The sequence below is a fragment of the Magnolia sinica genome, chromosome 8, assembly GCF_029962835.1.
Source record: "Magnolia sinica isolate HGM2019 chromosome 8, MsV1, whole genome shotgun sequence".
Classification (NCBI taxonomy): Eukaryota; Viridiplantae; Streptophyta; class Magnoliopsida; order Magnoliales; family Magnoliaceae; genus Magnolia; species Magnolia sinica.
In genome coordinates, this window is record NC_080580.1 from 13418515 (window position 1) to 13490603 (window position 72089).

The following is a 72089-nucleotide window of genomic DNA, read 5'->3' on the forward strand; positions in this document are numbered from 1 at the left end:
GGCAGGATTGCAAAATGACAACTACTGCTTTTCGAGTTCGGCATCACCTATGTCACCCAAAAAACAATCAAGGGGCAAGCACTGGCTGACCATCTAGTAGCACACTCTCTGCCAGATTACCAACCACTGAAGACCTTCTTCCCTGACGAGGACATCCTTCTAATCGAGGAGGAAGAAGAAAGAAGGGCAGGAGAGTGGACACTCTTCTTCAACGGAGCTGTAAATTCAAAAGGGAGTGGGGTAGAGCAATACTCTACTCTCCCGATGACGTCCCAATTTTCATCTCCAGGCGATTAGCGTTCCAATGCACAAACAACGTGGCTGAGTATGAAGCATGTATTGCTAGTCTAAGAGAAACCATAATCCTCAATGTGAAGGAATTATGATTCTTTGGAGACTCACAATTCATCATCAATCAGACGAATGGCGACTGGAAGACCAAGGATGAAAAGCTGATCCCGTATCATGTCTATCTGGAGAATCTAACCGAGGAGTTTGAAGAGATCACATTCTCTTACATGTCTCGAGCATAGAACCAATTTGCGGATGCTCTGGCTACCCTTGCCTCGATGTTGGAAATCCCAAAAGGAATAGCTGAGTGGGAACTCACCGTCGAACTCCAGGAAGAACCCGCATTCTGTCTACAGATCGATGAAGCTGAAACCTCTCCAAATGATCTGCCCTGGTACACAGACATAAGGAATATCTCGAGCATCAAAAGTACCGAGGAGTGACATCAACCGATCGTCGCCCTATCCAACGACTAACGGCCCAGTTCACAATCACCGGGGGTATCCTCTACAAGCGATCCTTCAATCAAGTCCTTCTCCGTTGCGTGGATGAAACAGAAGCAGCACAGATCATGGCAGAAATCCACGAAAGACTATGCGGCCCACACATGAATAGACACATGATGGCAAAGAAGATCCTACGGCTCAGTTACTATTGGCTAACGATGGAGACAGATGACTGCAAACACGTCAAGAAATGCTTCAAGTGTCAGGGACGTGCGAACCAGATCCATGCGCCTGCTTTCGAAGTCTACAACCTTACGACGCCTGACCCTTCTCTATATGGGGACTTGACATCATCAGCAAGGTCAACCCCAAAGCTTCAAACGGGTATGAGTACATCCTGGTGCTAGTAAATTACTTCACCAAATAGATAGAGGCAGCATCCTACACCACCATCACAGCATCTCATGTAACCAAATTTATAAAGAACAATATCATCAGTTGGTACGGGATCCGTCAGGCCATTATTACAGACAACGGAACTCCATTCGTCAATAAAAGGATGGGCAATTTCCTTAACAAATTCAAAATTTAACGTCATCAGTCAAGTCCCTACCGTCCTCAAATGAATGGTCGGGTCGAAGCTGTAAACAAGACTATCATCCGTATATTGGAGAAAATGGTCAAAACATATCGCGACTGGTCGGAAATGCTCCCATACGCACTTTAGGCTTATCGGACGTCTGTACGGTCAGCTACAGGCAAAACTCCATACAAACTCGCATACGGAATGGAAGTAGTGCTACCAGTTGAAATCGAAATCCCATCACTTCGAGTATTATTGGAGAGCGAAGTCGAGGAAGGCGAATGCAAACAAGCAAGGAACGATCAACTGCATCTGGCAGATGAAAAGCGCATGCGTGCGTTAAGTCACTCGCAATGCTACTAAAGAAGAATCGCATGGGCCTACAACAAAAGGATCCGTAAAAGAAGTTTCAAAATCGGTGACATGGTCATGAAGCATATCCTACCACCGCACTTACCAGATCCCAGAGGAAAGTTCAAACCCTCATGGGACGGACCGCTGATCATTCGGAAGGTACTCCCAGGAGGCGCTCTTCGGCTCACCAGTCTGAAAGGAGAAGATCTTCCCGAACTCATCAATGCCGACGACGTGAAAATCTATCACGGGTAATCATACCTAACCTTGTCAATGACCACAATTGCAAAGCTGTACCCATCACTTCCCCCAATTAAAACCAAAAAAAAGGAGAGAAAAGCACCCTTCGTCCGTTCAAAATAATATATATATATACCTACCACTTCTCCTACTAAAGAGTATCCATCACCTCTCCTAGACCAAATATATATATATATATATATCTGTCATTTCTCCTAACAAAAAAAAGAAGAAAACATAAAAACAAAAGGAAACAAAAAAAGAAAAGACAGGAAAACCTCAAAAGAAGAAGGGAGAAGAAAATAAGACCATCCCCAAATTATCCAACCGACAAAACATAGCTTACAATTGTCATTAAAGACAAGGATAGGAGGGTAAACATTTGGCCGGCTATGAAGGAAACCTCTCCGTCTCTTCCGGCACTTTAAAAAAAAAAAAAAAACATGGCTAAGCAAAAGGGCGAGTTGAAACTCGAAAGGGCGGCTCGAGTAAAAACATCAGGCATATAGCGGACTTGGTGAAAACCTAAAAGGGCGCCAAGAGTAAAAACAATACAGCTACCAAGGGGCAGGCAAGATAAAAAAAACCCGGGACGTAGTGAAAATTTGAAAGGATGCTATGGGCAAAAATGACGGGAAAGTCATTCGTAGTGAAAACCCGAAAGGGCGTTATGGGTAAAAAAGGCTAACAAATAAGAGCAAAAAATAAAAAAATAAAAGTGTAGGAGCAGAAGAAGCCGGGGCAACAAGAGTAACAACGGGATACAAGGAAAGGACCAACTTCGGATCAATATTCTATCATATTCTACTCAAAACTAAAGGACACGATCCTGGACACACTTTCAGGGAACCAAGATCGCTAGTATACAATCTAGACTACTGCACGCAATGTGAGCTGAGCCTAATGTTCTGATCCTAATCATCTAAAGCACAAATCTAAACCTGAGTTAGCATTCACAAGTTTTGGCATACACAAAAATATTCTTTCATATCAAAAGTCTTTTACATCACTTGCCTTTTCTTTACTTGCAAAAACAACAAGAAAACAAAAAATATGTATCCATCCATGCAGGATAGGCAGCTGGTCAAAATCAAGGATTCCAGGTAAGCTCCTATCTCTCATACATCAACAATCTTTGTCTAAGTCGCTCTACCTCCATGCGCAGGTAGAAGACCTCATCCCTCTCTAAGCGATGTGCAGCGAGCATACCTTCATCATATCGTCTCCCCACTGCCAATCGGCAGGCCATATCCTCATAGGAACGGAGGACAACATCTCAGATATGAGATGGCCATGTGTCGTGAGCAGAAATGATGGATCGATGAACGGTCACTCCTCAAATGCCTCTAACGAATCATCGACACAAGAGGAGGATGAAGCAGTATCGCCAGCCATGTCTCTATCATTAGCCTCATCCGTCAAGTGTCACCCGGGGACTTGACGATAAAGCAACTGCTCTACCACCCATCGCTAGTATGGTATTATCGCCAAGGGTGGAGCCCAAGACTTGAGCTCCAGAGCCGTCGTATCCAAAGAGCGCTGCTAGGATGTCTAAACTCACCGATATAGAGCGATCGAGCCAGAAGGAAGAGGAGCATGTCCAAATCTAGAAAAGGCGAAGTCGGAAACATCCTGCCAAAAGCCGAACTGCCGGAGAAAATGTATGGGATGATAAGAGCAGTACCCTAGAAGGCCTAGCAATAACAAGGGAGGGCGAGCTGCACTACAGATCAAAGGAGTCCGGTAGAGCCATGGAGTCTCACAGCTGACCTCCTATCCTCGGAGCTGAGAGAGCATACGATGGTATAATGACTCGGTGACCTCCGCACCAAGACGAAGGCCATCAAGTAATAGAGACAACACATCGTCATAACAGGAGTTAGGCCACAAAAACAGAAGGGTCATACAAAGGTGCTCCCACAGCTACACCTGGGGAAAGGCACAAGTCGATGCTCAAGTTACAAATAGATAACAAAGCGGAGAAAAGGAAAGAAGACAAGAGTAAAAATACCTAGAGGAATGAGCAGCAACAAGCACTCGGTCAGGCCCAAAAAGAGCTCCGCCAGCACCAAAGAAACGATGCCCCTATGGAACAGAACGCGGTGGAACACATCCAGTAAAATCGCCAACGATGACTACCGCCAGCCTAAGAAAAGTAGCTCAGCCAAGACACAAAATATCAGTGCGTTCAAGCATTGAAGCTGGGGATCCGATCCAGGGCCTCTTCAAGCAGTAGAACAGTGATCGTACAGAAGCTCAATCGAAAGCTCACCGGCCCTACCCTCTTCAGTAGGAAAAGCAACTGAAAATCTAAACCAGGAGGACAGATCAGCAAGATGAACTGGCTTAGCGTGGCTACAATCGGCAAGTCCGAACGAGTATGCCCTCTACAATCTGGAACCCTGGATCCACAGGTGAATCATAAAAAATGGGCATGCCCTCACCCAACAGATCTATCTCATGGTGCTGAAAAAAACTTAACTAGCCTAATGCCTCCCGAAGCGTATCCTGAAAAGTTGCAGCAGGTGGGCTCGAGCCTCCAACAACCACCACGTCAGGAGCAGTCTGAAAAGCACATGCCCCAGGAGCCGTAACACCTAAAGTACCCCAGTAGCTGACTGGACTAGTACCCTGATCCCTGACAACAACAGCCTGTCCCATCACTGCCTTGAAATTCACGCCGAATATCTGACCTAAGCCAGCTGCAGGAAGTCCACCACTCGGTAAATCCAAGCCCTCAAAATGTTTCCCACCACCCATTCGAGCCCAATCCATCACATCCACACCATCCGCCATCACCACCCTATCATCCACACCATTAAACCCATCCATCCTCATCCCACCAACACCCACAAAACCTGGTGGCCCACTTAACATAGGCCCACCAAGCTCATCCACATCATCAAACCCATCCATCCTCATCCCACCAACATCCACAAACCCTGGTGGCCCACTCGGCGTAGGCCCATCAAACCCATCCACAACACCAAATCCATCAAATCCATCAAACCCATCCAATCCATCCAATCCCACCCCATGGCTGGTAGGAGTCATGCCATAAATGGCATTAACCTCTCCAAAAGAGCCCATCACACCACCACCAACCCTCATCAATCCACCCATAAATGAGCTCTCACCACCTACCCCTCCATCATTTATGTTGGACCCACCAACATTCTCATCATGTCCAGCCATAATAGGGATAAAGAGAGAAAAAGACAAAGGAGAGAAGAAGACAAAGGAGAAGGTACAAAAAGGAAGAAGAGAGAGAACAAAAGGAATGATTAGAAGACCTGGGCGGAGAAGGAATAAACAGGAAAAGGCTAGAAGCAGGCAGAGAAGAAGGGATTTCGCTGGAAGAAAAGATGGATGGAGGCAGTAATCCAATTACCGCCGGCGATAATCTGAGTATCGCCGTCAGACGCTGACATCCCTGCATCGCTGAAAGACTGAACGAAGAGCAAAAAAAAGTCAGTGGCGGTAGTCGGACTACCGCCCGGGCCCACATTTCAGCGAGATCAAGCTAGGGTCCACTTCAGGGGTATTAAAACATAAAATGTCTGCCGAAAGTTGAAGTGAGATTAAAAAATGATCAAAGACAACCTGAGAAACGACATCAAGCACCAAAATTTCATATCTATAGAAGACTATACAGCTAGTGATACGTGATCACATGATACAATAGAACTAATCATCATCAGATACATAGTCGTCTATATCCTTCCGACGAACATGATACAATAGAACTAATCATCATCCAGCAAAACGCGCGCCGTCGCCCGGAGCATAGGCAAGCTGCAAGATCAAGCTAATGTCGTATTGCTCATACCATGAGCAGTCAGCTCCCGCTCGGGTACAGTCCTCTAATCCGACGGACCGATCGGAGGGCTAAGCAGAACTAAGGGACTGCCTGTCAACTGTCAAAAGAGCCTCTCCCCAAGATACCATTTTGTCACACTAGGATCTTCTAGGATGCGACGCCATCGCGAGGCCTGAAAAGCCTCCTGATCTGTAGGAGTAAGTGCCGCATTTGACTGAAGGTACGGCCTGGTATGAAATTGCAGAAAATTAGAAAATCAGAAATAGCAAAACAAGCAGGAGCAACTAACAAGGAGATGGAACAACCGCTTACATCATCAGGGATGAGGGCATTGATGTTCGACCTTCATGCAAGGTCAGGGAAGCTACGCATGTGGCTTCAATTATCTTTATACCACAACATCATACATGAAAAGGAAGGAGAACGGTCAATCAGAGTGGGTGCTAGATGCGAAAAATGGTTAAAAAAGTAGACCTGCACGGAGCCTCAATCAAAATCTATGGGCAATCACTTCAATAGGGGTATAAAAATAAAAGGGCTTGATCATACCTCTATGACCGGATAGAAACCAGTCAAAGACTTGCTGAGGTAGCGGCTGGCTTTGTCCAACCCCTCATACAAATGAGTAAGGAGAGCCGCGTTCCAATTGTACGGCGTGGGGAAGGTGATGTCAGCCACAAGCATCAACAAACGGGAACTCATCAGCTCATTCCCGTGACAAAAAATCATTGCCCCCATGGTGTACAATATCAAGGCACGGGCCTTCACAACGGCGGCGGTCTGAGTCTCTGGGATGCGCAGGGTGAAATTGGCAAATAGCCAAAGTAGTTTGAACCGATGACCAGAAAATTCAGAAAGATCTGGCATCATCCCCAGCAGGCTCATCCAATCATCAGGAGAAGGTATCGGAAGATCATCCTCAAATGGGATGGACCACTCATTATACCTCAGACCCAGCTGCATATAAATATTGTATGAGGTGATCCCCCATCCCCCGAAGGGCAAATGGAAAGTGTGAGTCTTTGCATGCCACCGTTCCATCAAAATGGACAAGAGAGACATGTTTGTCTTACTAAGACGAACCCGGAACAGATCAACAAAAGGTGTACGCTCCAGTACGTCAAAGAACAGAGGCTGAGGAGCATGAAACCAGTCGGGCCAACGTGCCCTGACTCCACGACCCCCCAAGATCGCAGGAGCACCACCCTCCCTAGCCACATCAGATAAGTGACGACCCTTGCAAGGAACGCAACATGGATCAGCGGACTTACGGGAAGGGTCAACCTCATTTCTACTATGTCGAGGCATGCTGCACAAGCAAGATTTACAGGTAAGTATCCTTCTCACTACCACGTCAAAGCCCAAGTCAAAAAGCCCAAGTCGATGGTCAAAGTCAAAAGTCAAAAGTCCAAGTCAATGGTCAAAAACCAAGGACAAAAAGGGCCACTTTCAAGAGCCCACCTCTTCAAGGCCCATCAAAGCCCAAATGCTCAAGGCCCATTAAAAGCCTAAATGCACAAAGCCCATCAAGGCCCATTTTCAAAGGCCCATGTTTTTAAGGCTCAAGCCTACTTCTCCAAGGCCCACTCTCTCAGCCCACATGTCCAGGCCCACTTCCACAAGTGCATATTCTCACAGGATCATCTCCTGGGATCACATATCCAAATCAAGGTACATTCCAATTTGACTAAATCAGGATCATGATTTGAGGCCCATTTGAAAGACTTCATCCATGGAATAAAAAAAATCAAGCTAAGGTGTGCAACCCCCTCCACAAGTGCTGGCCCACCATCAAGATCCATACCATCAAAGTGCTCAAGTGGGCCCTAAATCATCCATCCTATAGTCCAAATCATCACAAAAAAAGAGAAAAGACAAAACTAAATAAAAGAGTGGGGCTCCCTTTCTTATCACACCCCACTCTAACAAAAAATATAATAAACAAACAAGAATAGAAAAATCCAGCCAACTCTTTGGCTCAAAATAGAAAATCCAGCAAGATCCAACGGTTGAGATCTAGCCAAATGGTAAGGGTCCTGATCATAGTCCTCCTGGGCCCAAAAGGAAGATCCAAACCCATCAATGGATCCTCCAAAACCCCCACAAAAATGGTCCAGCAAAAATTCATCAAAAGTCCATTGATCAACCACCTGAGAAACAAAGAAAGAAGAAAGGCAATGAAGGGCCACAAAAGAAACAAAAATCCACACTCAAGAGCTTCCAGGGAGCTACAATGGCTTCCCTGGATCGAATCAAGGATGGATGATATAGAAAGAAGGGGTACAATGATTGGACCAGTGTCCAGCCTGAACTAATGGACAAATGCACGGACCAGCGGTAACCGGCGACAATCCGACTACCGCCCCTGGCTAGATTCTCTTGGGACAGTGGGCCAGTCCCTTATGACATGATGGAATATCCGGTCCTCTCTTGGATCCGTTGGACAAAAGCCCAAAAAAGAAAGGGAAAAAAAATAAAAAGAGATTCCTCCCATGAGAAGGTCAAAATCTCATGAGAAATTCAAAATCTCATGAGAATCTTGATAAATTGAAAATAAATTGCTGGAAAATGACAAAAACCACAAAGAAAAAAATCTCAAAAATAGAAAGAATAATGTTTAAAGCCCCATTATTTTATTAATGGAGGCCATCTGGTTATTTGATCTAAACCGTACAATAAAAACCGGACAATCATAACCATTTGTGAGATTGGACGGATCTTTCAAAAATACAAAAATATTTCAAACCATTAGCCCCATTAACTTATTAGTGGAGGCCATCTGACTTTTTGGCTAATAAAAACTGAACGATGACGCCCACCCCCGATATCGAATGGATATTTTCCAAAAAAATTTAAAAATATCTTCAAATAAAATCTCCAAAGAGTCTAGCTCGAAAGGGAATAGCTCTCAAACAAAAATTTTCAAAATAACGTACATGAAACAGTACACTGAGGAATCTTCCATATTCTCCAGTTGCGGTTAGTGCAAACTGCTAAATAAGATTCGATCTCTCCTGGTTTCCCGAGAAGATGATCAAATCCGTACCTGATATAGGTACGATTGGCCCGATCTCTATATCTGGACAGTCGTACGAATGCTAGTAGAAATGAGTGGATCTATCTCTAGAAGGAATAATTAAACTCAAAGTGACAACAATTCATTGTAACCAAAGTATCAGAATTAGCAAACTGCATGGTAAAAGATTACCTGCACATACCTAGTCCGGGATGCTCGCAAAGTTTGATCAAGTCCAAGTCGGCGTAGTGAATTCCCCGTAATGTCGCACCAACGCACAGGGCAGCTAACCGCTTTGACGATCAAACAAAACAAATACTCCTGGGGTGATTACATAGCAAAGGAACAATAGACCAAAAGTACGGGAATCCTCATAAGGCTGCACCAACGCGTAAAGGCCCTACTTTTTAGACTTACCCTTCGATGCTATTAACAATCTGACGTGAAAGGGTTGTGATTGGTGACCCGTAATGCCGCACCAACTCGCAGGGACAATCACAACGTTTTCCTCAGCCCTAATGATATGTGCAAGTCATCTCTTTTCCAAACAGTCAGTTAACAATGATACAATGGTAGGCAACAGATTCGAATCACTACCCTTTCTAACCAGAAGGGTGGGGTGTCCACTCGCTTTGGCGCTCGGTTGCTCACAAACTCGGCCAATGAGGGGCATCTGTAGATTCCCCACCCAAGCTAACTTCTTGAAAAGGCAAAGACAATCCGGACCATGATCAATAACCCAAACCCCAAAACCCTTATCCAAACCTTAAACCCAAAACCCCACAACCTAACCTATTAGAGTCAGATCAGCATGAAAACCCACCAATTCAGACCCAAAAGCTCGAAAAAAGACTTTCGGATGAACTACTGCACCAAACGAGGCCCACACGCTTGAGCCCGGCCCAGGCGGTAGTTTGACTACCTCCGGCGGTATTCCGATTACCTCTGCTCGCGGGACGCGTGTATCCTCCGAGCAACAGCTGTTTCTATGCCCGAAAGTTAACTTTCTTTTGAAATTACCCCTCCAACCAGCATTATTTACCATTTTGTCAACCCCAAGAGCCAATGAGAGTGCGCCACGTGACATTTCTCTCTCCCCAACCACTCATAACTTGCCACATCAGCTTTTACCCTCCCAAACCTTACATTTACCATAAGACCATTGGAGAAGGCTATAAATAACCCTCTCCTCTTCTCATTTTCAATAACAATAACAACCACTTCACTTTTCAAGTGTGAGAGAAAGAGAGGGAGAGAAGAGAAGAGAGTGGGAGTGAGGGAGAGGAGGAGCTCTGAAGCTTTAAATTTTAAAATTTTTTTAGCCACCTCTTAGCCTCACCTCAACTATCTCAACCTTTAGACTCAGCCCAAAGTGGTCATGACTTGGTCCATGTCTTAACTCATTCAAGTTCAAGCCAAAAATCTATTCATCTCATAAATAAGCATTCATCATAACATCTATTCCCTTATCAACCCTCCTGCTTATCTAGATTTTTAGTGAATGTATGCTCTGTGACTTGCCGTGTACCGGATCCTGTAACATTAGAAATTCCTAGCAATCTAGTGCAATTTTCTTTATCCCTTTGCATAAACATTATCACATCCGCCCTCTAGACAAACCGTTGGACGTATGCTCTGTGGCTTGCCGAAATCTCGGATCTTACTGCATCAAAAATCCGCATGTGTGCCTAGTCTCATCTCAACCATAGCATACATCATCCTTTGATATTATTTTACCACACCAAGTAGAGACCGTACATTTGTACGGGCAAAGAGGGTGCCTAACACCTTCCCTCTTTGTAACCAATTACCCGAAATCCCGAATCGTAGACCAGGAGTCAATCTAATATAGGAAAATCTTCAGACATAAACAACTTTACATATTTCGCGGGTTCTAGCCGACTGCGGGATTCTGAGATTAATTGGCTAGTGGTGACTCCAACATTCATAAATCAGCCTACTTCCACCTTTCATAACTCCAAAACATTTAAATCAGTGTGGGCGCCAATTTCCAATGTCCACAGTACCATGTTGAATATATTATTAGTGTTGTAATTAATGACCTCATTTGTTATTATTAGTTAAAAGAATTGTTTACTTTGGCATCTTTGAAACTTGAGTTTAGACACAATAGCCACCGAGTAAGGAAAACTTATGCTCCAGGGAACCCAATACACTATTGTTTCATGATCATTTCACAAATTTTAAAATGAACATGTGATTATTCCGGTGTATTCATCTTGTATGAGGGGACTCATGGTGAGTCGGTATGACAAGTTGATGCCTTTATCCTACCCTACATAAGGAGTGTAAGTGTTCATAAACATGTATTCTTGTTATTACTGTTTGAACACTTTTAAAAGAAGGATCACATAGATTCTATGTGCTAGTTTTGACGGATCTCATACCTACGGATATGTGGGGAGTTTAAATTCTTAATATAATGAGCTTTGGCTCTCCAAACAAGGCTATTCTAGTGGCTTCGTGTGTAGGTTTGGTTAGGTGCATACATCTTTATATGATTGAGGTTCATATGATCTAACAATGGATTTATTGGTTGGCACATGAACACTTTTATGCTTGGATCTTGATAATCAAACCATCAATCAACTCTATTTTTAGTTGGGCTTGACAATTAAATAATTTTAGATGTATTTATACACGTTTTCAATTGTTGATATATATTTTGTTTTAATTATTAAGAAGGTTTTAATCATGCCTGATGGATATTCCATTGTTAAGATCTTGTAATCCATCCATTGATTTGCATGAGTACTAGATCAATGCTAGATTACTATAATTAGTAGATGAATTTGGTCAATTTAGGTATATGGGTAAGTAAGATAACAAACTTTTGATGTAGCAGGTCATGCATAAGTTCATAAAGATAGGATTTATTCACAATCCTTCATTACTAGGCTTCCTTGGCAGCAATTTTGATATTGTTGATAATTTACAAACAAAAAATTACGCTCCCATCAACTGCTTCATTCCTAGTGGTAGGCTCACAAGAGTTTCAACACAATATTATGGGCTGGAGAACCCATTGCGGTGAAATCCGACTATGGTGTGTGTATGGAGTGTGAGTGCATGTACAGAAAATAAAATAAAAAACTGATTCATTCTTTGTCCATCTCATGTTACAAATATTTGTTGTCTCGGGATTTGAACACAAGACTCACTGCTCTGATACCAAGTAAAATAACTATTTATTCTAAAATCTTAAGCCATTAAAGATGGTATATCAATGTATATCAACGAACTTTAACACTTTCCAAAATCAGCTAGAACTTAAGCACATGCAACTTGCATATAGACCCAAGCCTACCTCATGGCCCAGCCAGGCAATCCTCTAGCCATATGGGCTAAAGTTGCATGCATTCTTTCATGGATTCAACTATCTCATGATAGGCCCAGTTCAAGTTTACCATGTTTTGGGGCCTATTTCTTTATCAAATCTGGAATGTATTGCCCATGCATGCTGGTGGGCCCACGCACTGTAAATAAAGGGACCACAAGAGTGGATGGGACCCAGAAACGTGTGGATGATTTGTTGGCTTACTCGTTGCAGTTGTGGTCTGCAAGGTCCTTTGGACTTTTCTCGAATGCAGATAAAGCTATGTTCATGCTACTCCACTGAAGTGAAGGCCCCATGGTTGGTTGATCCAAACCATTGATCTAATTGGACCCACCGTTGATGGAGAAACCCTTTAAGCTTTCTGAACGGGAAGATTCAAGCCTTCTGATATCTTCTTTGAAAGGTTGTGTTATCTGTGATGTATCATAACCAAACATCAATAATGATAGATATTCCATCTTAACCGTTGATAATGTTGTGTTTTCCATTTTAATCGTTGATAATGACAGATGTTCCATCATAACCGTTGATGATGTTGGATCTTCCATCTTAGCCATTGATAGTCTTAGCCCTTCGTAATTATCAATCACATTAGATCTCTCATTTTAACCATCAATCATCAGGTCAGGTCCTCATATTGTATGGTACGTGAATTGCTCACGTGGAGATCCAATGGTTAGATCATGGATGATGGATCAGATGAAATGGATCCACACACGCCCGTGTAGGAAGGTATGTGGTCAGAGCACTAAATGCGTGACTAAAATCGAACCGTTTAATCCCAATGGCATGTCTAACGACTTCATATTGGCAGCATTAGTCCATGCAACCTTCAATCCAAGATGGCTGCATGTGATGGACGGCCTGAATCAACGATTGGATGTTTTGAAGCTAGTGGAAGATCCAGATCGACCAAGAAACATGCCATTAGGGCTATCAATGGGCCAGGCCGATGTCCATCAAACCCAACCTGCATAGTAATAGTAGGCCCACTTGTAATGAAAATACATGGTCCAAGCCTGAGTAACCTGGACACCAAATTTCATCAAAAATCTGGGCCGTCCATCACGGATGCTCCATCATGCATGATATATGAGAACATGCCTTTGAAAGTCTCAGACATGGACTGGGCCTAGCCCAATAACAAACATGCTTAAACTTCATCACTGGCTCAACCATTAGCCCAGTTTTCCAGCTAAGGCCTGGATCAAAGTGGGCCAACCTGAAATCCTGATGAGACGTTGATGGGGGCCTTAGTAGAAAGTTTCTTAAAATCTAGGCCCTTAAACTCCCCTTATAAAACAGGCCTATACCTGATATGCAGGCCTCTATTATGGGCCTGGGCCTGAACTTCATTGGGCCTAGACATGAAATCCTCAGACTGAATCGGCCCATTTCCCCTACAGCCTTTGTTCAAATTATCCAGACATTTTTAAAGGCCAAAAATTACTGAAAATATGAAAAAAAAAAAAAAATCCATAAAAAGAAAATAGATTTTGAAAGGCTTTCAGTCAATGTTTAGAGATTTATTTATTTATTTTTGACTTGTATTTTTTAAATGTAGTACATTTCATCTTTATTCTTTCTAATATTTGTAAATTTCAAATCAATATATATGGATCATTCATTATCCTACCAATGGATCGGATGGTTCAGATGGGTCTGATCTAAGTGATAATTGAGGAATACATGCTATTAGAATTGGGTCCCGCTTAGTGGACGGTCCAAATGGATGATTATGCCTATTTCATAAAATGGACCACCTATGTTTTAGGCAATTGATCCGACGGTTAGCAATTATTGAGGATCACTTGCAATAGAAAGTTGGGCCCATATGACGAAAAGTCCATATTGACGATTATACCCTTTCTCCTACAAACGACGCAGACCATCCATTTTCCTAGTAATTGATCGGATGGTTAATTATGATGATTCATTTAAAGCATTCATGATAAAACATGTAATCCAAAGTGAGGAATAGATGATGGATGGTCCAAATTGATGATTAGACCATTTTTCCTGTAAAATTTAGATTCCAGGTAAATGGCTAATCACCAATGTGGGCCCTGATTTTGATTATATGTAACTGACACGAATCTCTTTGAATTGGTAAATTGTCTCATACATGTTAGTCCATAGCTTCATATGCATTGGCTCATGAATCATATGATTCTATTTACACTTGGCCTAGCTTAGCATGGCTCAAACTAATGACGGAAATGTCATCACGTGTTGACACACTCGTATAGAAATTTAAGAAAAAAGCTCTTCATGGCAAGAAAAGATCATAAAGATCGTAGATACTAGAGGACACATATCCTATTAGGAAGGCTGGATATAAAAAAACGTACGCATGACCAAAACTTTACATTACATAACCAGTAAATGCTAGGCACACTCAACTTGTGATGTATAGAAGAAAATCTTATTGAGAAGTTGCCGTTGGACTCTTATTTAGCTAGAAGATATATGGTAAGACTCTTGCTTTGAAAGTGTAGCATTTTAAGAGTATACATGACATCCTTAAAGACTACAAAATCAGATTTCGAGAGTAGGAAGTTGTTCGAAGACAAAAACACTGTCACTTATGGTAGTATGGTTCTTAAAGGATTTTGGATCCTAATAAAACACATCACAATAAAGTTACTATTTAATTAGAATACGACTTGTGGAAGTTACAAAGTTTTACACATGGCTACTGCTTTACTCAAGCCTATAAAAGCAGTTTAGAAAGGAGTACTTGAGGCCTCACACCAATATAATCAATACAACTCTTTTTAGCTCAATGGTGCCTATCTTTCATCACTCATGAGCACCTATCTCAATTAGCTTAGTTCAAATTCCCTCACCTCTATCATGTACTAGTACTATGCTGCAACAAGTTTAGCGCTTTTAACTTAGTTTTAGTTTGGTTTAGTTTTCACTCCTATCCAATGTATCACTACAACAATCCATTTAGTCTATGTTAAATATTCACAACCTCGTCATCAGATTCTGGCCCCAAACCTTTAAGTCTTCACTTAATGATCTCCAATCATATCCCGCTGACCAAATACCACAACTGTCTAGATTTCTCACGACCATCTAAGTTTAGAAGACCGTCAACGCCATGCCTGTTTCGCTAGCTTCAACTAATGTTAATAATTTATTTTGCTTTACTTTATTTGATAATTGGTATATATTTAGATTAATAAAATTGGTATATAGTCTTCTTTTTTTTTTCTAATTTTTCTATATTTATATTATTTTTGTTAGGAATGCAGCGAAGGTAAAAAGAATCTATCTAAAGGATTAATCATTCCCTTCACAAATCACTTAATCACCTTATCAATCGGTGACTGAATAGACTACTAATCTTTACAGATTTAGCCTTAATTGGTCCAATCATATCCGGCTGAGGTCACAAGGCGTTAGGCTCAATTTGAGCTGATTACGACTTTGGCATGTCTTACTTTTATACTCTCAAATGCATAATAACCAAGTAAAGTCATTTGTCATACATGTGGCCACTTGTCCAAATTGAATAGCAATATATACAATAAATTTTTTTTATTCAATATACGATAAGTTATTACGGATGCAACCGTATCAAATATATGATAAGTGATTAAATATCAATATAATATTTATATTTAAAGTGACAGAGGCGCACATAAACCAACTAAAGAGATTTAGAATCTAAATTCGCTTCTTCTAGAAACCAAAATAATAAATAGTTGTTACCCTCAACGTAAAATACCTTCGATGTGCCACATCGTGTATTAGATACTGATATCACTCCCATTCCCTGGTCCATCAACGACAGACATCATGATGAATGGTCCAGACTACTATACATACTGCAACCATACATTTAGGTATACTGAGGGATGGCTTGCTGGCTTCAAAGATGTTGCTTGCTGCATTGGCGTTTATGTTTTTCAGATGAATTGATTCGAAAGCCCCATATCAGAAGCAAAGACAAGATGGACACCGAACTGATCTCATAAGTGAAATCCATTACAATAGAGCCCATGATATCGATGACCTAAGGTAGAGCACTCAATGGGCTAGAGTGGCCCCATTTTACTTTACCAATACAAGGAAACTCATAATGAAAGCCGTTTGGACAAAAATACTTGTATGCATCGAAAACCTCAGGTTTGGCTGGGTAGATACATTAAGAGGGTGTTTGGATAGTAAACTACGTAAGTTACTTATGCCTCAAGTATCTTATTTTCGTTTCTACTTATTAAGTTGTAGTTATTAACTTTAAGTAAAAAAAAAAAAAAAGTAACTTATAATTAGTCTTAAATCAAATTTACTTTTCTACTACTGTAAGTAGAAGAAGTAACTTATTTGGAGGTATCCAAAGGAACCCTAAAAATGGACAAATTTTACCTGAAAAAGGAAAATAATAGAGATTCAACACATGATTTAGTGGTAGATAGAGTGTGTTTGAAGTCATAGGTTTGAACACCCGGTCAAGGGTTCGAGTATCCATAGGTGGTGAAAGCCTACTAAGGCGTGAGTCTGGGGGTGTGTGTGTACAGAAAAAAAAGAAAAAGAAAAAGAAAGTTCATAGGTTTGACATCCAAAGGGAAAAAGTGGAAATAATGACACCATCGTTGAAACCTTCTTAGGGCCCACAATGATATTTATTTGTGATCCAACTTGTTCACAAGATCACAAAGATATGGAAAAAGAGAGAACATAAATATTAGCTTCATTCAAAACTTTCTAAGACCCCCAAGAAGTGTTCAACAGTAGGCATTCAATTCACAATACTGTTCCCTCCCTGTAATGTAGTCCACTTGAGCTTTTGGATATGCTTCAAATTTGGGCTTATGCCCTAAAATGGTATGGAAAAACAGAAGGGCAGCATGGATATATAAGACACATATCACAGTGGGTCCTGCAGAGTTTACTCAGGACACTAAGCGTGCTGAGTTAGCACGTAATCCACTTCTGCTTACTCTGGATTTATAGTGAAACTCCCACCTTCAATGGATGGTTACTGAGAATCCCAACGTGAATTTAGAAATGGGATTGATTTATTCCAACTGGTCATTTCATATGAGCCATAGCAAAAGAACTCACCAACCAAAAGATACTAAGCATCCAACATCAGTGGCATGCCATTGGACAATAATATTAAAAAAGAGTAACAATCTAAATTTACTTGTAAAACTCCCCCAATCCATCGTTCTTCTCCTTGTTTTTTGTTTTGTTTTTGTTTTTACATTCTTTCTTTTTGTAACCGGGTTTATATGACAAGTGAGTAAAAGCCCTAAAAAATAAATAAATAAATAAATAAAAGTGAGTAAAAGCCCAAAAAGGAGGTTTGCAAATCCCAAACATGTGGACTAGACAACCATTTTTGTTATTTAAGTATATATTTTTTTAAATAATATAATTCAATATAAGAAAAATAGAAGTGTTTAAGTGTAATAAGTACACTAGCCTGAGAGATCAAAACTTGTACAGCCGGCGATCTAACTCGCAGATCAAGCCTCAAATGACCGCCGTCTTTCACACCAGCTGTTTTCGATTGTCGACCGATCAACAAGATTCTAATTAGTTATACATATACATTCTCTATGCGTAATACTCTTGTATAAAATTTAGATATCTCAATAAAATATAAAGCAGCGGTACTAGTGTATGTATCTTAAAACGTACATGTTTCTGTTCATGACAAGGTGTTTCTTGGAAGAGCTTGGATTTTTTGTTTTTGCTTTTTTCTTCAATGACAGTTCAGCTCCACATTAAATATCTTGAAAAAGCCAGCTTATAAGTATTTCTAATTCCTCGAATTTTGTGAAAAATATCAATAATATACTCTAGCTAGCTCATGTGGGCACCCAGGCCCAAGCACATGCAATACAATACTCACCTATAAGGGTGACCAATGGGTGTATTCTTCTCAATGAGAGGGACACCACATGTGGAACATCTGATCCATCCATAGGGTAAATAAGGGATTTATAAAATAGGAAAAATCTATTTTGTCTTTTCCCTTTCGTGTCGTGGTGTTGGTTTTTCTCTCATTTGTTTTGGTAGTGGGTTTTGTCCCACGTGGAAAAGGAAATGGAAAGAGAATGCCTTTGTATTAGAATATTTCATTTATTGTTTGTATTGAAAATTAAGAGCATATGATGAGAGCAACATCATACTATGTTACTTTTGTGGGATATTACTTCATACATAAGTTTCCCACTAATATTTTAGTTTTCCAACATATCACGTCTTGCGTGCAATAACAAACCAAAAATTACTTATGTGCATGAGTTGACACACATAAAATTTATTTTCTTTCTTCTTCTTCTTCTTTTTTTTTGATTTTTTTTCTATGTTCTTCTCTATATTTTTATTTTTATTTTATTTTATTTTTTTGGGCAAATCAAATAAAGATGGATTCATGTGGTTGAGATTATATATTATACGCTTAATCTAAGCCATTCATTTTAAATGAAAGTTGTTGTATTCCAGGAATAGAGTTATTGAGACCTAATATATCGAAGATTTTCCTTATGGGAGTAAATATGTCTTTAAGACAACGACTATAATGTACCTCAATTCTCCCAATAAATTCTTATTATTTCTTGTTTGTGATATTTTGATTTTCTATCATACCTCTTTATTAGTGCAAATACTTTATATCTTAAATTAGGCCCATTTATTAGTTGGTCCATGGCATAGGGAGTAAACATAGAGCTAACCCAAGTTCTTTTCAGCCATTATTTTGCACACTCAACCACATGCATAAGTAAGCGAAGGGCTGCAATCTACATAGAGCTGTACACGAGTCGAGCCGAGCCGAGTATCGCCATACTCGTACTTGGCTCTTAATGCCCGAGTCCTACTCGTACTCGGCTCTACTCGGCCATCGAGCATGAAATCCCTGCTCGTACTCTACTCGCCCGAGCACGAGCAAAAATCGAGTCAAGTCGAGTACAAGTATTCAAGGTAGGACGCAAGGCACCCGCGCCGAAGGGTTAGAACGAAGACAGTTACCTGCCTGGGAAGTCAGCACGTGCTCCCCTGACAACTTTCTCTGGGCAAATCGCCATTGCTACTCGCAGGAATAACCCTCTGAATCTCACTCTCGCTAAATGGGAATGTGGCATGTGCGGCGAGATCTGAGTCATTCATGTAGTGGGACCCATGGTTGGAGGTAAAAAATCGGTTCTTCTGGTTAATTTGTTGGCCCCACGTGTATGAAAAAAGGGACGGCTACACACTCAACCTAAAGATGAGACGCCTCTCTTTCCAAACATGGTATATGCATCGCCAAAGAACTTGATTAACGGCCTGGATCTCGAACACAGTGGGTAAGTAGCACGTGTGGGGACCATAAAATTAGCAGGTGTAGCAAAAACTCTGTGGGCCAGGGCCATTGTAACCATAAAATTAGCACGTGTAACAAAAACTCTGTGGGGCCAAGGCCATTGTAACCATAAAATTAACACGTGTAACAAAAACTGTGGGGCCAGGGCCATTGTAATTTACGTGTCACATACTTTAAGATGTGATCTAGAAATGATGTAAATTCAAATCTCAAGCGTGTCGTGCTACCAGAAACACTGAGGATGAAACGCCTACCATTGAAATCAAGTCCGAGTACGAGCAGAGAGTCGAGTACCGAGTCGAGTACTACCCAGCTCGTACTCTACTCGAAATCATAACGAGTAGAAAAAATCCACTCGTACTCGGCTCAAACACTTGACGAGTCGAGTCGAGTCGAGTAATTGCGAATCGAGTCGAGCGAGTACCCGAGCTTACTCTGCTCGTGTACAGCTCTAAATCTACATGCTGGTTGGTCAACACAACTCTGGTGAGATTTGTGGAATCGCAATTCTCTCCAACAGGCTATCCATGAGCATCATGAATTGTAGCCTGTTACCAGTTTGATAGGGAAAAAAGAAATGAAGAAAGTCCCATTGAGCACATCATGGAATGCTCTTTCATTGCCTCAAAAAGAGAAATGTTCAGATTCATCTACATGGACAGCATAGTTACCTATTATCCTTCATCAAGTTGCACATGGCCAATGTCTCACATGGTCCCACCTTGAAGACGATTTGAAGAAAAAAATCAGGACAATGGATGGGCCAAGGGATTGACTCAATGCACGGCCGGTCAATGTAACATATGTGGCCCACCTAATGCGTACATGAATATAATTTTCAAATCCCAATAATTCCACAGATGGGACATCTTTTTGGCAGCTCAGTTTCCTATAGACATGACACGTTGGAGCCAATGAATGGTCACCTTGGCATCCAATTGAGATAGATGTGGACATTCTTTCCTCCAAAATTTGAACCAACTTTATCATTTCGGCACTATTAAAATTACAGCGTAACATCATTTAATTGGGAAAGGATGGGAATAAGGCAGCCAAAAATTAAATTTTAAAAAAAAAAAATTTTTAAAAAAACAAAGAAAAAAAAATAGAAAAAAGAAGATAAAATTACTGGTAGATGTTTTGTCTTGTTAGAGAAGACATGATCATTGTTTTCAAAGCACTTGTGCCTGATATATGAAGAAACTTTTTATTTTTGTTACTTAGTATTGTTCATTAATATTAAGTGAAGTGGTGAAAACATGGTATACCAAAAAAAAAAAGTTACCTAATAGCCGTAATGGTAATGGATATAATTAACCCGCACCATCCGACTAAAATGGTGGTAATGGTCGTTATAGAAAAAAAAAAAAAACCTGCTTGTAATAGCTTTATAACGGTCTGTCACAAATCCATAACAAGCCCATAATGATCTCCAAATAATTTTATTTTTTTTTAAAGATTATTGTTACAGTAATGACAATGACTGTCACAGCTGCCATTACCTGTATGAACACCATGGATAAGAATTATTGTTCGAAAGCTTGCAACGTGACTCCATTCCATGCATGTTAAGCCATGCTAGGTCGACCTACAGGCACAGAGTCTTCATCAAACTTGGCTCGGTCATTAATTATTAAATATAATATTTAAAATAATTATATATTAATTATCTTAAAATACTTTAAAATACAGAAGTTTCCTTTAGTTGAGTCAGTGAGCCACTCCTGTTTCAGCTAGTTTTGACTGAGTCAAAGAAAGAAGCTTCACGTCACATTGAGTTCAATTAACTCAGATTTCGAGTCGAATCGTCGGATTATAGAAATATGGTAAAACCAAAGGACTGTAGGTGCATGCCTTGAACAAATCCACTTCTTTTCAGCACAGCTTTGCAATTTAGAGCCGTCCATCAGGCAATCCCCATTGAGTAGATGCCTCATCTAAAACATCAAGCGTATCCGATTTCGCATGGGCCACACACGTGCATAGGTTGTGGACAGTTGGTCGATGTCTCCTAGCCGTACACTTATTTTGTACTCATCTGATCCATTTAATGGTCGGATCAGCATGAAGTTAGACACATAGTCAGTGGACGACGGGGATTGCCCAATGAACAGCTTTGATCTCACACAAGTGTGCCTGATTGACAGATATCCTTCAAGGACTAGTTGGGAGATTGTGTAAATTGCAAGGGATGATTGAAATAGATGGGCCATGATGCCTTCTCTCAAGCTTATGGTGGAAGCGATATCATGAAACCAAATGTAATCATGTCGTGAGAGTGTGTGCGTTCCCACGCTTTTATTATTATTATTATTATTTTCATTGGATGGTGGTCATTTTAATGACATAAACCGTTTATTTGATGGGACTTGTTGTGGATGGTCCATGCCCAAAAAAAAAATCCTCTAAGATTGAAATATTTCAACTCTTTTTTAATGTAAACGTTAAAAGACCATTCATATTCAAAGTAAAAGATTCAAATGATTAAAGGAATGGATTTTCCAATCTAAGAAATTTTATTTTTGAATACTCCCTTGAAGGTGAGGCCCACCATATAAACGGTCTGGATCATTGAAATATGACCCAGGTCCGTTGTACTCTAGCAAACCACTTTAGAAGTTACTTTGCTCCACTAAAGTACAACCAACCTCTAGCTTTTTTATATATATTATCTTGAAGATGAAAACCATGTATCTCAATGCGTTTTTCACTCGTCAATTTCTCGTAAATTTATCATCTCACGATAAATTATAATCCTTGTGGATAGGAACTGGGACAAGAGACGACAAACGTATAAAGAAGGCTCATTCTCCATGCAGCAAAGAATCCTAGGAGAAATAATAGCGGACGCGGATTTACTGCGAAAGCCTTTCGCAGGAAGTTCCTGCGCAAGGATGCTGGGTGGGGCCCATTGTAATGTAAGTTATAAATCCATTCCGTCCACCCATTTTTTGAGCTCGTTTTAGTGCATTCCACAAAAAATGAGGTGGATACAACCCTCAAGTAGGTCACACGAGAGGGAAAATTGGGGAAAGAAATTTCTACCATTGAAACCGTACTGGGCTCCAGGTTGATGTTTATATGATATCCAAACCTTTTACAAGGTCATTCCCCAATGGGATGAAGTGAAAACACCAAAATTATAGCTCGATACAAAACTTTTATGTCTATAAAAGCACTTCAACGGTGCTCACTGAATGCCCACTTTTTCCTCTTGTATAGCCCACGTGAGTGTGGGATACACTTCATTTTTGGTCGCACATCTTAAACTGATCTCATAAAATGGATGGACGAGGTGAATTTCTAAAAAAACATTTCAGTGGGCCCCACCCAACATCCTTGGGCAGGAACTTCCCGCTAAGGCTTTGGCAGGAAATCCTCGTCAAATAATAGCCTACAACCGGCTGACCGGCATCATGCTATCATAGCACGCACCCGTGTTCCCTTCTAACATGTTATTTCTGTAGACATCTGAGCCATGTAAAAGGTGGCTCCCACCGTGAAGACCGCCTAATTAAAATTGGGCTTGGTTTGTTTTCTATCACGTTTAGTATGTGCGGGCGTGTCAAAATTGACAAAGCAGCTCAACTCAAATCTATCAACTTTCGACCTAAGTGCTGAAATAAGTAGATACTTCCGATGTAAACATATATGATTAGATTCTAAGAAGACCAATTCCTTAATAAGTTATTTGTAGAATTTTGTAATGATCAGGATATATTCGAAGATAATTGGAGGGTAGGGTTCTTCATACGAAAGTGGGTTATATATTGCTTTCAACAAAAAAGGACTTTTCAGGGTACTAGTACAATCAAACAAAAGGAAAAACTCATAATCAATCAATAAGAGTGACTGCAAGAATGCGTCTTTTGAAAGAACTATGTGATATTAAATAAAAGATAAATAGATTTGGGTTACAACTAAGAATTACTGTTACTAAATTATTGTTACTACTAGGATAAGTTGCGAAAAAATATAGATGTATTTTGATTTGGTTGTGTTGGATTGTATTCATATGCTAATTTCCTCTGTTATTTATAGAGTTCAATTGTAACTTATTCTTTCAGATACTTCTTTCGTTACTCTAGCGGTTACAGTAGTTTAAGGGCCTCTCTCTATATCTTTTTCTTGTTACATTTTTCTTTTGTGACTGTTCCTTTTCTATCACCTAGGTTTTTGTCTCTCGGTTGCTTCCCATGTCTTGGACTGCTCGATCACGTTTTTTCTCTCCGCTTGTTAAATTTTGACTAAGTCGGCCGCATTACTTCTTCGACCATCTAATGGCATTTAGCTTTGGAATTATGTCAGTTATGATTCTGCAAAAATCGTTCCAAATATCTTAAAGATATTTTCATCCATCTCCTATCTCTAGTGTCATGCCATATGTTGCCTTCTTATTTGTTTTTTTAGAATAATTAAAAATAGGGTACAACATATTCATCAAATGAGTGACATCACTAGAATAAAAGAAAAACTCTGATAGTTGGGCTAAGTGTGATGAATGTTATACACATGTATTTAAAAATTTACTTAAAAATTACACACGTAGCGTACATGTAGTTCAAATTATCCATCCAAATCATGGGTACCAACTTAGATGCACTATTATTCAAACATTTTGTTTATTTGACTGTCTAATTATTATCCTTGTCAATAAATGAGGAAAAGGTACTACGAGGTCAGCGTCAAGAGAAGCTTCCCATGAGAGCCCTGTAGGCCTCACCCTGGTCTATATATATTTGATATCCACCTATCAGTCAAATGATCCCTTCCATGGTAGCTACGGGCATAAAAATCAAGCCAATCCATGACCTAATTAGGTTGGCTACATCACAAAAAACAGTTGAGAGTGGACACCCACCCATTGAAACCTTCATGATTCTTTATAGGGTTCACTGAGATGTGGTTCACACATCCTGCTCATCCATTGTGTGTATCACTTGGATGAACACCAAGTTTCAGCTCTATCTAAAACTCAATGTAGGCCCGGCCCGCCATGTGCTTTTAGGTGTTTTATGCATAATTTTACACAATCTTAGATGATTTGGCCCATTTGAGTTTCTGAATATCCCATAACTTAAAAGGACCCACCAAATGCAAGGTGAGAATGTTCAATATAGATCATGATAGGGCCCACAGAACTTGACCTCATGGGAAGCTCCTATGAGGTTGACCTCATAGTACCATTCCCCTATTTATATTTTATTGTTAAAAATAAAAGATCTAAAGTTTTTATTTCAACAAGTGTCCCATGTTGACGAGTCAGAGGCCATATAAGTTCAGCTAATATAAATTTTGGGTTGAACCTAGCTACGGTGATTTTGGAAATTTTACTCAATGTATTTGAATAAATTGTCGCATCTTCCTTCCACTCCTTATTAAATTAATATATGCCACTTACACCATTCTAACATTGTACAACCATGCGACAGCCCCAGCAGTGCGTCTGTATTACCCTTTGGCTGCTGGTAGGTGCAGCAGGTTCTGATATCCCCTTCTCAAAACTGTCCTAACTCATAAGGTTGTTGTGTTTGTAAGAGCTTTGTGGAATGCACATGCCTGTGCACATGGCACCTGCAAGATATAATCCATCCATCAAGTTGATTCAATCTTTACATGTTTTCCCAAAAATAAAATCTAGCCTAATCAGCATGTGGGAATAATATTGGAAACAAGTGAATGTTGTCTAATGTCTTAAATCTTTCTATAAAAGGCTATGTTGATGCCATCGATAGACTACTCTATCCCATTGAGCAGATGTCGATGGCATCGATAGATGCTCAATCTCGTCGAGAAAAATTGAAAAAATCTAAGTTGATTACTAGACAGTTTTAGATGTTGCTACTCGATGGCATCAATGGGTCTTCGATGTCCGTCGATGCTATTAAAGGTCCTATCGAATACACGCGCAAAGTTGCGTGACTACGCGGTTTGTTTCCTATTCCAGTTGGGTAGTATATATGCTGGGTGTAATCGGGATTAGGACAAGGATTAAGAGGATTAGGGCTTTCTGAGTTATTATAAAGGGTTCAAGGGCATAACTGGGGTTTCAAAGGAGATTTGAGAGTTATTCGAATTGGTAAGATCTACTATCTCTTGTAATTTTTCTTTCATAGTGCATTACTCATGGCCTAAATTTCCAGGTGAAAAAAGTAGGGCTTGGTGTCCATCGGCTAGTAGTTGGCCGACGATCCACGTGGCACTCTAAAATGGGTCCCTTAACACTCATAGCAGTGAAAAAAGAGAGCAAGGATGATGACATCACCATCAGCCCTCTAAGAGCCTATGGTTTTTTTTTTTTCCTGATTCATTCGTTGCATCTAGGAGTTGCTAAGAACCCTTGATGTGCGACCCGTTTATATTTGCAATGTTTTACGGGCTAGATAGAGATGATTTTAATGTACTGATCAGGGTTTCCAGAGCGCTGGAATGATTGGCTAGGATTTGATTTGTCAGGTTCCAGATTTGCCGTTCAGGTCCATTAGCTTCCTGAGATGTGTCGAGGATCTTGTCCTTTTGCTCGATTGAATTTTCAATAGTCCGTAAATTGCCCAAAGATAATTTTATCGAAGCTCAATCGAAGTCAGAAGAGTAGTTTAATTTTGTTGTAAGTTGAGTGTTAACAATCTTCCTTGAAAATGTCCATTTGAAATCTATTTAAAGACTTAATTTTCTCCCATTTTAACACAATAATCTTTTCTCTGTCTCATCGTCTTCAATCTCTCATTTTTGTAACCTTTTTTCTCTATTTCGGATTAAACTATAAGGTGGTTCAGGCTCATATACAGTGAGTGCACATTGTGATCGAGCATTAATACTCGTTGTATCACAAAGGTTGATTGTTAAGATTCTTGTTGTACTAACGGACGTAATCAAAGATAGAATATTCAACTTTAAGCCAAATAATACCAAATCACATCTGGACTTCATCAAAAAACCTAACAAGTTTTCTCTTCTTTTTTTTTTTCTTTATCAATCATAGTCTAAAATAGTTTTAAAAACCCAAACTTAACATCTTATTCCTCGACAATCTAGGATGACTGTTGTAGGATGCCACTAGGTGTACAAGACCAAATTAAAATCCAATGGGACATGTGAAAGACTCAAGGTTAGTCTGGTTGTAAGGGTTTCAATCAAGTGGGTGGAGTAGACTTTTTGAGACCTTTAATCTTGTTACAAGGCTAGCTTTAATTAGGACCAAATTAACTATTGTATGTGTCTCTAGTTGGACCATTTAACAACATGATGTGAAAAATACGTTCCTTTGTGAAACCAATTTTTATTAACCAACCTTTAGATTTCATTAGTTCATAGTTCCCTACCCATTCAACTACTATCAACAATACTCCTTATCAACAATACACCTCTCAATCTAGACCACATTGTTGATAGTGACGAGTTCAAAAGCAAAAAAGCCTGTAAATTCGCTACTACTAATAACACCCCTTAAATTGCATGTGACTACTCTAGGTAGTTTCCTCTAAACAACTATCCTATAAATGTTGTATCCATGCCCATTCGAAATGCAAATCATAGTATTCATTTTTATGTAAATGGGAATGAAAAACATGGTATAACTTCCTCCAATATGGACGACCAAACATAAATTATGACTACTTTAGGTAGTTTTTTTTAAAAAAAAAACCATGTTATAAATTGAATATAACACAGGCTCATGCTTTGTAGAGCTAAAGAATTCTCAAACCTGGATTGATATTCATTAGGAATATGGTACGGTACCACATGCTTTGTTATCGTTATTCGGAAGTCATCCGTTCTGAATGAGTGGATGACATGATTTATGTGGACGCAGATTCGGTAGATTTATGTAGACTGAAAACTCAAGGGTACCACACCAAAGGAAAAAGGTGAGAATTTAATGAGCACAGTTGAAAACCTCTTGTGAGTAACAAAAGTTTTAGATTAAGCTGATTTTGTATTTTTTCCCTTCATATATGCCTATGTGATGTTATGAACAGGTTGGATTGCAAATAAACATCATGCCGGGATACAGGAAGGCTTTAACACTGGGCATTTAATTACTACTATTTCATATGGTGTTGTTCACTTGAGCTCTTGAACTGCTCATTTTTAGGATCATGCCTTAAGATGAGCTCACAAATTGAATGAACGGTGTGGATGAAACACATACATCATAGTAGGGCCCACAGAGCTGGCGTACCACACACCATTGACCTTGCTGGTGTGTTGATGTCACCAAGTTCTGTGGTCCCATCACGATGTATAGGTTATAACCAAACCGTCCGTTCATTTGGCAAGCTTGTAATAAGGGGTGAGCTGAAAAGTGAAATAGATCCAAAGACCAAGTAGACCACACTGCAAAAAGCAGTGGGGGGATTGAATGTGTAACATTTTGAATAATGCCTATCATTAAAATCCTTTTGGGTCAGAGAAGTTTTGGATAAATATGATATTTCTTTTTCCTCTTCATCCACCCACGTATTTTGTAGCCTTATGAATGTTTTAATGGTGAGAATTATTGTCACACTATTATTTGTGGTGTGGCCAACTTGAGCTTTGTATATGACTTATTTTTAGGCTCATGCTCTAAAATGATCTTGTCAAATGGATGAACGGTTGGATATAATAAATACATCATTGTGGGGCATTGTAACTTTGATTTCCTTTGAACCGTTCATGCATTCAGTGGTGTGTGTTACACGAGCCAAGCCCCTTCCGAATCCCAATAGCTAGCTCATCGCCATTGTAGGGACCACCTTGTCGCCATTGTAGGGACCACCTTGTCTGTGATAATTCCACAAATTATTCCTTCTCCATCAACGCGGGATTGGCTGGTGTACTGCACTTGGCTGGTAGGGTAGGTGTACTGCAGTTGTAAGAATGTTTCAAACGAGATCAAAGTTATATGGTTAATTCGTTTGGCAGTGAGACAGATTATAACCGTTAAAACATTCTTAGGGCCTACCATAATGTTTATTTTCCATCCAATCAGATCATAAGGTCCCACATACATGTACGAAGAGAAAAAAACAAATATCATATTGATCCAAAACCTCTGTAACCCTAAAAGGATTTCAATGGTAGATGTCCAGTCCCCAACTGCTTTTTGCAGTGTGGTCCACTTGATATTTGGGTCTGTCTTATTTTTCGGCTAAAGCTTTACATAATTTCATCAAATGAACTAACGGTTTGGATCTAACACATACCTTATGATGGGACCCACCTAACTTGGTGACGTCAACAGTGTGGTCCACTTGGACGCGGATTTCCTGCGAAAGCCTTTCGCAGGAAGTTCCTGTGCTGGGAACTTAGGTGGGCACACAGTGATGTTTGTGAAAAATCCTCTTTGTCCATTCATTTGTAAGTTCATTTTAATACAAGTTGCCCAAAATGAACCGTATTCAAATCTCAAGTGAGCCGTACTGAAGGAAAGAAAATGTAAATTCCTACCGTTGATCTACTGATCTATTGCGTGTGGAATTAGCAAGTCTTTATAATTATTGTTTCTTTGTTCTTTATTCTATATTCTATTTCTGTCTTCTCCTTCTTTTATTTCTTCCTTCTCTCTTCTTCACATACTCTCTATTCACCCATGTCGAATCAGGAGCTCTCCGATGCCGAAGAAAGCAAGAAACTGCTCGAATCCAAGCTTCTTCCAAGACCCATATCAAGATTCCAAGATCAGTGCAAGATCACAGTTCCTGAAGATCAAAACCCAGAAGAAAAGAAAGAAGAAAGAGAAGAAACATCTCCCTCTTTAGCTTCTAAAGAGCATGAAATACAACAAAAGGACGAGAAAAAACCTGAAGAAGAAGAAGAAGAGAATGATGGATATCGAACGCCGACATCTGAGGAGCACAAAATACCAGTACTGCAAGAATGCCCACCTGCACCGAAGAAACGGAGAATCGAATCGCGGGTTGAGAGAAAATCATCTTCAGCTCATTTCCATGAGATGAAGGTTTTCGATACTGAATTTTGGTTATATAGCCCAATTTTCTTAGAGGTGGAACCCACGATCAAGAAGGCCAGAAGGGGTGATACTAAATAAGATTATGTTTTTTTCTTTTCTTTTAGGCTGTGTTTGGTTGCAACAAATATCATGATATTTCTTGATTTATCAGTCATGTAAAAATTTCATGATATTTGGTGCAACCAAACACAACCTTATGTATTAGTAAGTATATCAATATTCATGTGATACTCTTTTTTCTTTTGAATAGTAATTAGATTATTCTATCATCTAATCTTTACTATCACTTAAAGATATTATGATTATATTATGGTGTGGAATTCCACATATGAATTCATGCCACCAGTCATCTTGCTAGTAAGAGTCCTACTGCTGTATTCACACCAGATGGGCCCCACTTTCCGGCTAAAATTGAATGTGGACCATTGATCGATTCCTTTTAATTAGCTGTTTTTTTTAGGGCCTTATATTTGTGGACCTGGCTTGCGCTTGAACGGCCTGGATTTCATGTTGACGCGCGCAGGGATGATGGTTTGGAATTCCTACTCTCCATATTATTTCTCCATGAATAATGTTATAATTTATTTTTATTTTTTCTAGTGGGAATCTTTGTTGGGTCAGATGAGATCTGATCTGTTTGTCTACTGGGCCATACTGATTAGATGATCCTAGCCATCAGCTGGAGGACCCACTTTTTTTCTTAAACCAGTCTTTGTAATTCTCAAAGTTCTTCAATTGGCTACTGTGGTGATTAGATAGTACACTTTGTTGGGTACAACCAACCCGCCGTTGGAGCCGCTGATGAATCGTTCAGACCTCATTTTACATGCATGCCACGTTTAAGGTAGTTGGTACTAATTAAGTTCGATAGATAGGTCCGTACGACTTCTTTGGATTCCTAAATACTTGAATTGCAGAAAAGGAAACTTGAGTTTTGTTTTGTATAGTTTTTTGAAGTTTCGAAAATCAAAGGACTTACCGTCCATGTTAAGAAAACTATTTTTGGATACACCGAAAATAAATAATAAAATAAAATTATCACTAGGTTGAATCACGTATAAAATATGTTGTCCTTGAAGCGTGATTCGCCCCCTTATCAACTGCTGATGGGTTACAGGCGAATTGCTTCCAGGATAAGACAAGCCTTATCTGAATCCAGCGTGCAGCAATCACGATAGGTCCACTATGGAACAATTTTAACGCAGTCGATTTATTCTGGCAGACTTAGACTATGGAGATGACAAAGTATTCTTATATGAAACTATGGACTATATCTGATTTGATGGGGAGATGGTGTGTTGAGATGATGAAATCGGACTGGAATGGTCCAGTTTATATAGGCCTCAGGTTTAGACCCGTTGATGTGTGATATTCAATGGTCCAGAATGTTTGAAAAACGTTTCTGGCCGTTGTCCATTAATCTCAGACGTTTCTGGTCATTAGATCTGTAGATCTGATCGTTGGATCATCATGGCCCGTCCGTTTTCAGACCGTTGTGGCTTTTAAGGTAGCTATCCGTTTAAGAAACGGCTGGACGTTTCGGATTTAAGATCCGACCGTTCTCAGTCACCTATAAAACCCAAGCTCATTTCCAACATTTCAGATCCACACCGCCCTAAGGATCTGACCAGACTCATCACACCGCGATCGCACCGAGGTCGCGTAAGGTCACAAGGGAGCGACCACTCTGCGACACGATGCGCACGTGCGAAGTGCAAAGTGCGCCACTACAGCCACACTGCCTCACTACCCACGCCCTCGCCCGTGCCCGAGCCCGAGCACGAGCGCGCGCGTGCGTGCGTGCGTGTGTTCTAGTGCGAAAGGTTTCATCTTTTCCAAAAAAGCTCCAAGTAAGAATACCCTTCTCAACATCTCATATAAACCACAAAAGTTTTCTCTGTATTTCCGATGTGGGACAAAGTACACACACCGCACTTTTTAATTTAAAAAATTCAAAAAGGTATTTTGGCGGGAAAATTCCGAAATTTTGAAAATTTGAATTTTCATTTTTTTAATTATTTTTTAAACCACAAAAAAGGCAACAATCCATTGTCTAAAGGAATATAAAATTCCTGCAATTATGTAAGCAGATGTGCAGGTAAAATCCACTCCGTTCATGAAATTCTTGAAATAATATTTTAAGAATGCATACGAAGAACATCCACCCAAAAAAGAGAGAGTCAGAGATCCTTTGTAACGGATTAGGTGAGACCCCGGTCTCATCAAGAGGGTGAGGGCCTCACTGTGGGGTTACCGTGGGGGCCACCTTGATGTATGTTTTATGTATCCATGCCGTCCATTGGTTTTTTCAGATCATTTTAGGGCATTATTCCAAAAATGAAGTAGATCCAATTATCATGTGGGCCATACCATAAGAAAAAGTGGTGATTGACCATTAATGGGCCGTAAAAGTTCTGGATCAAGCTGATATATATATATATATATATATATATATATATATATATATATATATATATATATACACACCATCCTCCAAGCTCATGTGATCTTATCAACGGATTGGATGGTAAATAAACACTATGGAAACGTTAAGGTGCACCCTAATTAATAATTTTTTAATTGCAGGACAGTCAATCACTATTGTTTCTGATGGTATGGTCCACTTGATAATTTGATCTGCTTCATTTTTGGGATGATGCCATGAAATGATCTGAAAAACCAATGGACCGCATGGATACATAATACATAAATCAAAGTGAGCCAATGGTAATCCCATGGTAAGGGCCTAGCCGTCTTGGGTGTGACCGAGGTCTCACCTAATCCAATCTGTGGTGTCAGGAGTCCATGGGGCTCACCGTTTTGGATGTGTTTTTATACACGCCATCCGTCAGTTTTGTCAGCTTATTTTTAGCCCAAAATGGAAGTATATCCAGCTAAAGTAGACCACACCACAGAAAATAATGAAAATAATGTTATTCACCGTTGAAACCTTCCAGAGACATTCAGTGAAATTTATTTATAATCTAACATGTTCATAAGGTTAGATATACCTGGACGAAGGGAAAACACAAATATCAGCTTAGATCCAAAACTTTAAAGCCCTTAAGAGTTTTTTGATAACTGATGTTCAATCCAGACTATTTCCTGTGGTGTGGTCCACTTAAGCATTGTACATGCTTCAATTTTAGGATTATGCCTTAAAATAAGCTGACAAAAAATAAATGGACAGCATAGATACACATGATGCTGGGTCACGAGGAAGCGGATTGCGTAGTGAGTAACTCAGTATGCTTAGCTTAGCATACTGAGTAAACTCTGTGTGGTCCACCATGATTTATGTATTTTATTGGCACCATCCATCCATTTTAAAAGATAATTTTAGGGCTTGAGCCCAAATATGAAGCATATAAAATGTTCAAATAGACCACACCACAGGGAACAGTTGAATTAAACATCTACCGTTGAAAAACTCTTGGGGCCACAGAAGTTTTGGATCAAGCTTATATTTTTTTTTCCCTTCATCTATGTTTGTATGATCTCATGAACAGGTTCAATGAAAAATAAACTTCACTATGGGGACTAGAAAGGTTTCAACGGTGAAAGTTATTTTCCCCTCTGTTTCCTGTGGTTAGGGCTATACACGAGTCAAGCTAGCTCGAAAAGCTCACTCGACTCGGCTTGACTCAGCTCGGATTGACTCGGCTTGAAAGGTCGATTCAAGGCGAGTCAAGCTTGTTTAATAAAGCTCGAGTTGAGTTCAAGCCAAGTTCGACCATGGTGTATTTCAACTTGACTCGACTCGAAGCTCGAGCTCGACTCCGCTCGGCTTGAGTAATATATTTTAATAATATATATTATATATATTATATTAATATTAATTATTTTATATATATATATATATAAGTTTTTTTTTTTTAAAAAAAGAAGTTAAAACTTAAAAGTTTTTACTAAAAAACCCTACCCGACCATACCGTCCCCATTCCCTCTTTTTCTTTCCCTTACCCTACCGAGGTAAACTCGACTCGAATCAAACCACTAGCTCGACTCGAACTCGACTCAAAAGCTTTGGTAAACAAGCCAAACTTCAATGTTGAGCTCGAAGGAGCTCGAACTCGAGTATAGCATGGAGGAGTCAAGCTGAGCTTGGCCCACCTCGACTCAACTCGGCTCGATGTACATCCCTACCTGTGGTATGATCCGTTTGATCTTTGGATATGCTTCAATTTTAGGCTCAACCCCTTAAATTAGAAGGAATGTGGATAGACCAGATGCATTCAAGGTGGGTCCAACTGAGTTTACTCAGTACGATAAGAGCGTACCAAATAATTCAGTACGCAATTCGATTTCAGGTCACCATCCAATCCAAGTCCATAAAATCTAGAACTGCATGAGCTGTGCCCCTCATGAGCAACATCTGTTTTATATATTCATTTTATCCTTGTGAATCATACTTGATGAACAGGTTTTATAAAGATATACACCATTATGGCCCCACAAAGAAATTTATTGTTAGCATCCCATCCCCACTATTCCATGTGGTGTGGCCCACCTGAGTTGCGTATCTGGCTGAATTTTGGCCCCAAGTGACTGAAATCAAGGAACTCACCTAATGGATGGAGAGGATTTCACATAGAAAACATGGAGGGCTAAAGGATCTTGATTGTTGTAGGAGATGGGTAAAGGTGTTGTTCGGTGGTGGACGCATTTCCATCCACGTGGACGAAGCACGTCCCAACAATTATGGTAATCAGATAATATTAATTGTTTGATTTTTGACTATTGACCTTTAATAATAATAATAATAAAACCAACAGTTTGATTAACACGATTGGATGGCCAGATCTTTCGGTCATTTTTTATTTTTGAGTCATGAATCATCCATAGTTCGTCGAACTAATTAATTGTAATCAATCCATCAACCAAACTATAAAGCTTGATCATTCTATTCAATTTATGCAATACTCTATTAAACTATGCCATAGGTAGTTTTGTGCTCTAATTACCGGATTGAAGCCCGAATAACGAAAGATTAAGTCAGGTTAGCAACTGAAGTGAAAGTACTCATGCCATAACTTTCATCATGATTATACGTAGTGTTGCAAAAAATATTGATTTTAATAAAAAATATTTTAATAATAAAATAATATATAATATAAAAAGTTGTTTTGAAAAAATACTTTTCCGTGGGTTTTTTAGGAATAGTCCCACATGGAAAAGAGAAGAGAAAAACCTGTGGTTTATATGAAGGATGTGGAGTATTATAATATTACCTACCTAGTCCATAGACTATGGACCTTGCGTGTTCCAGTGCGTAGCACTGGAATACCCTCGCGCGCGCTCGCGCTCGGGCTCGGGCACGGGCACGGGCACCTGCTAGGTCTCGGTCTCGGTCTCAGACACGGACTCGGTCTAGGTCTCGGGCACGGGCATGGGCTCGGGCTCGGTGCGAGGGCGTGGGCATGTGAGGCAGTGTGGCTGTAGTGGCGCACTTTACACGTCCGCATCGTGTCGTAGAGGGTCGCTCCTTCGCGACCTTGAGCGAACCGGAGCGAGACGTGTGCAAGTCGCAGTGCGACTAAGTGGCTATGGCGGGTGGCTGGTTAGCAGAGAGACTAAAGGACTAAGAAAGAAATCTCTCAGTATAAATAAAGGGACTGAAAAGAGCTGTTACAGCAGAAACTGTAACAACTGAGCCATTAGTGCAGGGTCCAGCTGTAACTGCTGCATGGCTAGCCCAACAGCTAGAAAACGGCTAGCTGTTATCTCACAACAGTCAGCATGCAGCAACTTAATGGTCCATACACAACGGTCAGAAAACGGCCATAAAACGGTTAGTTTTTCAACAGCCAGAAATGGCTTAATGGAATTTAAGTCTCTAGACCATAACTCCCTAGCCACCATAGCCTATAAAAGGAGGACCTGGATAGGTTTCCAAACCATCTCAACTCACTCCAGCAAACTCATACGAACTGAGACAGCTAGCCCCTCTCCACTCATATATTCTAGTGTTTCCAGTAACATAGCAAGTCTTAAACCTTAGCTTGAAGAACAGACCAGCGGTGTGGTCTAGAACGGTTCAACTGAACCAGTGGCTGAAGATTTGAACTGACCTGTACAGAAGTCAAAACTCTTTTTCTCTTCTTTTCTTCTTCTTTTGAGATTTTTTCCATTATACTGTAATACTGCCAGAAAGCATGTAATTGAGTTCCATTTGGTGGGCCTTCGTGTTTGCTGAACGCAAACCTACACCAGGCTCGTCGTATCCTAGAAGCTATTTGCCTGTAACCTATCAGCATATTCAATTCACTTGAGTAGGGGCAAATAATGTTTTAAGGACAGCGTTTCAAACGTGCTTCTGCCTGTCCTGATTTCTGATTATTTTGCACTTTTCGGTTTCCACATTATACAGAAATAATCTGTATAATTTCCAACACGTAGTATAACATTTCAAACTCATGTTGGGGCCTTTCCTATGAGCGATATGCTAAATCGAAACCAAGGTGTAGTGGATAATGGGCAAAGGTTAACTAGGGTATCCTTTAGAAGCAATACGATGCAACGGCACCTGATTGCTCCGAGGGAAGGGTTCTTGCGCCATTATGGGCATGCATAGGTAAAGAAGCTGGTTCAAGAGAATAAGATTTGTTTTGCTACATGAAATATAAAAACATTAACTTAGAAGAGAATAGAATTAGTAGATATGATGAAATAAATGATAGTTAACATAACTTGCATTCAGAAGACCAGGTGAAAAGGAGTTAAAACTAGAGAAATTGATGAGTATAGACTTTCGCATATGGGAAAAGACAACAATTAAAATGGGATAAGAATAATGGTAGATAAAATTTATGTTACAAGAGGAGATAATCAGTGCTATCAGTGCATCTGTGCCATACGCATGGTTAGTAGAATTAAAAGATAATTCTAAGAGGATATGGATAGACTAATCCAAAGAATTTCAAACATAGAGTATATTTGTAATTAAAAAGAGACCTAAATGATCACCGAGGAAAAGAAAGTTGAAGAAATGAGAGCATACATGGAAAATATGGTTTTGAAAAAAGAAATAAGACATGAGACGTCATCCTTAATTTTGCTATTGCATACAAACACATACTTTATATATATATGAATATTTAATAACTTTTAAATCTTGATTATATACAGGTCAAATAAGTTTTTTTTCTACTAAAAAAAACAAAGCAATCAAATGTAAGGATTGTAAGGTAATATCAAGAGAGGGTTTGACTATGCACGGGTTAATGATTATGGATGTTTATATTAAAAGATGGAAGAAAAGAAAGTGAAACTAATAATAGGAAAAAATAACTAGGTAATGAATTTTTATTTTTATTTTTTTTAAAAAGCAATGTTGTCTACAAATAAATTGATGGAAGAATGAAACTAAAATGTCAAGGAGAAATAAATTTACGTGGGATGCAACAATCAAGTGTATTAAGAAAGTGTCGAAAGATGTTTTAAAAGTACTTAGAGGGAAAAGTCAATAATATGAAAATAATAATAATAATAATAATACTAAAATGACAATATACAAAAAGCCATTCATGAGAAATATTAATGTTTCAAAGGTTGTTAAGGGACTGAAAATGATAATAAGTTCAAACAATATAAAAAAGTAAAAAAGACCGATAAAAAAGTGGTGAGGTTAAATTAGAGCAATACATGAGTCAGGTTAGCTCGGTCAACTCTCTCAACTTGACTTGGATAAGCTTGACTCGCCTTGGCTCGAAATTGGATTTGGATTGCGTCGAGCTGGTTTTTAGAGCTTGAAAAAATCTCGAGCTGAGTTTGAGCATGCCCAAGCTTGACTCGACTCGGATCAAACCTCAACTCGAATCAACTCGGATCGAATCAAATCGGTGACTCAGTTATTTTAATATTGATGTTGCTTACCGAGTGTTTGACGAAATGACTCAACGAAGTATTGTTTCGGGTGTGTACATTCTCTGTGGGATTAGCTAGTGGCGAGGAAGGAATTGATATAAAACAAATCTTTACATTATAAGACTGCTCTCATATCTTTATTTTGATGCTACTTCCTGAGTGTTTGATGAAATACATGTAAAGTGTTGTTACTATTTTACATTATGTGAGAAATTAAAGATGCATTCTATGTGTTCGAGAAAATATCGGACAGGCTTAAACTCGACTTGAACTGACTCAAGCCACTAACCAAACCAAGTCGAGCTAGCCAGCCAGGCTCGAGGACTGAATCAAGCCGAGTTCAAGCTAGGGTTAGCCACTAGCCAAGTCGAGTCGAACCGAGCTCTACCAAGCTCAACTCCATTTGACTCGTGTAAAGCTCTAGGTTAAATGTAATGTTTTCGATGATTTTTATAATAAATTAGGAATAAAGAGCCCACGGGTGCAAACTTCCTGAGGATCACATACGTTGATTGAGTGCTACCCCACCCATCCCTAGCTAGGAATGGATAGGGGTCGGGCTACCGTGATATATGTTTTGTCTACACGGTTTATCTATTTTGATATATCATTTTAGGGTACAAGCCCAAAAATGAGGCCATCCAACTCTCGGTGGGGATTAAACACCTAGTATTGAAAACTTTTTTGAGGGCTAAAGAAGTTTTGGATCAGTGCTATATTTGTGTTTTCCCTTTATCCAAGTATATGTGACCTTATGAACGGGCGCGGATTAGATACTGATATGAACGGGTGCGGATTAGATACTGAGAAGGTCAATAGCCAAATCACAACTAAAGTGACATGACCAAGTTTTATGGACCCCACCATGATGCATGTGTTATATCCATACTGTCCAACCATTTGTAGAGATCGTTTTATGGCATGATAAAAAGATTGAGATAGATCTAAAGTTCAAGTGGACCCCGCCATAGAAAACAGTGGGGACAGCGACATCCACTCTTCAAAACTTCTTAGGGGCCACAAGTGTTTCCGATCAAGCTTATATTTTTGTTTTTACTTCATATATTTCTATGTTAACTTATGAATAGGTTGGTTCTAAAAAATACATCATGATGGGCCCTATAAATGTTTCAACTATGGGTGTGACTGATCCCACGGTTGGTTTTCTGTGGTGGGTCCACTTGAACTTTAGATCTATCTCATTCTCTTTCTCATGCCATCAAACGATCTCTCCAAATGGTTGAACGGTATGGATACAACACATGCATCATGGTGGGGTCTAGAGCTTGGTGACATCACTTAATAAGCGTTTTGGCTACTGACCTTGTCAGTATCTAATCTGCGCCCCTTATGAACATGCTGGATGGCAATTAACGATCACGGTGGGCTCAGGCAGGCTTCAACGGTGAGTATCATTACCACTGCTGGTTCTGTGGTGTGGCCCACTTGAGCATTGGATTTGCCTCATTTTTGGGCTTGTACCTTAAAATCACATGGAAAAATAGATGGACGGTGTGGATAAAACCCATGCATCAATGAGGAGGACCCTGTCGAATACCATCCAGGGACAGTCAGGCGTAGTACCCAATCCGCGTCCGAGGATCCCGTAATTCAAGGAAGAGGAAGGTGGAACATGGACCTACAATTGGATTTGAGGATTATATTCTCGGAAATTGTGTGATTCATGATGAGAATATGATGCATAAATAGAGACATGATATGATGATGTCCGGCCCGTCCCCGCTTGTAATCTGCCCATATATATATATATATATATATATATATATATTATGTGTGTGTGGTGAGCCCTTACCCCAAAATCGCACCTATCAACATCTGAGTGCCCTAGGCCCAAGATGTATCGCCCGTTGGATCTCAACCGTGTATGTTTTAGTTTTTTATGGGCGCCACTTTCGAGACGTGGCCCATATCCCCGGATGATCGGTATTGCCATCATATATGTGGTCATGTGTACGGTGGAAACGGACGCGGATTAGCTACTGACAGGTTGAGCAGAGAGACTCACTAGAGAAAGTGACGTCACCAAGTTATGTGGGCCCCACCATGATGTATGTTTCGTATTTACACTGTTTATCCATTTGGAGAGATCATTTTAGGGCATGTTCCAAAGAATGAGTCAGATCCAAGGCTCGAGTGGATCCCACCACAGAAAGCAGCGGGGAGAGTGAATAACCTTGTATTTGCGTTTTCCTTCTTTCATGTCTGCGTTAACACATGAACAGTTTAGATGACGAATAAACATCATGGTGTACCTTAGGAAGGTTTCAACGGTCCCCTCCCCTGTTTTCTGTGGTGGGGTCCACTGTCCCCTCTGTTTCCTGTGTTGGGATCCACTTCAGCCTTGGATCTGTCTCATTCTTTGAATCATGCCCTAAAATTATCTCTACAAATGTATGGACAGTGTGGATACGACACATACATCATAGTGGGGCCCACGGAATTTGTGACGTCAAGCGAGAAAGGTGTGCCTCACCATGGTTTCTGCGCTAAATACATTCCGGCCAAAAAGTTGGGCCTACCAAGAAAGTGGGGAACCCCACAAATAAAGCCAATCCAACCATCATGAGATGTACCAAAAAAATTTGGTAGTTTTTTGTGGATGTCCATTGTTTTCATTGGTGTGGCCCAATTACAGAATCTATGTACTTATTTTTTTCTCATCTCACCATCATGGTGAGACTAATTTGATGAACGGTTTAGATGTCATACACACAATGGGTAGACCCCACTAAATCTCATTCAGGAAAAATCGTTGATTGCACTGGCATCCTACATTTTCTATGTTGTGGGTATGCCATCAAAGGTTTGGCCCACTAAGAAAATGGGCCAATCCAAATATCAAGCTGATCCAATTATCAGAAAGGCGAACACATGATTTTTTTTTAATTTTTGGATTGTTGTCCGTTATTTCCTATAATGTAGTCTAGTTTATAATTAGATTGGAAAATAAAGAAGAAGAATTGTTTAAATGATGCTAGCCATTCAATCATGTTCATCAAACGAATGGTTAAAAACCCTCAATGATCATGGACAGAATTAAACCTTCTGTGATGATCCTCATTATGATATAACTAAGTAGGATTTTTTTTTGGGGTCCTTAGTCTTGCTCAGGTTAAGGGTTCGAGTACCCATAAGTGGTGAAATTCCACTAGCGTGAGTGTGTGGGGTGTGTGCGCCTCTTTAATATAAAATAAAAAAAACAAAGTAGGATTTTAATTTAAGAATCACATTCATTATTTAGTATTAGAAAAAGATTATAATGCTACATTTTAAATGTATAAAATGAAGTCGGATTGCCCGTACGCTCTTATTCTACTGTGTAAACTCAGTTCGGCTCACCTTGAATGCATGTGGTCTGTGTAAACTCAGTTGGGCCCACCTTGAATGCATGTGGTCTATCCACACCGTTCATCCGCTTTTTAATCTAATTTAAGGGGGTGAGCCCAAAATTGAAGCATATCCAATGATCAAGTGGATCATACCACAGGAAACAATGGGGATAATGATTTCCACTGTTGACACCTTGCTAGGCCCACTGTGATGTTTATTTGTCATCCAACCTGTTAATAAGATCATATAGATATGGATGAAGGGAAAACACAAATATAAGCTTGATCCAAAACTCCAGTGGTCTCTAAGAAATTTTCAATGGTAGACGTTCAATTCAACTGTTTCCTGTGGTGTGGTCTATTTGAAAATTACATATGCTTCAGTTTTAGGCTCAATCCATAAAATTATCTTTTAAAATGGATGAACCGAGCGGATAAAATAAATAAATCATGGTGGACCACACAGAGTTTACTCAGTACGCCAAAAGTACTCTTCTTCCGTGAAAATAGAAATTCTTGTAAAACAGAAGTTAAGTTTCCTTTTTGCAGGATTGTAAGGAATTCTAACCAGCTACGTGGGACTCTGACTGGAGGGGCCACCTAGATGTATTCATTGTATATCCACACCGTTTATATGTTTTGCCAGCTTATTTTAAGACATGATCCCAGAAATGAAGCATAACAAAATTATTTCAAGTGGACCACACAATAAGAAGCAGTGATTATTGAACTCCGACCATTAAAAACATCCTAAGGTAATGTTTATTGACCATCAAACCTGTTGCTAAGGTCAAACAGACCCAAAAGAAAGGAGAAAAAATATCAGCTCGATACAAAACTTTTGTGGCCCACTAAAGGTTTTAAACGGTCAATAATCATTGTTTCCTATGGTGTTGTCCACCTGAAATTTGTATCTGGTCTGCCCTAAAATAAGCTGGAAAAACAGATGGACAGCCTGAATAAACAGTGCATACAGAGCCCTTCGGACCACAGCGTGAAAATACAGTGCATACGGAGCCCTACGGTCGGGGTCCGACCCACATAGCTGGTTCTCGGGTTGCAGCCAAGTCACTTTCAGTTGTACGCCTACTGTCCAAATCATCTTAGCAACCAACTTTAGTACTTTCAGAGTTACAAAAGTGAATGCAACGGACGGTGTAAATTCCATGGGGCTATGATAATCTAATGGGTGCGGCCCAGCCAACAAGGCTTGGGCTTTCTATATTCCTGAGTAGGCCCGACAATGATTTCAGCTAGAAGAAGAAAAAATATCCAACATAGAGTATGGATTACTAACTTATCATCCCTACATGAGCCAACGTGTTTGGTATGCTTGTGTGAAATCCAAGCCCCTCGTGAGTGGGCCCCACAATGTGCATGCCGGGTCTGAGAATGATGAGATTTAAGTCATTGACACAACACATTTAAGTGGAAAAAAGGAATTGATCAATGGTTCACCTTATGATTGGACAAATTTCAGTCCATGAAAAGTAGGTCCATCTATCATGGGGGACCATAAAAGCAAACATATAGATCAAGCAAAATATTTCAATCGCACAACCAGGTCCAATCACAAACAATCCGAATTTAACGTGGAAAAACTCTTGCGAGAAAAAACCATAGCAGAAAGCAATAATAATGCACTATGAAAACAAAAAATTATAAGGGAGAGATTACCCAATTCGAACAAACTTCAAATCTCTTCAAGTTATGCCATTGAAACCCTAAAACAAATTAAAAAATCTAACTAGATCATATGTTATCTCATGAATTCAGATTACACACACACACACACACACACACACACACACACACACACACACACGTATGACAATCACAATAAAAATTGAAAACAAATCCTGTACTTATGCAATTCTGCGTGTGCGCACGGTGGCACCTTCGATGGGACTTTGATGGCATTGATAGACTATCGATGGCATCGAACTCCTTTGATGGCATTGAGAAAACACCAAAACATTATAGCAACAAAACATATAATTAAATACCTTTTTTTTTTTTTTTTCTTCTTCTTGATTTTATATTGCTTAGAAGGTGTTTGATAAAATACCTATAAAACTACTGCTGCTGTTTTTATGTACAGTGAGATTTTCAAAGTGCAGTCCAAGTTATTATGAAAATGTTGCACATGCGAACTCGACTCGATTTTGGCTCGAACTCGACTCGAGCTGCTAACCAAACTGAGCTGAGCCGGCCAGTCAGGCTCGAGGACCGAGCCAAGCTGACTTTAAATTGGGGTCAGCTAGTGGCCGAGTCGAGTCGAGTTAAGGCCAGTTTGACTCGGTTCAACTCAGTGTACACCCCTACGAATGGACCACTTTAAAGGAAACATTTCAGAATCAACGCACAGTGTTAATGCAATTGTGGGCCATAACAACTCCATTTTTTTATATTGAAATGACTCTATTATGAGTTTTTGACTGTCCGATAAAAATGAATGGATCCAATTAGCCGAGGGATGGCCCCAATCATTGATTTTGTTATGCCTACACCTTATTCTCAAATGTTCTTCTAGATTTCCGTAAAAAGCTATTAGAGATGTGAGTTGGCCGATGAGCATTTTTGTTGTGGAAAAAGCCTAATAATGCTTAGATGGCTAAAATAATAATGGCTTCATATGCTGAAGTCATTGCCTTAATAATGTCATAATTAAAGGCTATTTTAATTAATAACCATGATTCATGCAGTGAGAATTTGTGCAGTAGGTTTATTCGTAGCTGAATATAAACCGTCAAAATGTGGGGCTTACCTCGGATTGGAAAATTAACAAAAATTAAACTGAAAATGATGTCCAAACTAATTGATTTATCGAAATCTCTTGCACGATTAAATTAAAATCAGTAAACAATCCAATTCAAAAACAAAAGTTCGTTGGTCATAAGTTACAGTCTTCAATAAATGTAATTTCAAGAGTGTGACTTATAGTGGGTGGGTCCCATACTTTGGACCGTTTAACTTAAGTTAAATGTTTGTCACGTATACAATATCGAGTACATGAGCATGAACTATTTTGCTCTATAAGAGTATCAAATAACTGTAATTCCCCGGAGGACATCTCTGTCCGGTCCGTTTTCCTTGAGAAAATTACCATTGTGAGCCCCACTTTTTATCCAACGTCTTCTGTGAGAAATCCAAAACTTGCCGTCTCAACTTAGACCTTGCACGTGCGGACAGAGCATTTCCGGACAATACTGTTACACCACGTATAGATACGGTTATAATCCGTAGCTATAGGTCTACAGAAACGAAAATACTTAGAAAAGCAGCCGTATTTTCGTCCTCAAAAAGTCTGTCCGTACGTGAAAGGTCTAATTTGGGAAGGTAATTTTTGGATTCTTCATAAAAGATGCTAGATAAAATGTAGAGTTCACAATGGTAATTTTCTCGGTCTCATTCGAGTAATTATATGGTACGTGGCGCACATCCATGTATGTGACGTGGTTCCCAATCCTGAAAATCGACTCCCACGTTTCGGAATTCTAAGCCGTTGATCTGTTGAATATCACTAGATGTGGATGGCTGGCCAAAATTCTCAGAGGCTGGATGATCACATCAACCAATATTAACTGTTGTTTTCTTTCCAATATTGACTGTCTATAAGTAGCATAAAAATATAATTGTTTATATGATTTTTTTAATCAATATTTTTATAAAATAATCCATCTAATTTATATTAAAACATATCAACGGTTTGGATTACCAGATCATGGCCACTTTTGATGGAATCAAGAGTCCATGTTTACTGAGCAAAGATAGGGGCCTCTTTCATTTATTCCCTTTTGAATTCAAACAGCAAGCTCTCCCTCTCTAAAAGCCCAACGAGGATTTCTGCCGTCTCTTCTCCCTTCTCAGTTCTCTCTGCTACAAAACCCTACGCAGCTCAAATTCCTCTTCCAAAAACCCTAGATCTTCCAGGAAATGGCATCTTCTTCTTCTTCGATCCCGCTCTTTGACACCGATCTTGACGATGCGGAACTTTGGGCAGTCATCGATTCTGCGGCCGCCTCCCGATCTTCCAAAACACTCGCCCTTAAGCACGCCAATCACCAAAATTTCATCCCTGCACCTAAACCCAAACGTACGTACACCGTTGAGGAAGATCCTAGGGTTTCAGCCGATGGGGAGGTCCTGCAGGAGCCGTGGGCTCGCCACCAGCAGCGGCCGCAGAAGATTGCGAGGTCCTGCGAGGCGGGGTTTGGAGAAGACAACCGGATCGTTGTGGTTAACCACCTGCAGCGGACCCCTCCAACGCCGAAGATACCGCGGGTTTACTCGTCACCGGATTCGGGGAGGTTCTCGGTTCAGGAGATGGAGAGCTCGCCGTATGGAGCCCGGCAGATTGAGGAGAAGGAGAATGCAAGGCATAGCTTGTCTGGTCGGTTTCCGTCTGTATCTCTGTTCAAGCAGTATCAGAATGCGGCCATGGCGGTAATCTCTCTCTCTCTCTCTCTCTCTCTCTCTCTCTCTCTTCCCGTCAATTTTGATTTTGTTCGGATTTTTTGAATTCTCGAATGTAGAAGAAACATTTTGGGCACATTTGGATGCAGTATTGAGTTGGATTTAAGATTTGATGCATTATCATTAAAGAAATTTAGCTACAACTTGAGGAACATTTCCTTATTATGACTGTGATCTCATCTTGATTAAATGAAATGTTCGCAATCCAATTCTCTTTTGCATTGAAGCACTGCCTCTGTTTCAATTAGATAATTGACTTTGCTTTCTCGGGCTTCAAGAAATATTTGGTAAAGCAATCCTTCATGAATTAAGAAGAAATTGGTAAATTTTCAGAAAAGAACTGGGAAGTTAGTGTTGACAATGGGCCACCATGGGGCTAGCTTTGTGTGGCCCCTTGTGGGTAGGGGTGGCAATGGACTGGGTGGACCTGTCCTGCCTAGGTGGCTACCCTGTAGGGCAAGGGTTTGGCCGTTTGGGTCCGTAAACTTGGCCTAAGTGCTGGATTCTAGCTTGAAATCTAGGCCCCCGTGTTTGAGCCGGGCCATGCCCAGTCAATGATGAATTTCCCAGCCCAGCCCATTATTCTGGTCCAATCATCCAGTGGGCCACCATTATACAAAAAGACTGGAGGGTTTAAAGATGCTTGTGAATGGTTGTCATTCAATGTACATATGTAATTCTTGTCCACCGATCAAGGCAATTCTCCATCTGGTTGGGTTTGGGACTCGTTGGAACCAAAAACCATCTATAAGAGAAAAAAAGAGTTGAAAAAGTGTGGCCTTGCATCCTAGAAATCTAGTCCACTGATCAAGGCAATTCTCCATCTGGTTGGGGGGTTGAGAGAGAGAGAGAGAGAGAGAGAGAGAGAGAGAGAGAGAGAGAGAGAGAGAGAGAGAGAGAGAGAGAGAGAGAGAGAGAGAGAGAGAGAGAGAGAGAGAGGAAAAAGTGTGGCCTCGCTGCCTATAAATCTCATCCACCAATTGAGGCAATTCTCCATCTGGTCGGGTTTGGGACTCTTTGGAACCAAAAACCATCTATATGAGAAAAAAAGAGAAATCTAGTCCACTAAGTTAATTCTCCATCTGGTTGGGGGGGATTAGAGAGAGAAGGGGGAGGGGGGCAATTCTCCATCTGGTTGGGTTTGGGACTCTTTGGAACCAAAAACCATCTATATGAGAAAAAAGGAGTTGAAAAAATGTGGCCTTGCATCCTAGAAATCTAGCACACTGATCAAGGCAATTCTCCATCTGGTTGCCATCCAATCTATCGGATTTGAAGCCTATAGATTGTCTTTCCTTCCCATGGTGGCTGGATTGCAGATCAGGGCATTGATCCATTTGCTTTTCTTCAATGTCCAATTCTAAAATCATCATTGTAGTCGCATGCAAAACAAGATGCTTGTGCTCCATGATTTGCACCACCCGATGGTTAGAACATTCTTATTCATATTCTATATATGGGGAATTTGTTGCTGTGGTTTCTTGCCAAGTTGCGAGATTTCGTGATGAGTCTAGTGATCGTGCCATTGTTGAGTGTTGACAAAGACTTGGCAGCTAAAAAAGGTGTCTGAAATTCTACAATTGTTTCCTTCATTTTCATCTTTCAACAACCAATCATGGTCTTCTTTTAGATCTATATGCTACAAGGGCTGTTATTTGCTGCTGGGCATTTGTACATGCCAAACACAACCCAAACCTGCTACTGAGGTTCCAGTCTTGCTTTCCCCACTCCCACTGCTGCTTCCTAGCTGTTTATGGTTTATACTTGCTAATATTTGGATACAGATGCTTCCCCGTTCCTGAACCCAAATCAGGCCAATTAACTCATCAATTGGGCCCTCATGGTGGGCCCCTTGGTGAATGTATTCTGGCCTAAAAATCAGGCCAATTAACTCGTCAATTGGTCCCTCATGTACACTAATTTCTATCATAGATTATCCCTTTCTGACCATCCATTTTTTCTTTCGGATGTGGCTCACTTGCTAAGTGGATCTTTTGGTTATTTTGGATCAGAAGTATTCGCTATGAAGCCTTGCTTGATGAATGTTTCAAATCTTCCAACAAGTGTGCCACATCAGCACTAGTGGGGCATTTGTGTTTGGTTTGTGTAGATTTGCTGCTCCAAATAGCAATCCTCATCATTCTATTATTGGGTCAATTCATGTGAAGACCAAGGTATGCCGTAACAACCATCATGTAACAGTAATGGTGGCAACCGTTACATGTTATGGGATTGTAACAACCATTATCGAAAAATGACCCATAGTGGTCCATTATAGGGTTATATAGGTTTTCTTTTCCTTTTTCTTTTTTCAAAAAAAAAAAAAAAAAAGGAGGGCCGTGATGGCTGTTATGTCTCGTATTGTAATAGTAACAGTGGTCGTCATTGTGGCCGCCATTACCATTATGGAATACCATGGTGAAGACACTTAATTTCCATACATGCAATTCCTTTTAACAAAATATGTCATAATGTTTAGTTTTATCTCTTATTTCATAAAAGAAATTATGTTGTATTTGTTTTTCTATTATTTAATATTCAATTGAAATTCTACTAAATTTAAACAGTATGATGCTATCTATTTAGGTATTTTATGATACATGATCCTAGATCTTTTTGGAGTGGTATGGTCAATGCCATAATTAACTGTTGGGTTTTTGAAGTTGTGTTTGTTTGGCCCTTTTTGTCATGGGATCTTCCTCTGGGGCTCCATTTGATGGTCGTGCTATGGTTGATATGGAAAGTGTTGAAATTTTGGTTTAAAAATAAATAAAATTTCGAAAAATTCGTTTTCCCTCCAAAATGGTTTTTGAAAAAATCGAAGGAAAAGCATGTTTTCTTTAGTCCCACATCGGATAGAGTGGGAGAAAAGTTGTGGTTTATAAGTGATTGAGTGGGTAGTATTCTTAGTTGGAGAAATGGAGGATGAGATGCTCGGTTTGCGTGTTTCAGTGCGTAGCATTGGAACACACGCATGCACGCGCGCACTCGGGCATGGACGTGGGTGAGGGCGTGGGCAGTGTGGTTGTAGTGGCGCACTTTGCACTTTGCATGTGCGCATCGTATCACAAAGTGGTTGCTCCCTCGTGACCTTACGCGAATCGTCACGAGAAGAGAAGTGTGAGATGGCCTGGATCTTATAAGTTGATGGAAACGGTCAAATCAATGGATCCAAAATTAGTGCCAACGATCAAAAATGTTTCACAAACGTTCTGAGCCATTGTTGACCACCTAGCAATGGTCCACACCTTAGATGTTATATAAATTGGACCATCCAAGTCCAGCAGATTCAATCAAAATCCGATCTGATCTCTCCAAATATCTTCCTTTTAAGAGATTACAGAGTAGCTCAAACATTGTTTGAGTCACTGAGTTCCTGAGTAGATCCCCCTTCTCAGATGACCAGCTGCGTTAACCAAGTTCCCGAGTAGATCCCTTCGTGATTGCTGCACGCAAGATCTTAGAGAAAAAGGCTTATCTTATCCTGGAAGCAATTTGCCTATAACCCATCAACAATTGAGAAGGGGACGAATCAAGCTTTAAGGACAACGCATTTATACGTGATTCAGTTTGGTGTTAATTTCAATATTTTTATTTTCGGTTTTCCAATATACTTTTTCCAACAGAAAGACTATAACAACATGACTTTTGCAAAAAAGGTAGAGAGTGTATTGCAATATAAGAAAAGGCTGATTTTATTTTTTATTTTTTGGTTCCTTGATCCAGGAGTTTAAGGAGATTATAGGAGAATAGTAGTTGAGATGCTGGAAGGAATTTGTAGTAAGTCGGAGGAGAGGATGAGGAGCAACTGCTCTCAGTTGAGTGAGGTTAAAATTACATAGTAAGATCCTACTACTGGCCTAAAATGCTCAAGTGATGTGCAGGCTCTATGATGCAATCAAACTCTCTTATCTCTTTGTGGGGTTCCTTTCATTTCTGTGGCCTTATTTGGTTGCCACTTATTTTTGTTGACAGTGATTTTGTATTAGAGATTTTGTTAAGGATTCAAAATAATCTTGATAACCAATAATTTCTATCAACTTTAATCTCTAATACATAATTACTGTCAATTAAAATTAAGTTAACGCATTTTTAAGTGGAAACCAAACAGGGCATTAATGTCATTAGATGGGTTACATCAGGTTATCTATGGAGGCAGGTTACTGTATCAAATGAGATTGTGGATAGATGCAAGTCTTCAGAGGTGTCTGTTATTCATATTCACCGTAAAAGAGGGTCCCTTTTCTCTTTTCCAAGTTGTTCCATTTCATCTCCCAGGCAAAACTAAATGCAGAAACATAGTAAAATCATGCACTTCCCCAAGTTGTTTCATTTCATCTCGGCAAAGCAAAATGCAATAGGTTGATCCTATCTGATTTGAGCTGCACTGCACGCAGACAGGCTCTACTGTATGTACTAATTGAGGAGATTACATATCAGCTTCTGCTTGTAACTCTATCTAAAGATTTAATTCTGTAACAGGAACACAAGTATGCTTTGATTATTTATTTATTTTTCATTCTGCCAAACGGACCACTCTAATGGCCACTGCACTTGCTCTAGTTACCTCGTATGAACATTTTTGCATCAATTTTATCCAAAGTTTACAATAAATCAGCACCAAAAGGCCATTAGGTATATTATGCAATCCATAAAATTGCTCATAATGTTCAATCTATTTTTTCTGGATAGAAATTTACTCCATGCAGGATTCTAGACGATGGAGCTTATTACATCAGTGTCTGGTATTCCATGCATATCTTTCATAATGCTTGTATATTACAGCTGTGACTTCCATTCCATGCATGCTTGCTGCCAATGAACCTGCTTAAAAATCTCTTGGCCCTGTACTTGTCCCTTTACCCACTTCCCACATCTGTTAACTACTTCAAAGTGTTTGTAAGTTCAAATGGTACCATTTATTCATGTATTATGCATAACTGGGACATTCTAAGGTATGTCTATGACAAAAAATAAAAGTAAAAATGGAGAAATCATTATAGATTATTTGACGAAAGTTTTATGCTACATGCTTTTGGAGTACATAGCAGAAGATGCTGTCACATTTCTTATTTTGATAATTGAGTTTCTCTCGCATGGGAATGTATATTTGTTTATATTTTATGAACCTGTCTCTTTTTGAACAGATTCTAGAGAAAACTGACTACACCATGATTTCTGGAAACCCATTTATCAAGAAATCAGGTATTAGTTTAAGATTTTCAGAATTGAATTTCTACCATTTTATTGATCGACATCTTCTTTGTAGTGAATCTCATTTATTTTTTAGGATGGAGGAAGATATCATTTTTCTTCAACCTTTCATTTGAAATCAAAGACAAGTCTATCGAGTTTGATGATAACCGGAATGTTCTGCGTTCTGAATTTGTCGTTCGAGCATCTATGCAGTATGTGGTTCAATGCTTGGGATTAAATTCATGAACATCAGTTTCTTAGTGGTTGTTGTACACTTGTACTGTACTTTTAGTTAACTTCATTTGATCCTTTATTAGAGGTGGTAGGTTCTCAGATGGATGGGGCTCATGTGAACGTCGTGAGAAAAGGTTTTTGAAACCAAACCATGACATTCCAAGTACAGCTGAAACCAGAGCTAAAAATAAAGCATGCCAAGTATGACCCTTTTCCTTACTTCGTTGCAAGCACTTCTGTTTAATCTGTTTAATATATTCACATATCATACATTTGCAGCTTATCTTGTTTTGCTCTACACTTGGTATTCCAAATTCTATGGTTATAGGGAATTGAATGAAACTCATATGCATGGTGGTACCTGGTTTGGCTGTTCTTTTGGATAAACTTCTGTCATTGACTTCTTTGGGTATGCACTTGCCGTCATTCATAATTCGGAAATGAAGAACTTTATTAAGAATGTGAATTATTCAGAACTGAAGATAGCTCAAAGATACTGTGCATGTACAAATGGGCAGTTTTTTTAATGAAAAATATGGCCTATCACTGAAGCTTCTCAAATGACTACTCTCTTCATCACTAGTGATTGTAGATGACAGCTATTGCCCCATTGGAGGTTTTCCAATGGCAATACTGACCTTATTGCTATAGTAAGAGAACTATGATAAGAATAAGATGCAAGACATCAAGTTGATGAGGGATAAATTCATCTATCGCGACACTTGAGATGGAAACTATATCTTTCCCAAGTTGCATATTGATACACGAATTTATCTCATCCTAGAGCTTTAACAAGCACGCCTGCTAGCTGTTCTTTGATTTTAATAAACAGACTCCTGATGTTCCTCTTTGTTGCCTGTTCTTCAACATAGTGACAGTAAAAAACCATTTCTTTTTTATTTGTAAATACTATGTACTCTAGATACTCATGGAGTATCTGGATGGAGTTGATGTCAAAGTCCTTGGTTATCATCCATGCTTCAAAATTTCCTTTTTTGTTTCAGACCAATTCCCTTGCAATGGAGGCCATGGTGTTGTATTCTGCTTTTGCACTACTTTCTCCATGTTGTCATCTCTCAATTGTTTCGGGTGTGGGAGCTTGTGAGTAGTGCCTCTCAAGAATTAAGGAGCAAGATAAAAAGTCATCATCATCATCATCATCTAAGCCTTATCCCAACTAACTTGGGTCGGCCACATGAATCGTTTTCTGCCATTCCACGATCAAGGACCAGAACTTCAGATAGACGCTTGATAATTCGAAATGTGTAATTGTATTTATTAAAATATAGATAAATGAATTAGTTTTTAGACAGCAAATCTTGATTTGGAAATGATAAATCTACAATTTTCAGCTTTATCCTTCTAACTTCTAGGAATTAGTACCAGTTTCATCATCAAATCCATGCTTCTAAAATTTATATGACCAAATCCTTCATGCTTTAAAGATAGAATCAACAATATAAGTAGAAGAAATATTTCATTATCAATATTGAATTTGAATTTCTCATCGTGAAAAATATTTTTACTGCAAAGATACCTCCCTTGATTATGACAGACTTATTAAAGTCATGTTTACTAAGCAAACGAGCTGATAAAAGGTTCTTTTGGACTTCTAGTGCATAAAGTACATATATGAGAGTGAGAAGCTTCCCAAGGTGAGTTTAAGAATGACCTTTTGTTTTCTTACATTTTTTTTTTTAATTTTTTAATTTTTTAATTTTTTTTTTGCAATTGATGAATTACCCATATAGAGTTCACTTCCGTGTTCTATATTCTCACGAGTCTTGAACAAACTTTTGTCTTTTGATATATGCCTAGTGGCCCTAACATCGATCCACCAATCTTTGTCATTTCCCACCACGTTCGGTTTGAAAATATCATGATGATTGTATCTTCTTTGACACGTGCACCTCGAGTCCTTTCTTTTGTGATTATTGTTGTGGGGTTTTCATCATTACCTTCCACCAATCTTTGTCATTTTCGTGTTCTATATTCTCACGAGTCTTGTACAAACTTTTGTCTTTTGATATATGCCTAGTGGCCCTAATGTCGATCCACCAATCTTTGTCATTTCCCACCACGTTCGGTTTGAAAATCATGATGATTGTATCTTCTTCGACATGTGCACCTCGAGTCCTTTCTTTTGGTTTGGCCCCTTCTGTTCTTGTGCTTTCTTCTTCTTGAGGAAACAGTTTCCCACTTGAAGTTACCAAGTTTCTTGCGATGGAACAGGTCCCCTGCGTTTGCCTTTGTTATTACATTTCTTATTTGAATTCTTAAACTGGTGATTATTGTTGTGGGGTTTTCATCATTACCTTCCACCATATGAACCTTGGAGATAATTCGGTTTCGCTCTTTCTTCTTTTGTTTGAGCCTAGACCCATCTTCAAATTGAAGGTTTTGAGCAAGATCATCTATGTCTTCTTGGCGATGCTTAAGGTCCTTATGGTGATCCTTGTAACTCGTGGAAATTTAGCAATGATAGACCTACGACTGACAACAGGCAGGCTCGGGGTTAATGCCAGCATGGTTGAACTAGTTGGATTGGGCCTGCCGGTCCTGGCCTATTCAAAATATTGACTTTGGCTAGCTCTGGCCTGGCCCATTGTCAGCCTATTTATACCCAATTAAGATGGATTCATCCATTTTACTGCCTTGCTGTCAAGTTGACTAGCAATATGCTGAAATTTTGTGAACTGGGGTAAGAATTTGTATGTTTTCAGTTGTAGTATATTCAATGAACTGACTTACTAGGTATTCCTTTGTTCCCATGTCTTGAGTCTTGAATTCTTGTTGTTAGGCCTCCCACACATCTTTAATTGTCTCCATTAGTTTGTATACATTGGAGAGTGAGTCTGAAATTAAATCCAGAATGTATCCCATCCATAAGTAATCTTCAATCTCCCATTTATTTCTTTCACAAATTTGTTCGAGTGTCTTGTTCTCTGTGACGACAGATTCCGTGTAGTGGGAACATATGCAACTTGAATGGTGGTGAGATGTAGAGAGTAGGAACATCTTTTGCTGTTGTTGTTTGTAGTTGGTTCTATTGAACCTTTAGAGCTTAGATGCGTCCTTGCTAAGGGGGCGTTTGGCGCATGGTATTAGATGGGATTAAGTGTGATGGAATATCCAACAAATTAGATTATTCTTGTTTTCTTCAACACAACCTTTGAGTTTTGAATCATAAAAATTTCTTCATCAAAATTTCCATTCAAAAAGGTAATGTTTATATCCAATTGCTCAAGCTCCAAGTCAAGCATTGTTGTCACACTTAACATAATATGAATAATAGTCAAAATAGACAACTGGAGAAGATTTTGTTGAAGTCAATAACTGATTTCTTAGCATATGCTTTCACCACCAATCAAGATTTATATCTTTAAATATTCGCGTGTCTTTCTTCAGCTTATAAACCCATATGTAGCCAATAGCCTTCCATCCTTTGGTAATTCAACCAATTCCCAAGTCTTGTTTTTATGCAGAGCTTCAATATCCTCTTACATGGACGCTATCCACTAGTTAGTATCTACAAATTTATATGCATCTCGGTATCTTCGTGACTTTGAGCTTAGTTGTTTCTTTTCTTTCTGAATCTAATCTTCATTAAAGATGACATTTTGGCCAAGTACTAACGTATTAACAGTATGATCTTATATTTGTACCCCTTTGTTTCATCTACATAACTAAGAAGAATACGCTTGCTGGATCTCGCATCCACTTTAATCCTTTGCTCTTTGAGAATCCACACATAAGCATCACAATAAAAAAATACGAAGAAACAAATGATTAAGAGGCTTTTTAAACTATACATTTTCAAGGATCTTACAATCTAGTGCATTTGTAGGGAGATGATTTATTAAGTAGCAAGTGTTATTGATGATTTCTACCCATAAACACTACATGAGCATAGTTAAATCATGCTTATAGCATGATTTATAAGTATATGGTTCATATGTTCATTCATTCCATTCTATTGTAAGTACCAGGAACTATGTAGTGCCTCTCAATGTCATGCTCACTGCAAAAATCCTTGAATTTTTTTGAGGTGTATTTTCTTCACTTATCGGTTCTTAGGCACAATCATCTTTTCCTTCTTTATTTTAGCCAATGCTTTAAACTTGATAAATCGAGCAAAAGCATCACTCTTCCTTTTGAGAGAGAAATCGTCAATAAATATCTTCCTGGAGAAATTGTTAATAAATGAAACAAAATACTTTGAACATCCCAAGGACTTGACGAAAGCTTCTTAAGTATCAGAATGAATTAGGTTTAAAACATCCATTGTTCTAACAATGGATGAGGAAAATCGAGCTCTATGGAGCTTCATATATATATATATATATATAACACACATACACACACACACACACACACACACACACACACACACAAAGAGAGAGGTATGCTCACTTGCGTACCTTTGCACAGGTGTCATGGGCCTAAAATCTGAACGGTACATGTGATGTGGCACCCCATGAAACCCCACGGGCCAATTTTCACCTTGATCCAAAACTCTGGTGGGCCATAGCAAAGAGAGATGCAAATCACGGGAGGAAACTGTTTTCTTTTGCCATGGCCTACCAAAGTTTTGGATCTGGGTAAAAGTTGGGCCATGGGGGTTTCATGGGGTGCTGCTTCATGTGGATTGTTCAGATTTTGGAATCACATCACGTGTGATGATTTCTCAAAAAGTTCTCATGAGAACTCATAAGAACTAGTGTGCAGCTGAGCAATGGGCTATATATATATATATATATTAGCCCTTGCTTTCTCATGTGGCCCAACCGCATGTGCAACATAGCCACAGATTCTGTCACGACATCAACAACAAGAAGATCATCGACCAATATAGATTGCCTGTTAACTCTCTCTTCGCAACCACAATCGCTCCTTTTACAATCTTCAATTACCATTTTTACTGCAAAATTTATAGCCATCTTCATCGAAGTTTCCTAATAATGGCACTCTTCTATAAGACCTAAGGTATTCTATGATGGTAATTATGGGCATAATGGCCACCGCTGTTATAGTTACATTATCGGCCATAATAGCCGTTAAGACCTCTTTTTATTTTGGAAAAGAAAAAAAACTGTTTCAGACCCCATTATGAGGCCATTACAGCCCTTTTTTCCATAACGAACATTTCTGCCCTGTACTGTGTAATAATTACAACTGTTATCATAACATAACAACTATTACATAACAGTTTTGGCAATACCATGATAGGACATGTACATGTCACATACCAGAAATTGTACATATGATACCATCTAACATAGCAATTCTGACATCTCCAAATCCTCATAATTTTTCATGTACTATTGTCACCCATGTAAACTATGTTGCCATCACATAATCGATGTGTAAAAATAATCCCTGTTTAGTGTTGTCATATGGAACGAAGAGCTCGAATCCAAAATCCATTGATAGTTCATATTCTCTTGTAGAATAACTGTCAACGACACTTCTCCATCCTCAGACGAATTGCCTTTCTCAATTAGGTTTCCTAGGAACCATTTAAATCCGATGCTTGATAATGTAAATTATGTTTGAAAGTTTCTTGATTCGCCTTCCTGAGTTCACAAGTTTTCCTTAAGTATAGTGTGTGTGAGTAATCTAGGGTCCAATAGCTGGTAGTGTTACATTTTTAAAAAGTTTTACGAAGCTGACTATTCTTTTAGTAATTTCAACACTTTCTTATTTTACACACTTTCAACTTCGATCTTGTGTAATCTCTCCTGCTGTTACTCTTTGTAAATCTTCCTCTGACAATCATAGCATCACCAGGAGATCCCCCATATATTTTTCTGAGAGACTCTTCGGTAAGCAACATCGACACGACTGGCTTTACAAAGAAATTTGGACCGTTGGTCCGTTGCTGAGTTCACGATCAAACCAGTCCACTAATCTGACATTGAACAAAGCCAAAATGCAACATTTTCTTTGTCCTTAATCTTCATATTGATTGCTGCAAGAGAACCCTTCGTCTCACACATCCACCATATGTAGAGCTGGGGCATCCAAGTTGCAGGCTACATTGTGAATGGAGAATAAGTGCATAACCTGAAAATCACTTTGCTTTGTGCTACCTGGACATGGCTATATACGTAGCATCTTTGACGTATCTTTTTATTATTTTAATTTTTAATCGGCTTAAAACATTAGGGCGTAGATGAGCAATGCCGTCACGAAGTCCATACACACATCAAGTCATATCTGTCGCTGTTACACTGATGGATTTGAATGATCCCCGTATCAAAGCCCCATTGCATACAGCTGCCAAGGAACAAAAGAGAACGACAGCAATGAACCTAGTACTTGAAAGAAAACCTGTAAATAAGGAGTGATTACTGGTTACACACAGATACGAGTGGCCTGGCCCACCTTGTCTATGGGCCATTAGGCCATCCTAGTTGCAGCCTAGACATGGTCTGGGCTCGACTGGATTGTAATGCATGACTTTATATTCCTTATAAAGATAAAACCAGTGATGGAAGCATGTGATCCTGTTTCCACAATTGGGGCCCACATAGGCTGTACTCCACTTCATTTGGATCCTTTCATGGAGATACTAGTTATCATTTTTGGGGGCATTTCACGGTCCCATTTGTATCATTTTCTTTGAATTGTCAACATTGGACTTTCGGTGTATATCATTGAAACAAGTACTGCTTATATGGGCTCGTGATTCTGTCTGCTCGATTGAGGTCAATGCCTTTCTATGACACATGCTTTTCTTTTATTTTTTGTAATGTGTAGGATCTTCTTGGAATTGGAGAATACCGGCCCGGTGCAAGCAATGGCCACCGATAGTTTGAACATCTGTTGTGTCTGTATGTACCACTCAAGTGCAAGCAACGGTCACTGATAGTTCGAACATCTGTTGTGTCTGTATGTACCACTCAATCCCCCTTTCATTTTTTTTTTTCATATCCATCTCAGGGGAAAAAAGAACATTACATAGTGGAAAGTTTTTCCAGTTTTTTACAAGCGGAATTCAATTGTGGTGTATAATTCTGCTGATGAAAGAAGAACATGGAAAGGGAAGAGGAATAAAAGGAATTCCTTTCTCAAGTGCTTGCTCAAAAGGAAATGTAGGGGCCGTTTGGATCGTTAAGTTACTTAAGCTACTTATGCTTTAAGTAACTTATCTTGCTTTCTACTTGTTAAGTTGACATGAAAGTAACTTTAAGTAAACAAGCTACTTATAATTGATCAATAATTGATCATAGACCAAACTTATCTCAAATAAGTTACTTATCTACTGCTGTGAGTAGAAAAAGTAACTTATTTGGTGGTATCCAAACAGTAGGGTCCTGGACTTGGGACTGGTCCCATACCAACTTTCATAAATTATCATGCATCCAAGCTTTGTGGAAACCCTACCATGTTCGATAATCATCCAAACCATCCATTAGTTGGGCCCCACGAGGATAAAGGGACCCCAAAAGTCAGACTATTCCAAAACTGCAGTGGACCACAATATATGAATATGTTTTAGGTGTGTATGTACATTGCTGCCTGTGGTGTGTCCCACGTGAGTTTTGGATCAGGATTATTCTCTGGAGGTACTGTTAACATTAGGAGGTGCACCAAATTCACGGTTTCGATTCCACGTACACAAATTTGGTGGGCCCCACATAGATTCAAACTATGTGATCACAACTGGAGCCCATTACCCATAATTCGGTGATCCACACGGTTGACACCCAATGAATGTCCCAGAATTGATAATCACAGCCATTCAATCTTTGGTCCCTTCTTTTTCCCAATGAATGTGAGACTGTTTCTGTTTGCAGGCTGGTGATTGAAGGGGATTGTCCAATCTGGATGATGTTTGGGGCATCCCCCATCCATGGTGGGGCCTTTATATCAACAATCCCAGATCATAGAAGGAATCGCTTTACTAGCATTCTCTTATGAAAAGAAAGAAAAAAGGTCCAAGAGAGCCGTTGGTGCTTCCACATCGGAGGAAGCACCTTCCTTTCCCTTTATTGGATTCTCTTATATTCTTTCTCATTATGAGAGTCATTGGGCGTTATCAAAGGACAGCTTGCAAATGGCCTTTTTAGCCTGTGGCCCACACCAGGGTGGGAGTGGATTAGGTGCGGCCCTGATCGTGGGGCCCACTTTGATATATGTATTGTATATCCACACCGTCCATTTGTTTTTCCAGCTCATTTTAGAGAATGAACCAAAAAAAAAATGAAGCAGTGGACCATACCATAGGAAACAGGGGTGATTGAACCGACACCATTAAAAACTTCCGAGTGCCTACCTTAATGACCACCGTAATTTTTTATTTTCCATCCAAACTATTGATAAGGTAACAGACCTTGATGAAGGGCAAAAACAAATATCAGCTTGATCCAAAGCTTCTGTGCTCTACAATAAGTTTTTAATTGTCAATCACCACTTTTTCATGTGGTGTGGTTCACCTGAGATTTGGATCTGCTTCATTTTTGAGCTTACGTCTAAAAAGAGCTGGAAAAACGGATGGACGGCGTAGATATACAGTAAAAATATCAAGGTGGGCCCAAGGTCAGGGCCGCACCACGTTGGGTGAGGCCGCAGCCCTACCAGGTTTGCTAATCCAGCACGCGTGTATAACATGGCAGTCCATCTACTGGCTACTACATGTGCCACTGTCGCGTGCAAGCATGAGATCCAAGTCGTCCATTAGGTGGAGGCCCCCACCGTGTAGCTATTCGGACCCAGAATTCAGGACAGTCCCTTAATCTGATGGACCACAATTTTAAAAACAGGCCGACTGCTTGGAAGAACCAGTCCAGAGTTTTGTCATCCGTTCAGTTCTTTTGTAAACTGCGGCCTATGCAATGAACAGATTGACCTGAATTTTTTGTGCTAGAGCATCAAAACAGTGGAACTCACTTGATAGATGGCTCGGATCTCATGCACGTGTGCGGTGGCGTGTATATGAGGTGACCTGTACCGGCCTGCCGGCTTAGCAATCTCCTGCCAAAGCAAAATACCATTTTCTTTTTTGCAGTGGGAGACTACTAAACAAAGGCTACTCATCCACCGTGCATCGAATATTATACATCGATTCAGACTGTCTAAATTGTGGGCCCCATTATAGATGGTGCGTAACACCCAAAAAAATAAAAATAAAAATAAATTTCTGATGGAATCATCATGACTGATGAGATGGTGGCCACCAAATTGATGGATGAAAAAGAAAATGCAGTGGTCCAAATTCATCAGGTGAAATCAGATGTTTAAAGTGTGGGTAATGGTAGGTCCCACGATTCTTGGGTAACGGTGAAAGTGGGCGGGCCCCCAACCTGACTGAGGCTGTGGGGCCCTCAGGATGTCGCAGAAGTTTCTTGAGCCCAGCAAGCAATTGGGCCACACCTGTGCTTGAGTATGCGTAGAGGTGTCACAGGACGGGTTGTACCGGATTTAACGGATGCAGATTGCGTCCTACCCCGCCCGTCTCCAGCTGGAAACGGGCAGGGCTTTGAGTGGCCACCGTGATATATGGGTCTTATCCACACCGTCCATCCATTTTTTCGTATCATTTTAGGATATAAGATAAAAATTGAGGTAGATCCAAGACATATGTGGACTACACAATGGGAATTAAACTCTTACCGTTGAAAATTTCTTGGGGGCCACAGAAGTTTTGGATGGAGCTGATATTTGTGTTTTCTTTTCATCCAGGTATTTGTAACTTGATGAATAAGTTGGATGGCAAATAAACATCATGGTGGGCCCTAAAAAGGTTTCAACGGTGAGAATCATTATCACCTCTGCTTCCTGTGGTGTGGTTCACTTGAGTCTTGTATCTGCCTTATTTTTGGGCTTACATTCTAAAATGATAAGAAAAAAAATGGATGGACGGTATGGATAAGAACCATACATCAAGTTGGCCACCCAAACCTCCTGCCCGTTCCCAGCTGGAGACGCGGGGTGGGACGTTATTGGGGTCCTGAGACCACGCCTTGGTTGTGTAGGACGCATCCCCACCGTTTGATCGTGATCTAGGCCACCGTTAGTAGCGAATATTTAGCTGTTGGATCATGGTTCTTTTCAACTGATCAGACCGTTCATAAAATATGCCATGGGAGATAACCCAATAAAAGCTCTCAACTAAGATATATCAATCCATCACATAAACGGCTTGGATCGTTGGATGATGGATTCCAAAGGCTAAACTACCCATGTATGGTAGCAAACCTCCGGTGTATACGCCTATACTAGTTATTATCGACTTAGAATTTTTATACACGTGGCATGTGTACGGAATCCAAATATCCTGTGTACCCTACATTGGATGGGCCTGGCAAAAAATAGACGGTCAAGGAAACTTCGCCTAACGTTTTTTTATAACCATTTATTTTCTTTTCCAGAAGTTTCCTAACAGAATGGTTTGGATTTTCGGATCTATGTAATTCTTGGGGTATGGCTCATCCTAGCTATAGCCTACCTGGTTACCGGTTCTGATCTCCTACACGTGGCACGCTTGTATGAAATGCAGACTGAGATAAGGTCATATCTCCGTTTCGAAGATCTTACTTCGTAATCAAAATCTGACCAAACGTGCTGTTAAACGTGCTACTGTTTTGCCAAAGAAGAAGAAAAGGGTGTACTATCAGCCAGGGTGGGTGTAAATGTCAATTGCCTTAATTATAAATCACCACCTCCGTTTTTTGACTTTACTACACCCACATTCCGTACTTTCAGGAAAATGAGATAGTGCCTGCTGATGGGACTATTGTTCCCTTGTTTTTCAAATTTGGTCACGTGATGAACTGTTATCCCAAGTGGAGATAGGCAAGTATATATTATATGACTGAGATTGGATGAAATTAGCCAAATATTCAGCCACTAGCTCTTTATGTAAATAGAATCATACATATTTAATGGGTAATATTCGTCTTTTGATGATGGGTTACACCTTTGCCTTTGGTACGAAAAGACTTTTCAATACAAACAAAATATCAAGAAAAGGATTCTTATTGTCAGTGATGATTTCACCAGCTACGAAACACCTTATTAAATGAAGACTTGAATCTAATGTATGAGCGTAGACTCAAATTACAGTTAAGATTACCAACTACTTAATTAATGCTATGGATTATACTATGCAATGTAAACGGCAGACAAAAATTAAAGGATTACACTAAGAAATGTAATTGACTTGCAGAAATGTAGAGTGATTATACTAAGGAATGTAAATGAAAGGTAATTGAAAGTAGGGGTGCACATAGTTCGGTTCGGTCCGGTTCTGGGGTGAAATTGGAACTGGACCGTTCCTTACGGTTTTAGGATTTTCGGAACCGAAACTGGACCGTTAGCACCCTAGAACCGAACCGGAACTAGACCATGAAAACCAATTCGGTTCCGGATCGGTTCCACAGTTCTGGACTTTTTATAATCCAGCCCAATTGCATGCTTTATTTTATAATTTAGCCCATGTCCATTCGCGTTGTGATCCATTTGATGAATGATTTAGATATTGTATATGGTGTGAAAAAATACATTTATGAAAACAATCAAAAGGTGTGTTGTAAACCATAAATCATGAGTCAAATATTCAACTAAAATATATTGTAAACTCACGGTTCTATATTCGATTCCACGGTTCGGTTCCATGTTCGGTTCCACCGATCAGATCCACGGTTCGGATTCATGGTTCGGTTCGGTTCTATATACCCCCAAACTGGAACAGAACCGAAGTAAACAGTTCTTTAATTTTTGGAACCGAAACCGGAACCGATGCACTCTAGAACCGGACCAAACCAGACCGTTTGCTCGGTTCTGGTCCGGTTCCACAGTTCTACCGATTCGATGTGCACCCCTAATTGAAATGATAATTGATAGATATATTGGGTTTGATTGGGTTGGTATGAGAGAATTGTTCTATTGAATTCCTCTACTAGTTATAGCATTAACCTAGCCATCTAGATGCCTGATGGTTGCTATAATCGTATTACACATTTCGACTCTTCTTGCCTATAATCCTGTCATATGTCCTATAACTGCTTCTACACGATCATTCTTCAATCGACCACTTAATAGATGACATGTTATTGCTCGATGCGCTCAAGCTATACTATTATAAAATCATCTTTATATATCCACGAAAATCTCCAAATACACCACACAAATCCATCTGTATCACGCGCAATTCACTTTGATTGACTTTTGTAGGAATTGGCAAAATGGGAATGAACAACTATAATATCAAAAATTGAGAAAAGGGATTGTATGCATTTCACTTTTTAAATTTTTTTCACATAAAGGTTTTAAGAGAAAAACTTAGATACTCTAATAGAGTGCGTTGGATGATAGGCAAGCAGTTAGAAGTTGCATACTTGGCACACAAGTATGTCGAATTAAAATATCCAAATTATGGTTTTCAATTTTAGTTGGATCATGAATTTATATTAGTGGTGTTTGAATAAATTCTTTGCCATGACTCAAATAAAGACTTGAAAAACTATTTTAGATCTCTTAAAAGCCTAAAAACATGTTGGCAAATTGCTTTAAGCAAATGCAAAATTAATACTTAATAGATAAGATAATTATTTAAAATTGTTCTTGAAAATTGCTTATACGAAAATGCATATGTTTGATAAACATTATAAGAAAAACAATTTTCCGAAGAATTTCAATGTTGAGTGTTGAATCCCCACTCTTTCCTTGGCATCACTCACTCATATCTTAAATCTATCTCATTTTTTGAGTGATACCCTGCTAAGATACGGCGAAACAAATGAAGGGAGTGAATGTCACATAGTCATTGCAATGGGCCTCACAGCTCATCTATCCCATTTATCGAGAAATGAGATTTATTAAGCCCACGCGTTTGTTCTCATGCACACACCATGCCTTTACCATCATGGCACGTAGGTTTGAGATCCATTCCATCTATTAGAAGGACCACTATATTGATGCCCTATCTCAAGAATTATGTTGATCCATTGATAGGTGAGCCATATTTTACAAAATAGATGTAGGACTCTAAGCACTTGGTTGACATTTTCTAAGTCATCTGCTAGTTTTCATTATTGGGCCCATTTTGTGAGTAGAGCAAATAGATTTTAGGGAAAACATAGTCAGACCAATCTGGAGATGGATTAGATCTCAAACTTACATGCCATGATGGCACATGCTAGAAGGTGAATGGCTTTACATTAGTGTGCACATAACAAACCTTATGGGACAGATATCTTCAATTTTACTTGTTCTTTCCCAAGTTTATAAAAGCAAAAACAATTGTAAGAAACGAGGGATTAAGTACTGCAAAAAAAAAGGCACACTTGAAATTTTATTTTTCTAAAATTGATTAAGTAGTTAATCAAACACATTTAATGTTAAAAAAATGATTTCAAAATCAAAATTATGAAACAAAGAAATTAACAAAGCTCTGAACACCTTCTCACGTGTGAACACGTATGAAGGAATGATGCCCACACTTTCTTAACGTTTTCCATCGATCGGTTTTTACTTGATTTGATTAAAATGTGAGGTGGACTTAGAGGTAAGAATGTGTTTAACTTGGAGTTGGCAATAGCCAAATGAAGCTTGGAATCTACGGGCGGCTAGAAACTGTAGAATTGCTTTACAAATTTCTCAGCTCAATTGACTCCTGTAGTTGGTCTGTGGCCATAGATTTTGAGTAAGGGCCTCGGTTATGAAAAATGAAGGGGTTAAGCACCATGTTCTAACCGTACAATGCACGATCTCTACTTTATGTGATTTTATATATTTTATGCAAATTTAGAAGAATTTCGGCATTATTGTATCTAGTCATGCTTTAAAAAGTTTAAGACTTCGACCAAGCAAAAAAGATAAAATAAACAGTACCTAGCCCTAATGAGTGGGGTTTAAGACCTAGGTGTTGTATTTTTACGTATCAAGTGTCACATATACAAAATATAGTCTTCCTATTATAATATGAAACATTAGACAATGCATGACACTTGATACGTAGACACTTAGAAATTTTACATATGTGAAAAACATCCTATTTGTAAAGATTTAAAATTGTGGGGGCTATGTACTTAGATGTATTACAATGTTCCAAAGTTATAAATCCATACAAATATTATATTGGCTCATGTGGGATGATTGAGCTGATATATTTTTAAAATATTACCTTTTGCAGGCCCAATAGATGAAAGGTCTAGATCTTGCATATGTATTACTTTTATGAATTTTAAGTACTTGATAACTCACATTATATGAATGCTTGTCTTTCTGGAGTTTCACTTACCATGAAGCAAATGGTGACTTAAGTTTCCCAAGTGGATTAGTAGTGAATGCACCTTAATTCAATGTTAATTCTGATTTACATTTTATTATGTAGAAAGTGATATTATATAATATTAGGTCCAATAATAGACGGACCGTTGGCACATATCACTTAACTGTTTAATACACTTATCGCTGCTTTTCTATAAATGGTTCATATTATTGATCTTAAATATAAAGTTGTTGATAGGGTGACGAGTACGCATGCCTAATTTATAAGACAAGTTATATTCACTTTTGACATCGTTCACAATACTTTCTAGACAATGTTAACTGCTTAAAAAGGTGGAGGAAATGTTATTTCCATTCGATCATGTGCCAACGTAGAACACTTGTTAGATCCAGTCAATTCATATGATAGTTCCTACGAAAGATTTTTCTTAACTCTTGGTTAATAAATAGATTTATCAGGTGAGCCATATATATATATATATATATATATATATATATATATATATATATATATATATATATATATATATATATATATCTATCAAGGCTAAATCTGAAATTGTGGGAGGTGCTCTCAGATACATAAACCACCTAACGCATGAAATTCAAATTTAGTCAATATGTATTTGATAAATGGGTTAACATAAAATTGAAGATTTGCACTAAAGAAACTATATGTTGAATGTTATGGATCAATATGCACATGTTTTATGTTGACATGTAGGTCTTGGAGACAAGGTGTCTAGAATTAAACATATTGCATGTTTTAATGATTAAATTGGTAGCCGTCAAATGAATGGTTAGAAAGAATATTGTTAGCGGTTTGAATTCAAAGATGATTGTTAGATCAATGAGATTTTTAGGCTATATTCTATTCTTATTGGAGGATAAATTTAGATATTTGAGATTGGTATCATATGAGACTATAAGTTTATGTGATGAACTATGTTATTTTACCATCAACAAATGTATTTAATAGCCAAACTTATGCAACTATGAAGCTTATTGTTCAATTAGTCGATCAAGATACTTGATAATGAACTTACTTGATAATGAACTTGGACATTTATCCTCCATATTCAGTTGTCAAATATCCATTGATTATATTAAATTCTAATCACTAATTGATAAATTGGCAAACCTTTCATGTGTTAAGGAACATGTGATAACATGATAATGTTGCAATATGAAAGTTATACTCTATTTTAATTGTCATGTCTATGCATGACAGATTACTCCAGCCTCTTTGTACTGCAAATACAATAAGTTCGATTGACTTTACGACTAGTTGGTTGAATGTGGGCTAGTAATGTTGATTAAATGGTAAAAGTACATTCAAAGTTAAGAAAGTTGGTTGTATTTAGAGCCGGTGATATGACAACTATCATAATAAAAGTGATACTCGGTATCTGTTGCTTGATGGAGTCGTAATTATTGACTCTATGAGGTTAGAAATGAGTTTGATATACTTTGGCTTGAGATATGAATAGTCAAAGAAGCTGCAACTGATTGCTAAAGACTTGATTGATGAGCAAAATAAGGAATCCGCTTAAGCAGAGACTTGTTTCTAAGTAACTAGTTAGTGAGGCAATAACTTACCAATACGATGATCCCTAGCTGATCTGAAAGGATGATTAGCCACAATGGGCTTAAGACATGATCAAACTTGTATGAGTGGTAACAATGATGAATTTTTCATAATAGGTGAAAGCCTGACGGATAAATGATGGGTGAAGGTAAAAGGCCCATGGGTCATAAATGCTAAGACCGAATGACTATCTAAAAGATTAGTCAATGATACATCGAAGAGAATGGGGCTGAGCCTAATATATGAGCTACCAGTATTTGCAACCCAACTTAGACAAGTAGAGATCTTATACAATAGGTTCAATGAGTAAACAACAAAACACGAGGTAGACGATTGCACTGATATAAATGAGCTCCTTCTATGACGTATAGTACGAGCAACAATGAAGAAGGATGAGTTTTTTAGAACTCTTAATGAATTCATAACCATATATTTGGTGGTGTATATAGTTGCTGCATACACTTAATGGAATTCACCTATATGAGTGTGGAGGTGGAGGCCGCTTCCTATGAGAATCTAAACGAATTCTCTAGAGTACTCATGAAATCTAGGTAATGGTGCATGACCGAAACGTACTGAACCGCAGAATCACTTGTAGTGAAAAAGTTGTGTGAGTGACATGTACTTGCGATCTACATCAAAAGGAATCAAGTTCAAGATTATGGTGTCACCTGATTCCTGTAGACCTGTCATGCTTACTCTAATATCGACTCTAATGTCGGTTCAAGTCTATGGTAACACCGACACCATTGCACAACTCGCCCATCTTAACTCGAAATGTCAAAAATTTTGAAACATATGGGGGATTGTTGTATTTTAAATTATTTTAAAGTAATTTAGTGTTTCAAAATATCCATTGGGACGGATTATGACTGTGGCCATAGGTGCCCTATGGATGTGCCTTTTCACTTAAGTCTGAAAGGTTGCATCCTTTCATATTTTGTTTTGAAAAGTTATGTCTTTTGAAATCTAAGGGTCACACCAATTGGGTTTAAACTCAATAGTCACAACCCTTTGTGAAAGGGTGTCTCTATATCTTTAAGGGTGTCTTCTCAAAGTCTATAAATAGACTTCTACTTTTTTGTTTTTAGTATGGATTAGAAAATCAGGTTTCCTCTTAAAAATGTGTTCAAGTATTTTCTAGTTCGGGTTAAGACTACAAGTGGTTCGAGCCCGTGTACAGTGAGTGCACCGCTCGGACCGGGTCATAGTCGTTGTATTCTGGAGGTCGATTGCTCTGTAAACTTGTTGCACTTGGGACGCTGTGCAAGGGGAATAAATTCGATTTCAAGCCGAGTGACTCACGTCACACCTCGACTTCTATAAATCAATAAGTTTTCTATTTTCTTATTTTAATTTTAATTTTATTTTATTTAAATAGTTTTTCAAACTCCATATCCCAACACTAGGTAGGCTAAATAAAATAAGAAATAAAGTAAACAGGAGAGAGGATTGCATAAATAAAAAAGGTAAGTATGTGTATTGGTGATCTGTTTAGGATGTGTAGACTTGAATGCAAGTTAATTGAGATGTGAGAAGGAAAATGGGAGACTCGACACCATTTTCTAAAGAAGGGATGGTCGGATATCCTCGATCCTAGCCCTACTCTTTGACTTCAGTAACTTCTTTGACTTAAAATATTTGTGTTTTTTTGTCAAACAGATTAATGACATAGTTAGGCTTTTAAGGGAGCAAAGGGATGAAGAGCATAGCCAATATTGGCTTGTGTGTGGCTTCAATTAGGCAGCGGTGCATTGACTTTGGCTTGATCAGTTCCCTCGTGGCCCACCCAAGACGATCAGAACAACCCTTTGATCTCCGACAACCCTCTACTCTCTGTTGCACTCCCCTCTGAACTCTCTCTATCCGACCCTCCCTTAGTGTCTGAGCCCGGGTGCTACTTAAATAAGAGAAAGTGCCCGTGCATCATGGACAAATGGAAACCATTGGTACATCACAGGGCCACTATGGCGTGTGTGATTGGTTGTTGCAGCAGCTCGCAGCGATATGGAGGCTAAAGAGTAGCTATGCCTGGATACGATGGTCGGTCCACCGTATGCATGGATAAGGATTTCCAACCAGTATTTAGGCCTTTTGGCAATTCTTGCCTGCTTTGCGTGTGAACCTATATTGGTACTCCCTTGCCTGTTCTACTTTCCGTATGGCTTGATCTGGGTTGATCCGACCCGGTAGCTGCCTTCGAGGCATACTTTTGACCATACAATTGCCTAGATTGGGGCCCACTGAAGTCAGCATGTAGGAATTTGATTCATTAAAAGTGGGGTGTCTACAAAAGCCAAAGAAGCCCTACAATAGCAATAATCATAATGTACATAATAAATTTTGACTAAAAACTAAAAAATAACTGCCCAAAAAGATCTATGTTTTAGAAATCATTTAGGGGCCAATTACTTTTAGCATTGGGCAGCATATAAAGCTTGTCAAGACATTTCTAATGACATATTATACATGCAAAACAAATAATTAGTGACAAAGTTAAGATTGTCAAAAGTTGTAATGCATGCTAGACCTTAAATTAAATTTCCTGACTCAATTTTGTTCAATCTTGGTCATCTATGAGGTTAACCTTCTCTTTATGTTACATGAGAAACTTCAACTTGAAAAATTAAATTTGTCATTGACTTTTAGTATGATAGTAGAGATTTAAAGAGATAGTGTTACTGATTCGAACTCCACTTTATAAGCCCTGATTATGCCCTTGAAACCCTTGGAATGAATTAGAAAGTATTCTTTATTCCTCTACTTCTTCCAAATCCTTATTATACCTGATATATAAAGTATCACAACTGGAATAGGAAACAAATCCCACACTTACGCAACTCTATGCGCACACCCTTCGATGCTATCAACGACCATCGATATCATTGAACTTCCTTGGATGATATCGAGTAATAACACTAAAATGTTTCAGCAACTAACACGGGATTTTTCGAATTTTCTCAATGGAATCGAGCACCTGTCGATGACATCAACCTCTGCTCGATGGCATCGAGTGGTCAGTCATTGCCATAACCAGACCCTGTTATTAACAAATTTAAAACATTAATAACAATATCATGATCTCCAAATCCTAAAACATTCTAAAAAGATCATAATTTATATATTAAAAAAAGATTAAAAATTTACAATAATTCTTAAAATCATTTATGTTTGAAAAGCTGTTTAATGACTAATTACCTTTGGCATCGAACCCATGCGTAGCTAATCACTAATGGCCATAGAAAGATATAAACCCTGAATTTAATTCTCTAGCCCATTTTCTTTGATCCCGGCCAGCTCACCCCACCGTGAGGTTGACATTGACTTTTTCCTGCAAGGTGAACCTACTTGCGTCGGTGGTCCTTCATTGGACACTTCAAAATGAAAAAGAAAACGGTCATATTTCCTGCACGGTTAGGATTCTTCAAACCAATACTGTGATCTAGAGAGTGGAATTTCCACAATTTACTACTTTTAATTTGAGTTGATGTATCTACGTGTACGATGTTGGTGTGCCTGTGTATGAAGCTTCGTGCTCTGTTAGAGCATCAAATAACTCCAGTCACTCCCCACCTCTTTCTCATCCTTGCTGAGGACTGCCAAAAACCAGGGGCTGCAGAGTCCATAAATAGAATCACATTCGCTCATTGATTAGTCGCCCTTTTACTTCTCTTTCGTTTTTTTTTTTTTTAATCCTCTGTTTATTTCAGCTGAAAATCTCTCTCTCTCTCTCTCTCTCTCTCTCTCTCTCTCTCATTGGCTATCTTTTTTCTCCTCTCCTCTTAAAAAAAATACTTTTCTCCATGTTCTTTCAATCAACTATCTCTTCCATACTTCTGTTAATGATCTCTCAGGAAATGACTGTTTCTTGTTCTTTCAACTGACTTTTTCTGATCAGCACAAGTGTAGCAGTGTAGAGCAATGTCTCAACAGGTACTTCTTTTCTTTTCCCTATTTCTCTTTCGTCTTCTGGGCTGTTTCACAATATCTTTCTTCTTGTTTTGCTCTCTGTGGATTCTGGAGCCACTATTTACACCTATTCACACCCTCCTTTTTTTTTATTTCCATACACCCATATTTTCATTTTGGGAATTATTGTAGTACCATCATGTACTATTCTTTAACTAGTTTGGTGCTTTTTTCCTTATATGGGTTTTTTGGGCCACTATTCACACCCACCCATTGGATATGCACACACCCATTTTCCATTTTCCAATTTAAAAAATGGAAGTGGGTACATTTTTTTTTTTTAAAAGTTGGGTGTAAATGTCAATCTCTCTCTCTCTCTGGCGTTTTTCTTTTATTTATATTGTGATTGATTTTGATGGCAGGAAGGAGGATGGCCGTTGGGTTTGCAGCCGTTGAATATGAGAGTTGGGTTGGTGAGAAGTAGAGAATTATCTGGGTCCATTTCCTTCAGCACCTTGTTATCTGATTCTCCAAGCTCTTCTTCTGTTACCTCTTCAGATTTAGATACCCAGGTCAGAAAATTAATAAATATTAGAAAAGAAAGAAAAGACGCACCAATGTAGAATTCTAATTCACTCTTTCAACTTGTGGTAATACAATAGTACAAATTTGTATTATTGTTCTACCATAAGTATGGAAAGAAATGGTTTTCTCTAATCAGAAAGGTGGGTGTGGATATCAAATTCCTCCTTTCATTATTTTTTTCAGGGAATTTTACAAAAAACTACCTACTTGATAAGGAATTCACATTCCGGTTCCTTTTTCAAAAAGCTTTTCAAATTTTCAATTGGAAAATGTTTCCCTTTGTGTGGTCCACCCGAATCATGGATGGGCCTGCTGTTTGGGCACCGGTTGTAAATTTTGGTGTGGCATCTAATGAGTTAAGTGAATTTCATATAATTATGAGGGTGGATCCTATAAAAATCAAAGATAGTAGGTTGTCTCCCATTTCTTTGGTGTGGCGCATGAATCACATGTCAACCTGAGTTTTTAGCCTCAGGCTAATGTGGGTACACATCTAATGGTAGAAATTACAGTGGGCTCAAAATAAATCAATACTAGTGTCCCTCTCTATACTATTCCAAAGCATAGATATAAATGAATCACATGTCAACTTGATTTTTTGGCATTGGGGCTAGTGTGGGTACACATCTAATGATCGGAGTGGATGTCACATACAAATCACAGTCGGCCCAAAAAAAATCAATGGTGGTGTCCCTCTCCACACTATTCCAAAGCATAGATATAAATGAATCGCATGTCAACCTGATTTTTTGGTATTGGGGCTAATGTGGCTACAATTCTAATGATCGGAATGGATGTCACATACAAATCATGGTGGGCCCACAAAAAATCAATGGTGGTGTCCCTGTCCACACTATTCCAAAGCATACATGTAAATGAATTTGAAGAGGCCCAAAGGTACCCTATGTGTTTGTGACATCCACTCCAATTATTAGATGTGTAATTCCATGAAAGGCTTAGAGATTTCTTATTTTTTATTTATTATTATTATTATTATTTTAAATCGAGTTAACTTGTGATGGAGGTGGGCCACACCAAAGAAAATAGTTAGGAGAGAGAGGGCCACTCTTGCTCACCGTGATGATTATATGAAATCCATATATTAGGCCCATCTAGATTCACGAGGGTCACACAAAAGGAAACAAATTTGGAAGGTGATAGTTGTCTAGTATACTATTTTCAATTGTGTGGTCCAACTTAATCGTTGATGGGGACAGATTTTTGGGACCTGAGCCTAACATGGGTAACACCTGT

At 39.1% G+C, this 72089-nt stretch overlaps 4 protein-coding genes across 6 annotated transcripts in view; 3 read left to right on the forward strand and 1 right to left on the reverse strand.

Moving 5' to 3' along the window:
* Positions 1 to 5871: 5871 nt before the first annotated feature.
* LOC131254137 (protein MAIN-LIKE 1-like) lies at positions 5872 to 19160 on the reverse strand. The gene is made up of 3 exons (XM_058255143.1): positions 19105 to 19160; positions 6284 to 7043; positions 5872 to 5961 (listed from the first exon to the last, which is right to left on the reverse strand). Exons 1-3 carry the CDS (start codon positions 19158 to 19160, stop codon positions 5872 to 5874), a joined length of 906 nt encoding a protein of 301 aa, XP_058111126.1.
* Positions 19161 to 28932: 9772 nt separating this feature from the next.
* On the forward strand, positions 28933 to 29980 carry LOC131253869 (cyclin-dependent protein kinase inhibitor SMR2-like). Its single transcript, XM_058254996.1, has one exon. It carries the CDS (start codon positions 29013 to 29015, stop codon positions 29469 to 29471), a length of 459 nt encoding a protein of 152 aa, XP_058110979.1. The 5' UTR covers positions 28933 to 29012; the 3' UTR covers positions 29472 to 29980.
* A 14425-nt stretch (positions 29981 to 44405) lies between these two features.
* On the forward strand, positions 44406 to 57592 carry LOC131252923 (uncharacterized). 3 transcript variants are annotated; one of them, XR_009174745.1, is made up of 6 exons: positions 44406 to 45055; positions 50233 to 50290; positions 50376 to 50493; positions 50599 to 50716; positions 50844 to 50976; positions 57278 to 57375. XR_009174745.1 is itself a non-coding variant. In XM_058253712.1 (5 exons), the coding sequence occupies exons 1-5, from the start codon at positions 44546 to 44548 to the stop codon at positions 57329 to 57331; spliced, it is 858 nt and encodes a 285-aa protein (XP_058109695.1). In that variant the 5' UTR covers positions 44410 to 44545; the 3' UTR covers positions 57332 to 57592. The 3 variants fall into 3 exon arrangements, 2 of the variants coding, with proteins under 2 accessions (XP_058109696.1, XP_058109695.1); XM_058253712.1 differs by lacking the exon at positions 50844 to 50976 and having other exon boundaries at positions 44410 to 45055; positions 57278 to 57592; XM_058253713.1 differs by lacking the exons at positions 50599 to 50716; positions 50844 to 50976 and having other exon boundaries at positions 44407 to 45055; positions 57278 to 57592.
* A 12429-nt stretch (positions 57593 to 70021) lies between these two features.
* LOC131252925 (uncharacterized protein At3g17950-like) overlaps positions 70022 to 72089 on the forward strand; it is a 9050-nt gene continuing 6982 nt past the window's right edge. The window contains exons 1-2 of the mRNA XM_058253714.1: positions 70022 to 70274; positions 70673 to 70822. Of these exons, the coding sequence (XP_058109697.1) occupies positions 70263 to 70274; positions 70673 to 70822 (162 nt within the window). The 5' untranslated portion in view covers positions 70022 to 70262. The remainder of the gene's footprint in view (positions 70275 to 70672; positions 70823 to 72089) is intronic.

Excerpts from the sequence above, each read along its gene's own strand:
- LOC131254137 (XM_058255143.1), bottom strand. The coding sequence starts at position 19,160 with ATGGCGATTTGCCCAGAGAAAGTTGTCAGGGGAGCACGTGCTGACTTC. Across the intron at positions 7,044-19,104 it reads CGTGCTGACTTCCCAGGCAG|CATGCCTCGACATAGTAGAA; the intron begins GTAACTGTCTTC and ends TTGCTTGTGCAG. Across the intron at positions 5,962-6,283 it reads GTTTCTATCCGGTCATAGAG|GCCGTACCTTCAGTCAAATG; the intron begins GTATGATCAAGC and ends ATTTCATACCAG.
- LOC131253869 (XM_058254996.1), top strand. The coding sequence starts at position 29,013 with ATGTCGAATCAGGAGCTCTCCGATGCCGAAGAAAGCAAGAAACTGCTC.
- LOC131252923 (XM_058253712.1), top strand. The coding sequence starts at position 44,546 with ATGGCATCTTCTTCTTCTTCGATCCCGCTCTTTGACACCGATCTTGAC. Across the intron at positions 50,494-50,598 it reads GTCGTTCGAGCATCTATGCA|AGGTGGTAGGTTCTCAGATG; the intron begins GTATGTGGTTCA and ends ATCCTTTATTAG. Across the intron at positions 50,717-57,277 it reads CTAAAAATAAAGCATGCCAA|GATCTTCTTGGAATTGGAGA; the intron begins GTATGACCCTTT and ends TGTAATGTGTAG.